The sequence below is a fragment of the Diceros bicornis genome, chromosome 10, assembly GCF_020826845.1.
Source record: "Diceros bicornis minor isolate mBicDic1 chromosome 10, mDicBic1.mat.cur, whole genome shotgun sequence".
Classification (NCBI taxonomy): domain Eukaryota; kingdom Metazoa; phylum Chordata; class Mammalia; order Perissodactyla; family Rhinocerotidae; genus Diceros; species Diceros bicornis.
Genome location: NC_080749.1, coordinates 67,188,706 through 67,260,794, shown reverse-complemented (window position 1 = coordinate 67,260,794; position 72,089 = coordinate 67,188,706). Strand labels below are relative to the sequence as shown.

Sequence of the window (72,089 nt, the reverse complement as noted above, 5' to 3'; positions counted from 1 at the left end):
AGAGTGGTGGGTCAAAAAAAAATTAAAAATATTTCAAGTATTAAAATTGACTTTTCTTCTGAGGTAGCAGTAGTTTGATTTATAGCAACAATTTCATGACTATTTTATTTTAGTCGTGTTTGAAGATAAAGTATTTTTGAGTGGGAAAGAGAAAATGATCAGACTAGAAAATGACTAGATGTAGTTGGGAAAGAATAGCTGAAAAGGCTGAGATAAACCAGAAAAATCATTGTGCTCCAAGGATTAAAGAATACTCAAAGGATGTAAGACATAATAAATATAATACTGACCATAACTCTTAACTGATCAGTGTGACAGTTGATCAGTACAGTTTCCATAAAATATAAAAAGTGGTATTAAAATTAAAAAAATCTGAAAGCCAAGGGACAGCATGTGTTCAATGAAAGTGACATCGCAATAGCCACATGTGGAAACATCCGGATTTTCTTCATAAATTAAAACCCAAGACTTCGTAGACTGACACTCAAAGCAGAATCCTCTGGTGCAGAGATGGATGAAGGCTACAACTGTGTTCTTGAGTTTCCTTTCTCCTTGGGGTTTCTTTTTATTAATGTCAGTGTCAAGCTTTTCTCAGTGCAGTTGTCCCCTTAAGCAATTAGGCTTTTCCTTTTTCACGTTTACCCAAGTAGAGCTAAAACCTTGCCTAGAAAGTAAAATAAGATTTTAAAAAAGTAAAACTAAGATGAAATTGAGTAAAATGGTTAAATAAACCCAGAGAGTAATACTTACTTAGATTAGAAGTTGAAAACTGGTGACATACGGTCTCTAGTTGTGTTTTATTTAGACTATAGGGTCTTTTGAGACATTTCACTGGTTGTCAACAATTAAAATTTTATGAAAAGTATATCTGACTTCTCTTGAGAAAGTCAGAAGCACTGTCAACACTCGATCAGTGTTCCTACACACCACCAATTGGCTGGAGACAGGAGCTTCTACTTCTTTATATAACCTATACTCTCTTCAATTTTTCACTCTTACAATAAAGCCCGTTTCATGTAGTTAAATTAATGGAACGGAGTAGGTTTTATTAGCTGAATCAGAAACTCTCAGAAGAATGCAGTCAAGGGGTCTATTTGGACTGCAGTCATCTATTCCTTTCTGAGTTTACTCACATGGTTATTAGTAGACTTCAGGTCCTCCCGGCTATTGGTTGATCACAATCGTTCTTTGCCACTTGGACCGCTTCATAAGATTGTTCACAATGTGGCTGCTTGTTTCTCCCAGAGTGAGGGATCTGGAGAGCAAGAGAGTGTGAGAAAGGGCATCCAAGATAGATGTCACAGTCATTTTACAACCTAATGTCAAAAATGACATCCCAATTTTTTGCCAAATTCTGTCATAGAAGTGAGTCACTAAATCCAGCCCTCACTCAATGGGAGGGGATTACACAAGGTCACGAATACAAGGAGGCAGCAAATCACTGGGGTATTATCTTAAGCGTTGCCTACCACAAACAGTTTCCTCATACAATTGGAAGCCCTGAAAACTGTCTTTGGAGGCAGGAAGTCCCTTAAGAAGTATACGCAGATAGCAGGGAAAGAAGGGAGAATAGATGAGCATTGCCTTAGGGGGAAATGAAATCTAGTGCAAATTTATACAGTGCTCTAAGATCCAAGCAAAGGGTAAAAAGAAGAACCATGGTTTATTGTTTAAACCTAGAAGTTTCTCCTTCAGTCTTGCAGCAAAGCATGATTAGATATAGATACAAGCAAAACAAAATGAAACTTACCAGAAACAGAAACTTATCAAGTGCAGAGGTTCAAGTAGAAAATCTTATACCTTTCAATCAAAAGTGAATTCAGAGGATGTCTGAGTGCCCCCTGCAGCCATACCTTTAGGGAAATAGCTACAAACAAATAAAGATAATTATCATGTGAAAGCAAAGACAGAGCCAACAGAGAGGATGACTTAACAAGAACAAGCTCAGAAGTATCAAAAATTGGGAGTTAAGTGAGGATGAAGTAGGCTTTATATAAAAGTGTTATATATGTGCTAAAGTTAATTCTTTAGTAAATCTATATAATATTACCATTTTGTTTTGTTCTCAAATAATTAACATTGTTGAGCCATTGTTATAAGCAATGCTTTCTCAACTTTACAGCAATTCACTCAGTCATCACAAGTTCCCAACTGTGTAGGCACCACTATTATTCTCCTTCTATAGGCAAGAATATAAAGCATAGAGGGACTAATTTGCTTCCTCACATAGCCTGAGAGCAGCAGAGCCTGATTTGAACCAAGCAGTGTGTCTCCAGGGGCTGTGCGCTCTTAATCACCGCTGCCCCGTGAAGGCTCCAGTGAAAGAATCCCTCCAGGTGTGATGACCCAGATGTAATTGCACTCAACCAACCATCTATCAAAACTTGGTCCTTAGCCAGGAGTTCCTTTGTTTAAGTGCTCTCATCATCAGTTGCAGAGTCACCTGTTACACAATTCAGGACTGAAAAAGGGATGTTCTTAGTGTAGATCTTACTAGTGTTTGAGCTATCTGTGATTATGGGACAGGGGAAGGGTTAGGATTCATCTCAGTATAAGCTATAAAATGAAAGCATCAGTGAGAGCTGAAACATTTTCATTCACACAAATTCAGCCACAGGAATTAAGATAATATGACCACACTGGTCTCTTAAATTCACCTCGAATGACCATATTATTGGAAGCAGACCTATGGAGAGCATGAGGTGTTCTTTTAAAAATACAATATACATAAATGTATAGGCAATAATTTTTAAATTTCAAAGACGAGAATTTTTGACTAGATATATGGGTAGGTTCTTAATTTACTAGAGTGCAAACTGTATTCTCTGTTATTTCAATTGTATAAAATTCTTAGACCCTCCCATTCTCCACTATTTGGTACCCTACCTCTCTCATCTTGAATATTTCCCAGTGTCGCAGGTGGTAAAGCTCTGAGAAGGCAGGCCAGTGCCTAGCCCGTGTTAGGTAACCAAGATTTCTTATAAAGACACATGGACGTGTGTAATAGACTGTAGTAGAAGAGTGGGAAGCTCTTGCACATTTCCCAGACTTCCTGGTTTGGGTTAGAGAAAAAGAGTGTTGTCAGGAGCTGCTGAGGATGTCCCCTTCACCTTTTGCCTGAACTCTTAGTTTCTGGTTGGGAAATATAAATAAGTAGAAGTAGTTGTGCAAATTCTCTGTAGATCAAAGGAAGTGAATGGGGACAACGAGATGTTTTCTGAATTGCTCCTTTATTCTCCTGTAAATGGACACTAAAAACAGAGATGTATACTGAGCACTTATTTCGGGCACCAGCGATTATCTCCTTGACTTGTCTAGGAAGCTACAATTGATCTATTTCAATAAGGGAAACAAACGTTTCCTTTATGTAAATGCTTTCATCTTCCTAGTCACTTAATCTTTGACTTGGAACACATACTATATACTTTCTACCTTACTTTTGTTTTTTCACTATGGGTCCAACTCTGTGTGTTGACTTCTAAGAAAATTGTTTGAGTTTTATTACTTGTTCTGATTAAGTCTGGACTTTGAACTCTTCCTCCGAGGGTGCAAGTAAGTTGATGAATGTTTGCAATGTTTGGTTAAATAAAATGAGAGTCTCTAAGATTTTTGGATTTGATTTGGTTTTAAAAGTGTTTTTACAGAAATTATCGCTCCTGTTACTTTATCCGTCTGTTTGTATGAGAACGCAATACTGCCCAGCAGTACAGGTTTTCATATATTTTTTCTTTCATAAAATTACTTTGGTCGTTCTTCAATTTGAGTTTTGTGAAAGTATCAGTCTCTATCAGAATTTATCAAATTGCTCTCTGGGATGGTAAGCAAAGGTAAAAAGTGAAGTCACTTTAAACAAAATATCTATTTTAATTTTGGTGACATTCATTAAAACTAGTCCCTCATGATGCGATTTTCTTATTTATTTTATTGTTTTACCTTTGTGTCTCATACTAAAAAATTCTGCACTCATCACTGGTCGCCACTTCTCTGTCTCATTTTCTGTATCCTTCTCCTCTTTTTTATCTCTACGCATCAGAATGTCTCTGAGCTTAGACTTAGATCTCTTTTTTTTCTCCTTCTACTTTCATGCCCTACGTGAAACTTTTAGTTCTATGGCTTCTAATTGCAGCTCTGTGCTGATAATCACCAATTTTTATTGCTGGCCCTAAATTTTCTCCTCAACTCTAGACGTATATCCATATGACTATGCAACCTCTCCACTGGATGTCTAGCAGATATCTCAAATTTAGCACATTCAAAACTGGATTATTGATTCCTACCCACACCTCACTTACTAAACTCGTTCCCACCACAATGTTTTCATATTTCAGCGAATAACACTACTATCTGCCTGTGTGCTGAAGTCAAAATCTTTGAAAAGAACCCTTGCATCATCTTTCTCTCTTCATCCATATTCTACACAACAACAAGTTTTGTGGGCTTCATCTTCAAAATATATCCTGGAGCCAATCACTTCTCACTATTCCCACTGCTCCCACCATCTCTGCATGGACTACTGTGGTAGCCTTCTCCCTGGTCTCCCTGCTTCCAGTCTTGTTGATCTCTAACACCCTATAATCTGTGCTTGCACAATAGTCAGAGATCCTTTTAATATATCAGTCATATCAAGTCATTCTTGACTTCTTCTGCCCTAAACCTTCAAGTGGTTTTCCCTCACACTTCACCCGATGGCGTACATGATCAAGTTTCTGCCTGTCTCTCTGAGTTCATGTTCAACGCCTCGGCTTTGTTCCCTCTGCCTCACCCACTCTGGACTCATTGCTGTTCTTTGAGTGCACCAAGCCTGTTCCTGCCTCTTTGCTTACACTTCTTTATGCCTGAAAATCTCTGAAGCCAATATCTGGATAGCTCACTGCCTCACTCTATTTGGCTCTCTGCTCAAATATATCTTCTTAGAGAGCTGTCCCTCTTTGTTCAACCTAAAATAGCATTCCTCCTCTCTCTTTATCCTCTGACTCTGCCTTGTTTCTTCTTTGTAGTAGTTATTACAAGCTAATATCATTTTATATTTATTCATTTTTTTCTTATTTTTTTCTCCATTGTATTTCTTTATTTTTGGATGATCTGGTTCTAACCTGTGTTTCTAGCCTAATTATTTGCAACTTTGCATCACATGAACTTTTACCAGAGTAGACTGTTGCATGATCACAGAACATAATATAAGCTTTCCTACTCCATAAATTTTCTCTTCCCTTCCTCTTTGACTTTGTTCGTGTTTATAGTCATGTGCTATCACCAATTATTCAATTTTATGTTTAAAAGATAATTATTTGATAAAAGCCTATCCTAACACAACATTCCTCAACCCCTCAAATTCATCCAGACTCACAGGTACTTCCTTTATGCCACTTGCTGTATTGTTATTATCTTAGAGTATGTCAACGTGTCTTTTCTTTCTTGCTGAAGTAGAGGACTCGACACTGTTCATCTTTTTCTGCTCCTTCAAATATCACAATCATTATATGTTTGTTGAATAAAATCCTGCTTCCTTGTCACATGAACATGGTCTTCAAAAATATTTTTTTGCTGCAAATCCTAGTGATTTTACTTAACATTTGTATTTTGCATACTTTCACTGCTTTTCACATAGTTAAGCACATCTTCATTATCAAATGGTAAATCTAAAATGCTGCATGTAGGATATTTTTACTTTAGTTGTTAATATATTAGAGACCAAACTACTTCAAAGCAATATAGTGTAGTGTAATTGATTTTTTTGAATAAAAATCATTTCTTGAATAACATTAACTTTTTACCCCTTTGGTGATTGCTCTGAAGATAATTTTGAGATTTTTTTTTCTCCCTTACTTCATTTTTTTCACAGATGCTTCAACTCTGTCTTAGAGAAAATGAGATGTTTACTTTCATAGTAGTTTATGAGTCTATAATATCTGAGCAGCCTCACTCATTTCCTTGACTTCTTATAGGAAACCATCCATCAATATCTCTTGGTATTATTTGAGGTTCAACAAGCACATTTCTGGTTTCACAGCACTAATATGAAATATAAACGTTTTGCTTATGTTATCGTGTGGCATTCTACATTTAAAATATTCTGAAGACACTTTAAACATGTAATGCAACAATTGTTAATCCTTCATTTTGATACTCTTTTCAACCTACTAGCTGTGGAGGTAACTCAGCTGCTGAAATTTCCCAATGAATGTTTAATTTCTATATTTGAGTTCAATGGTCTCAGATGGATTTTGAAAAAAGAGCTTAATGTCCTTTTCCAGCGAAACTCTGAACCTTGTTTAAATAATCAATCAAACAAACAAAAAGCAAAAATATAGAATTCTGCTCCCTGAAACGGGTTATCTGGGAGGTACTGAAGAATTTGGAGGACCCCTAATTCCTAAAGTCCTTCTTAACATTTCCAAATCCACTTCCTACCATTCTCAGCAGGACACCTGTGGTGTTTCATCCCATTGTGAGCCTAGTCTTAAATGCAGAGTTGGAATGCCTTACATAAAACTGAAAAGAGAAGCCAATGCACTCTAAAGTTCCAAGTATTGCCTACGAAATCTCCCAAGGTCTTTCCCAAGGGCCACCGCCATAGCTTATTTAGCTACTTATCAGCCAATAATCATGGTTATCCCAAGATGGACACTGCCATCTTTCTGAAATATACTCTTTAGAATTAACCTTAGCATTCTTGTTGGTAGTAAGTAAATTCTTCCAATTTTTGTTTATTTAGAAATGAAAATGTGTTTATTTTACTCATGATCTTGAAAGATATTTTTGCTTCATATTCAGTTTTAGGTTGTCAAGTATTTCTTCTCAGTACTTCAAAAATACCACTTTCTTCTGGCTCTCATTTTTGCTATTCAGAATTCTGCGCGTTGGTATGCTTTTGTAGGTAATCAGACTTTTTCCTCTGCCTTTTTTTTATGACTCCTCATTTTCTTTTATGTTCTACAATTTCACTACAATGTGTCTATGTGTGAATTTCTTTTTACCCATCTTATTTTGTTCACATAATGCCTCCTGCATAAGTGGATTTATGTCCCTTATCGTGTTTGAATAATTCTCAGCCATTATTTCTTCAAAGATTGCATCTATTTTATTTGCTCTAGTTTTTACTTCTGAGACTTCAGGTATGCATGTGTTGGACAATCTCGTTCTTTCTTCCTTATTTTTTGAATTCTCTTTTATATTTTTATAAATCTTTGCCTTGCTGTGCTGCCCCTTGGGTGATGTTTTAGGTGTAGCTTCTAGTTGATGATTTTAGATATATATTCCAGTTCACTTTAGATCAGTCTAATTAGTTTGTCGTCCTTGAATTTTTTATTTCAACAATTATGTATAAATTTATTTTTATTTCTGAAAGTTCTATCTGGTCTGTTTTCAAACTTACCTGGGCATTCTGGATTATCTTTTTTTTTTTCGTTTTTGTCATTGCATTTCTTTTTTCTTTAAATATTTCACATATATATGATTGTATCTTATATTTCTTTAAATATTTCATACATATAAAAATAATGGCAATATTTCTTCTTTTTGCTCGTATTTGGTTGACTTTAACATGTATAAAAACTAGGGCCTAGGGCCAGCCCAATGGCATAGTGGTTAAGTTTGCACAGTCTGCTTCAGCGGCCAGGGGTTGATGGGTTCAGATGCTGGATGAGGACTTACATACCATTCATCAAGCCCTACTGTGTGGCATCCCATATACAAAATAGAGGAAGACTGGCACAGATGTTAGCTCAGGGCAGATCTTCCTCAAGCAAAAATAGGAGGATTAGCAACAGAAGTTTAGCTCAGCGTCAATCTTCCTCACCAAAAAAAAAAAGGACAAAAGAAAACTAGGGCCTAAATTGAAGACTCTTTAATCCAGAGAAGATTTGCTTTTGCTTTTATTTATTTATTTTTTTTGGTGAGGAAGATTATCCCTGAGCTAACATCCATGCCAATCTTCCTCCATTTTGTATGTGGGATGCCGCCACAGCATGGCTTGATGAACAGTGCATAGGTCCGCACCCAGGATCCAAACCCGTGCACCCAGGCCACCAAAGCAAAGTGCTCGAACTTACCCACTATGCCACTGGGCCAGCCCCACTTTTGCTTTTTTTGAACCAGGGAGTATTACCAATTTGAGATATCAATCGTATGGCCCCTTTCAGTTTCCCTGGCTCAATAGCAGACTTCGGTTCACCTCCCTGCTCTTCCCTTAGGTAACTATGATATTGGAATATTCCTTAGGGAAAATCTACCTTTCTCCTACGCCTATTAACTCAATCTCAGATTTCAGAGTTTTGTTTTGTTTTGTTTTGTTTTCTCTTGCCGCTTGGAAGTTTCCTTCTGTTTCATATCCCGAACTAGGTATTACAACAAAATTCCTATTTTATCCAAAGTCTATCCACTTTCCACATGGATAAAGCCCTAGTTATACATGCTACACTGGAAGCAAAAATCAATTTTCTTTAATTATCTGAGTAATTCTTTTATTTATAACATTTTGTATTGATTAGTATTACATTTTACAGAATCCCAATGTAAAGCTAATTAAATTTTTAAGAAAGAAAAAGAATTGAATGTTTCCAAACTTTCTAAACCACTCAGGAATGGTTAAGAATGGCTCCCAGAAATGGTTGTAAAATCTTTCTGACCACTGTTGCTGGTTTTGCTCTACAATTTATTGCCTTTCTGAATTGCTAATTTTTTTCTGAAATGCCAATCTTGTCTCTCAGGCTGCCAAAGAATGTGTCTCACTCAGCCAATATTTACAACTATTTCATTTTGCTCTGAAAAGGAGAACTTATCCTTTTAGATTTTCTATAACCCTCTTTTATCCACTTAATAATGTGGAACAATTTCCTCTGGGCTGAGTCACAGCACTTTTGACTGATCGTTCAGACACTTTCTTCAGTCTTAGTGCCCCTACATGAAGCACTTGTCTTTTGACAACCTCTTATGAATTCAATGTCTTAATCTTAGTATCTTGGTACTCAAGTTGTCTTCACTATTTAACATTAAATTCTAAAAAAAATGTCATGGGGCCAGCCTAGTGGCATAATGGTTAAGTTTGCATGCTCTACTTGGTGGCCTGGGGTTTGCAGGTTTGGATCCCAGGAGTGGACCCACGCACCACTTATCAAGTCACGCTGTGGCAGGCATCCCACACATAAAGTAGAGGATGATGGGTGCGGATGTTAGCCCAGGGCCACTCTTCCTCAGCAATAAGAGGAGGATTGGCAACAGATGTTAGCTCAGGGCTAATCTTCCTCACATAAAAAATTTAGAAAAATGTCATGCAAACAAGATTTCTGCCTGTTTGCTTTGATATCATGCTTTAACAAAAATATAGTTATTTATTTATAATTTGATGAGTGCCAGGATGTAAAGACTGCTATGTGAGTTTAAACTGAATCCGATTTTTGAGATGTGGAATGGCCAAGGCAAGCTTCTATGAAGAAGTGAAGCTAAAAGTGAGGACTGAGGGTAAATAAGAATAAGCCAGAGTGGGGAAAAAAAAAGGAAATGGAAAAAGAAACATTCTAGGCAAAGGGAAAATATGTGTAAATCCCTTGAGGAGGAAGAGCGAAAGGGCAGTTATAGAAACAAAACCACTGAGTGACTAATTTGTATTCAGCAATGGAAGTGGTTAGAAATGACCTTGGGAGAAGTGGGAAGAATTTTAACATCAGAAAGAACACGTTAATAAAGTTAGACTTTAAATCTAAGAACAATATGAGACCTTCAAGACATTTAGTATGTAAAAAAAAAAAAATTACATTTGAAATTAAAAAAAAAATTATTCTAGCCATAATGGGAAAAAAGAGTTTTGGTTGAGAATAGGGGGCAAGAGTGGATCTGAGGAGACCAATTTGGAGCTGTGGCAGTGGTTTAAGTGAGAAATAATGGTGAGTTGGACTAGGAGAGTTACAATGGAAATGTAGAGGAAGGTAGATTTGAAAGACATTGAGGCCTGGAACCTACAGGATTTGGCCACTGATAGAGTGAGGAAGAGGAAGAGTCTGCAAAATTAACATCAATTTTTGATGAAAAATGATCTTTTCATCCTTGATGAATAGATGATGGAAAGTCACTGCATTCAATGAGCACTTCCTTTTTCCCATTCTCAATACTCCCTTTTATATGCCCACTCTTTCCACCAAATATCCTTTGCACTTGTACATTTTCTTCTCAAAAATGAATGAGATTTTTTCTCATTTTTGTATTAGCACAACACAGTACTTGGGTTTTTTCAGCAATCTCCAATGCCCACTCACTCCATTTATTTGTTTTTCTCTTTGGAAAAATCAAACAAGAGATTTCAGTGTCAGAATCTTTCATATCTTCACTGCATGTAGAAGAGGGAAACTAAAAGAGTTTCCTTCTCTTTTGCCAATTCTGTTTTCTTGATATGATGGACATAGTTTAACCCCCAATTTACTAGGAATAATTATTATAGAATTACAAATTCAATATAGGGAAGCTATCTCTTATTTGTTAACAGTGTCATATGCTTAAATTGGCAGGAAACTACTTCCTGTTTGCCTGACCTATGACCCTATTCTCTGATACATATTCTGATTACCTAAGAATGGCTTCTTAAGATCTATACTGGTTTCTAGCTGATTTCATTATTGCTTTCAACGTGGCATGTCATCTTATACAGCTTAGGTTCCATCTTGCAATCTTTCTAAACTACATTAATAAGAAACTGTGCTACTACTTCAAAATTTCATTGGAATTTAAATCTCACATTGGAATTGTATTAAGGTTTTCCAGAGAAATGAAACTAATAGGAAATATATATGTGATATATATATTTATTATGAGGAATTGGCTCACATGATTACGGAGGCTGAGAAGTTCCATGATCTGCTGTCTGCAAGCTGGAGACCTAGGAAAGCCAGTGGTGTAATTCCAGTTTGAGTCCGAAGGCCTGAGAACCAGGGGAGCTGATAGAGTAAATCCCAGCCGAAGGGCAGAAGAAGACTGATATCCCAGCTCAAGCGGGCCAGCAATAAGGGAACGAATACACCCTGCCTCTGTTTTTGGTTTTATTCAGGCCCTCAAATGAATTGTATATTGCCCATCACATTGGGGAGAGTAATCTAGTTTTTCTGAGTCCACTGATTCAAATGCTAATCTCAACTGGACACACTCAGAAATAACATTTAATTTGGGCATGCTGTGGCCCAGCCAAGTTGACACATTAAAATTTACCATCACAGAATCATTTGCTATGCAAAAGAGTCTATTGTTAAACAAAAATCAAAACATCTTTATTACATTTTATGTTGTCAAAGACAAAGTACACCAATTAAGCAGAGGTTTCATTCACTATTGCAATAGGGAGAGCATCTCAGATCTGAAGATTAGAGTGCTGTGGAAGGGTGATTTTGGGCTTTTTTAGGGAGGAGTAGGCAATTTACAGGTGGGGTGATTTAGAGTTGTGATTGTTCTAGTCAGGGGAGTGCCTGTCAGTTAGCTGATGTGAAATGTCTATCTCTGTGTCTAGCTCTTTTCAGAGGGACAAACAGTTCTAATCTCAGCTAATCATTCTTGAGACGAAGAATAAGAATTCAGAGGGTCTGTCTTTGGTCTTGTCACAGATATTCCAGGGAGTCGTCTGCAAGTTTTATGGGAGTCAGTAAAAGGGTAGACAGCGAGTCTTCTCTGAATCTTATGGGGAAATGTGGTTCTTTACTGTCAACTGTTTCTTGGATCACAAAACGCTGGGAAGATTTCAAAACACAAATGTGTAGAAGGATTTCTTAACAACCAATGTTTTCTGGGAAAATAGGGCTCAGGTAAAGTTTGACATTGTCAGGTTTTTTTTTTTTTGTGAGGAAGATCAGCCCTGTGCTAACATCTACTAATCCTCCTCTTTTTTTGCTGAGGAAAGCTGGCCCTGGGCTAACATCCGTGCCCATCTTCCTCCACTTTATATGATCGCCGCCACAGCATGGCTTGCCAAGCTGTGCATCGGTGCGTGCCCGGGATCCGAACTGGGGAACCCAGGGCTGCGCGCACCCAACCGCTCACGCCACCGGGCCGGCCCTGACATTGTCAGTTTTTTACATATGAGTTCTAAATTGTTGGCATAAATAAATTTATTTTAATCGCTTCTTCCCAGGTACTGCCTATTTTATAAAACTGAGTCATAACTTGAATTTTGGAAATTTTTTAATATAAGGAGGAGTTAATAAAGAAGTTAATTTGATGGGAACATATCTAGTTTCATCTGGAATTTGCAGGAATATGAAGCCATCTGCTTTATCTTTATGGTAGAAGGAAACACTATAGTAAATTTGACATTTTACATCTTTCATTTGTTTTATTTATATAACTAAAATTCAGTGTTTTACTAATGATGATTAGAACATACTCCCACCAAACATAATTAGGCCCCTGATTGAAATAGAAGAGTAACTTGCTTAGGAAATGATTTCATAGTGCGTGTTGAAATTTGACCTGTTTATGTGATGTTGGTTAAATATGAATAAAATCCTTCAGAGTATTATTGTTTTAATACTTTTCTTAGAAGCTTGACAAGAAATCCCCCATATCAGTTCAGCAAAATTACATACATGCTTAAAATCTGCCAAGCTATGTATGCTCCCATCCTGCACTGATGAACATCCTTCCGTTTCAGGGGAAATTTCAAATAAAAACTCCACTTGAGTTTTTTTCTCAGTAAATGCTTGTCCATCACCCTGGGCTGGTTGCCAAACAATAATGTGATTGCTTTACAGTCAGTGGGAAGTAATTCAGTGGCACTTTTCCATTTGTAATGCTTCTCAATGAGCAATGAGGTTGTTAGGCGACAGATGACATAGGGTAGGAGCAGGGAAAAGACTTCGGAGTTAGGAATTCACATCAAAAACCACTCTATTTTTTATACTGAGTCAATGTTTTAGACTTTAATTTTGACATAATTTTAGATTCAAACAAAAGTTGCAAGAATAGTAGAGAGTTCCTGTGTACCCATCAGCCAGGTTCCCTTAATGATAACATCTTACGAAGCCATAGTGTAATTATCAAAATCTAGAAATTGACATTGGTACACAATTATTAACTAAAATACAGAGTTTATTCAGATTTCATCAGTTTCTGCATGCATTTATTTTTCATTTTTTATTCATGTTTTGTGCTATTTTGCACAATTCTATGATATTTTATCATATATGTAGATTTGTATAACCCCCACTAAAATCAGGATAGAAAACTGTTCTGGCACTCCAAAGAAACTCCTTCATGGTACTCATGTATAGTCACTTCCTCTTCCCAACTCTAACCCCTGGCAACTACTTATCTGTTCATCACTAATTTTTTTTTTTTTATTTTGATAGGTTATAGAAATGAAATCATGTATTATGTAACCTTTGGAGATTGTCTTATACTGTATGGAGTCATACAGTATGCACTCATTTTTTGTCTGGCGTCTCTCACTTATCATAATGCCCTTGAGATTCATTCAAACAGTTTCCTGAATCAGTAGTTCATTCTTTCTGATTCCTGGATTTACCTGGATACCTGGAAATACATGGATTTACCACGTTTTGCACATTTGTTTCTTGAAGGACATTTAAATTACTTCTAGTTTTTCACTACTACAAATAAAGTTGCTATGGACATTCAGGTACAAGTTTTTATGTGAGCATAAGTTTTTATTTCTCAAGAATACATACCCAGAATCATATGGAAAGTACATATTTAAATGTATAGAAAACTTGCAAACTGTTTTTCAGAGTGGCTGTACCATTTTCCATTCCCACCAGGAGTGTGTGAAGGATCCAGCTGGTCTGTATCCTCGTCAATCTATGGTATTGTCAGGATTTATTAATTTAGCCATTCTAATACATTTATAGTGGTATCTCATCATAGCTTTAATTTGCATTTCCTTAGTGGCTAATATTTTTCTTTTTGTGTGATTTCTTTGTCAGTCATATTTCCTCTTTGACGAAGTGTCTGCTCAGGATTTTTGCCTGTTCTCTAATTGAATTCTTTGTTTTTAGGGTTGAGTTTAGAGAGTTCTTTACATATTCCAGACACAGGCCCTTTGCAGCATAAGTGTTTTGCACACATTTTCTTCTGGTCTGTGGCATGTCTTTTCAACCCCTTAACAAAGTCTTTTGCAGAGCAAGAGTGTTTTAATTTTTTTGTGTGTGTGTGAGGAAGATCAGCCCTGAGCTAACATCCGTGCTAATCCTCCTCTTTTTGCTGAGGAAGACCAGCTCTGAGCTAACATCTCTATTGCCAATCCTCTTCCGTTTTTCCCCCCCGAAGCCCCAGTAGATATTTGTATGTCATAGTTGCACATCCTTCTAGTTACGTCCGTGGCCTCAGCATGGCCGGAGAAGCGGTGCGGTGGGTGCCCGGATCCAAACACAGCCGCCAGTAGCGGAGGGTGTGCACTTAACCACTAAGCCATGGGGCCGGCCCAAGAGTGTTTTAATTTTAATGAAGACTAATTAATTGACATTTTCTTTTGTGAATTGTATATTTGTTGTCATGCCTAAGAACTCATTGCCTAACCAAAGGTAATAAAGATTTTCTCCATGTTTTCTTCTAAAAATTTTATAGATTTAGATTTTGTATTTATATCTATAATCCATTTTGAGTTAATTTTTGCAAAAGCTGTGAAGTTTGGATTGAGGTTGATATTCTGTCTAGGGATGTCCAATTTTTCCATTTGTTGAAAAAACTATCCTTTTTCCATTGAATTGCCTGTGAATCTTTGTCAAAAATCAGTTGCCAGTACTTGTGTGGGTCTATTACTCGACTGTCTATTATGCTCCACTGATATTTGTGTCAATCCCTCTACCTATAGCTCTGTTGTACTCCATGTATAGTATATAGAAAGTCTTAAAATCTGGTAATGTGATTTTTCCAATGTTATTCTTCATTTTCAACATAGTTTTAGCTAGATTTAGTAGCTTATACTTAAGTGTTTCGTTTTGGGGAGGTATTATAGTAATTTTTAAATTTTAAATTCTAGTTGTTCATTACTGCTATATAGAAATATATTTGATTTTGTGTCATGTTCTTATATCCTATGAACTTGCTAAGCTCACTTATTAGTTCTAGAAATTTTTTTTTAATAGAGTTCTTGAGATTTTCTATGTAGATAGTCATACCATCTGAGAATAGGGGCAGTTACATTTCTTCTTTTTTCAATCCGTATGCATTTAATTCCCTTTTCCTGCCTTATTGCACTGGGTAAAACTTCCTAAACTATTTTGAAAAGGAGTGGTAATAGTCAACATCTTTGCTTTGTTTGCAACTTTAGGGAAAAAGCATTTAGTGTCTCACCAGTAAGTGTGATGTTAACTGTGTATTTTTGATAGATGTTTTTATATTAGATTGAGGAAATTCTATCTAAGTTTGCTGAGAATTTTTATATAAATGGATATTGCATTTTGGCAAATACCTTTTCTGCATCAATTGATATAATCATATGTCTTTTTTTCTTTATACTGTTAGTGTGGTGAATTACAATGTTTGATTTTCAAATGCTGAATCTACTTTCCATTCCTGGAATAAACCCACTTGATCATGGTGTATAATTCTTTTTGTATATTTCTAAATTCTATTTACTAACATTTTATTGAGAATTTTTGTATGTATGTTCACGAGAGAGATTGGTATGTAATTTTCTTTTTCTGTATTGACATTACCTGACTATAGTAATACTGGCCTCATAAAATGAGTTAACAAGCGTTCTCTCATCTTCTATTTTATGGGCGAGATTTTGTAAACTGGTGTCATTTCTTCTTTTTTTCTTTTAACAAAGCAACCACAGAAATGAATTTATTCTTCCTTTGAAGTCATCTAAGACTTTGTTCGTGATTTATTGTTGCAGTAACCGCCATCAAAATGTACAAATGAGCACTTTTTTTTAATTTTTATTTTTTACCGTGGCAACATTGGTTTATAACATTATATACATTTCAGGTGTACATCATTATATTTTGATTTCTGTATAGATTACATCATGTTCACCACCCAAAGACTAATTACAATCCATCACCACACACATGTGCCTAATCATCCCTTTCACTCTCCTCCCTCCCTCCTTCCCCTCTGGTAACCACCAATCCAATTTCTGTCTCTATGCAATTGTTTGTTGTTGTTTTTATCTTCTACTTATGAGTGAGGTCATGCTGTATTTGACTTTCTCCCTCTGACTTATTTCGCTTAGCATGATATGCTCAAAGTCAATCCATGTTGTCACAAATGGCTGGATTTCATCATTTCTTATGGCTGAGTAGGATTCCAGCGTGTATATATACCACATCTTCTTTATCCATTCATCCCTTGATGGGCACCTAGGTTGCTTCCAAGTCTTGGCTTTTGTGAATAAAGCTGCAATGAATATAGGGGTGCATATATGTTTACGCATTTGTGTTTTCATGTTCTTTGGATAAATACCCAGCAGTGGAATAGCTGGATGGTAGTTCTACTCTTAATTTTTTGAGGCATCTCCATACTGTTTTCCATAGTGGCTGTACCAGTTTGCACTCCCACCATCAGTGTGTGAGAGTTCCCTTCTCTCCACATCCTCTCCAACACTTATTGTTTCCTGTCTTGTTAATTATAGCCATTCTGACGGGCGTAAGGTGATATCTCATTGTAGTTTTGATTTGCATTTCCATGATAGTTAATGATGTTGAACATCTTTTCATGTGCCTGTTGGCCATCTGTATATCTTCTTTGGAGAAATGTCTGTTCAGGTCTTTTGCCCATTTTTTAACTAGGTTGTTAGTTTTTTTGTTGTTGAGATGTATGAGTTCTTTATATATTTTGGAGATTAATCCCTTATCAGATATATGGCTTGCAAATATCTTCTCCCAATTGTTAGGTTCTCTTTCCTTTTTGTTAATGGTTTCTTTTGCTGTGCAAAAGCTTTTTAGTTTGATGTAGTCCCATTTGTTTATTTTTTTCTATTGCTTTCCTTTCCCAGTAGACATGGTGCTTGAAAATATGCTGCTAAGACCGATGTCTAACAGTGTACTGCCTATATTTTCTTCTAGAAGTTTCCCGGTTTCAGGTCTTACATTCAAGTTCTTAATCTATTTTGAGTTAATTTTTGTGTATGGTGTAAGATAATGGTCTACTTTCATTCTTTTGCATGTGGCTGTCCAGTTTTCCCAACACCATGTATTAAAGAGACTTTCCTTTCTCCATTATATGTTCTTGGCTCCCTTGTTGCAAATTAGCTGTCCATAGATGTGTGGGTTTATTTCTGGTCTCTCGATTCTCTTCCACTGATCTGTGTGTCTGTTTTTGTGCCAGTACCATGCTGTTTTGATTACTATAGCTCGGCAACATGTTTTGAAATCAGGAAGTGTGATACCTCTAGCTTTGTTCTTTTTTCTCAGGAGTCCTTTGGCTATTCAGGGCTTTTTGTTATTCTGTACAAATTTTAGAATTCTTTGTTCCCTTTCTGTGAAAAATGTTATTGGAACTTTGATAGGGATTGCATTGAATCTATAGATTGCTTTAGGAAGTATGGACATCTTAACTATGTTAATTCTTCCAATCCAAGAGCACGAAATATTTTTCCATTTCTTTGTGTCTTCAATTTCTTTCAGCAATGTTTTACAGTTTTCAGTGTACAGATCTTTCACTTCTTTGGTTAAGTTTATTCTTAGGTGTTTTATTCCTTTTGTTGCAATTGTAACTGGGATTGTATTCTTAATTTCTCTTTCTGCTACTTCATTGTTAGTGCATAGAAACACAACTTATTTTTGTATGTTGATTTTGTATCCTGCAAGTTTGCCATATTCATTTATCATTTCTAAAAGTTTTTTGGTGGATTCTTCTGGTTTTCTCATGTCATCTGCAAATAGTGAGAGTTTCACTTCTTCTTTTCCAATTTGGATCATTTTATTTCTTTTTCTTGCCTGATTGCTCTGGCTAGGACTTCCAATACTGTGTTAAAAAGGAGTGGTAAAAGTGGGCATACTTGTCTGGTTCCTGTTCTTAGAGGGATAGCTTTCAGTTTTTCACCATTGAGAATGATATTAGCTGTGGGTTTGTCATATACAGTCTTTATTATGTGGAGGTACTTTCCTTCTATACCCATTTTATTCAGAGTTTTTATCATAAAAGATGCTGTATCTTGTCAAATGTTTTCTCTGTATCTATCTATCTGTCTAATCATATGATTTTTATTCTTCATTTTGTTAATGTGGTGTATCACATTGATTGATTTCCTGATGTTCAACGATCCCTGCATCCCTGGAATAAATCCCACTTGATCATGGTATATGATCTTTTTAATGTATTGTTGTATGCGATTTGCTAGTATTTTGTTGAGGATTTTTGCATTGATGTTCATCAGTGATATTGGCCTGTAATTTTCTTTTTTTGTGTTGTCCTTGTCTGGTTTTGGTATCAGGGTAATGTTGGCTTCGTAGAATGAGTTAGGAAGCTTCCTCTCCTCTTCAATTTTTCAGAGGAGTTTGAGAAGGATAGGTATTAAGTCTTTGAATGTTTGGTAGAATTCACCAGGGAAGCCATCTGGTCCTGGACTTTTATTTTTTGGGAGATTTTTGATTACTGTTTTGATCTTCTTACTGGTGATTTGTCTATTGAAATTCTCTGTTTCTTCTTGATTCAGTTTTGTAAGGTTGTATGATTCTAAGAATTTATCCATTTCTTCTAGATTATCCAATTTGTTGGCATATAGCTTTTCATAGTATTCTCTTATAATCTTTTGTATTTCTGAGGTATCCATTTTAATTTCCCCTCTTTCATTTCTTATTTTATTTGAGCCTTCTCTCTTTTTCTCTTGGTGAGTCTCACTAAAGGTTTGTCAATTTTGTTTATCTTTTCAAAGAACCAGCTCTTGGTTTCATCAATTTTTTTTCTATTGCTTTTTAGTCTCTGTTTCATTTATTTCTGCTCTGATTTTTCTTATTTCTTTCCTACCGATTTTGGGCTTTGTTTGTTCTTTGTTGTCCAGTTCTTTTAGGTGCACCATTAGATTGTTTATTTGAGATTTTTCTTGTTTGTTGAGGTAGGCCTGTATTGCTATAAACTTCCCTCTTAGAACTGCTTTAGCTGTAACCCATAGATTCTAGCATGTCCTATTTTCATTTTCATTTGTCTCCAGGTATTTTTTTTTTATTTCTCCTTTGATTTCTTCATTGACCTAATCGTTGTTCAGTAGCATTTTGTTTAATCTCCACATATTTGTGGCTTTTCTGATTTTCTTCCTATAATCGATTTCTAGTTTCATACCGTTGTGGTCAGAAAAGATGCTTGGTATTATTTCAATCTCTTTAAATTTATGGAGATTTGTTTCGTGGCCTAGTATGTGATCAATCCTGGAGAATGTTCTATGTGCATTTGAAAAGAATGTGTATTCTTTGGTTTTTGGATGGAATGTTCTGTATACATCTACTAGGTCCATCTGTTCTAGTATGTCATTTAAGGCCCAAGTTTCCTTACTGATCTTCTGTTTGGATGATCTATTCACTGGTGCTGGTGTAAGTGGAGTGTTCAAGTCCCCTACTATTATTGTGTTACTGTTTATTTCTCCTTTTATGTCTGTTAATAATTGTTTTATATATTTATGTGCTCCTATGTTGGGTGCATAGATAAGTGTTATATACTCTTGTTGGATTGTTCCCTTGATCATTATGTAGTCTCCTTCTTTGTCTCTTGTTACAGCTTTTGTTTTAAAGTCTATTTTTTCTGATATAAGTATTGCGATCCCAGCTTTCTTTTCAGTGCTATTTGCATAGAGTATCTTTTTCTATCCCTTCACTTTCAGTTTGTGAGAGTCTTTAGGTCTCTAGTGTGTGTCTTCTATGCAGCATATACATGGGTCTTGTTTTTTTGTCCAATCAGCCACGCTATGCCTTTTATTTGGAGTATTTAGTCCATTGATGTTTAAAGTAGCTATTGATAAGTATGTACTTATTACCATTTCTTAACTTTTTTCTGGGTATTTTAGTAGTTCTTTGTTTCTTTCTTCTTTTCTTGCTGTCTTCTGTTATGTTTGATGGTTTTCTTTAGTATTGTGTTTGGCTTCCTTTCTCTTAGTTTTTTGTGTATTTATTATAGGTTTCTGGTTTTGATTACCATGAGGTTCATATATAATAACCTACATATATATCAATCTAAATTAAGTTGATGGTCTCTTTAGTTTGATCTCTTTCTAAAAGCTCTACTCTTTTAGTTCCTCTCCTCCCACATTTTATGTTTTTGCTATCATATCTAACCTCTTTTTTTGTGTGTGTATCTGTTACCCTTTTATCATGGAAATAGATAATTTTTTCCTCTTTGTAGTCTTCTCTTTCCCCCTTAAACAAATCTCTTTAGCATTTCTTATAGGCCTGGTTTCTTTTTGATAAACTCTTTTAATTTTTTCTTGTCCAGGAAACTCTTTATCTCTCCTTCCATTTTGAATGAAAACCTTGCTGGGTAAAGCATTCTTGGCTGTAGGTTTTTTTCCTTTTAGAACTTTAAATATATCATGCTACTCCCTTCTAGCTTGTAAGGTTTCTGCTGAGAAGTCAGCTCATAGCCTTATTGGGTTTCCTTTGTATGTAACTTGTTGCCTGCCTTTTGTGGCTTTTAGGATTCTCTCTTTATCTTTAATTCTGGACATTTTAATTATGATATGTCTTGGTGTGGGCCTCTTTGGGTTTATATTTTTTGGTGCTCTTTGTGCTTCCTGTGCCTGGATGCCTGTTTCCTTCCTTAGGTTAGGAAAGTTTTCAGCTATCATTTCTTCAAATAGATTCTCTACCCCTTTGTCTGGCTCTTCTCCTTCTGGGACACCTATGACATGGATGTTAGTGCACTTGATGTTGCCCCAGAGGTCCCTTAGACTGTCATCATCCTTTTTAATTATTTTTTCTTTTGTCTATTCAGCTTGGCTGATTTCCTCTAGTCTTTTGTCCAGCTCACTGATCCATTCTTCTGTATCATTTACTCTGCTTTTGAGTCCCTCTAGTGAATTTTTCATTTCCAGTACTGTATTCTTCATTTCTGATTGGTTCTTTTTTATATTTTCCCATTTTTTGTTGATGTTCTCACTGAGTTCATCCATTCTTCTCCCAAGATCAGTGAGCATCCTTATGACTTTTTGTTTGAACTCTTTGTCAGGTAGATTGCTCATTTCTGTTTCATTTAGTTCATTTTCTGGGGTTTTGTCCTGTTGCCTTACTTGGAACATATTCCTTTGCCTCCTCATTTTGCCTCTTTCCCTGTGCTTTCATCTATGTATTAGGTAGGTCAGCTATGTCTCTTGATCTTGGTGACGTGGCTTCATGTAACAGATGCTTTTTTTTTTTTTTTGGGTGGGGGGAAAGATCAGCCCTGAGCTAACATCAATGCTAATCTTCCTCTTTTTGCTGAGGAAGAGCGGCTCTGAGCTAACATCTATTGCCAATCCTCCTCCTTTTTTTGTTTTTCCCCAAAGCCCCAGTAGATAGTTGTATGTCATAGTTGCACATCCTTCTAGTTGCTGTATGTGGGACGCAGCCTCAGCATGGCTGGAGAAGCGATGTGTCGGTGCGCGCCCGGGATGCGAACCCAGGCTGCCAGTAGGAGAGCACACGCATTTAACCACTAAGCCACGGGGCCGGCCCAGTAACAGATGCTTTTTGAGGTCCAGAGATGTGCTTCCCTCTCATCACCAGTTTCAAATGTTCCAGGAGTGACCCCTGTGTGGGCTACATGTGTCCTTCTGTTGTGGCAGGGTTGCTCTTGCTGCAGGTGCCCAGGGAGGCTGGGCTGTCCACCTGGCTGGCTGGTTGCATTGCTCAGCTCTATATGGCTGCTATGGACCTTTTAGCCACTTTATCAGGTGTGGGGCCCCAGCACAGTTGGCCGCAAGGTCTAATAGTACATTCTTATTGCAGTTTTTCTGTTAAGTGAGTAGGCCCCCAGCATGGCTGGTTGTTAGGATCAGGGACTTACCATTGCTACAGGCCTCTGGCCTACAAGGCTCTTGTCAGCTCTCTGAGGATCACAGCTTAGTGGGTCTGGCCCCAGGCACAGGAGCACCCAATTGTTTTGGGCTTTGGAAGGTGGGGCTGATCCCCTATGTGGCTGTTTTAGAAGCACATGTCTTCTTCAGTTGACAAGCCCCACTGCCCACAGGGCCACGTAACCCCTGTCAACGCAGTCCTGCCCCATGCATGCACCCTGACCCCCTGATGTGGACCCAATTGTCCCGCTGCAGAGGTGCCACACACCCTACACCCTCCTCGTGTATGCCCTACCCCACAGAGGTGGACACTCTGGGTGCAGGCACCCAGCCTATGCAGGCCCACCAGTTGCCCAAAGGCTTGCTGTTGGGTGGGGCCAGTCCCTAGGTGGGCTGCCTGCCCTGGCTGAGCTGGATTAAATCAATGTTCTAGTGGGTGGGGCAGACCCCTGTGCTAACAGGCCAGGGGAAGAACTCCGATGTCTGCCAGTGTCTGTGTCAGCACGCCTGTACTAGGTCATGATAGTGGCTGCTGCCAATATCTCAGTCCCTGGAGAGGTCTCACCTCTCACCGAGATGTACCCAGATCCTATCAGGTGAGTCTCTCTTCACCAAAGGACTGTGAATCTTTCTTTCTGGTGATTTTATGTTGCTTTCTGAAATGGGTGAATTTGTGCATGGGCCCTTTAAGAGCTGGCTTTTCTTTCCTTAAGTCTGATAGCTTTTCTGGGGATATTCCCTGCCGCTGTTAGTAGCCAGAAAAACCAGACACAATGACACTTGTCTCAGTTGTGCTGAGATCAAAAGATGTTTAGAGCAGTAATGTTCCCTGGCTTAGGTCCCCCACTCCTCCAGGGAAGGCTGCGTAACTTTGGATTGCTCCCCGGCAGCTGTGAAGCACTGTGGCTTGTGAAGGTGGCTTTTTTTTCTCTCTGGAGAGGAATATCTGCCTCTTCTACTTCAGTCAGGACTCTCATTACGGGGGTTCTTTTTGTCCAGTTTTCAGTTCTCTCTCAGGGCTAATTGTTCCAAGAGTAGCTGTAAATTTGTTGTGTCCATGGGAGGAGTTGAGTTCAGAGTCTGTCTACACTGCCATCATTACACCAACTCTCCTAATTGAGATTTCAAAACCTTTTCAGTGCTATTCTGGTCTTCTCTGTTTATGTGCTTTTCAATGAATGACCAATCTGAAACCTTGGCAATATTCTGTACAATACTTTTGTTGTCAAATATTTTGCTGTGTGATTCTCGTCGGTTAAATGCATAGGCCATTCTGGAGTCTGCCTAGAATTTCATATACAGAATCCCTTTCTGCAGCTCCCTTCTCTCCCTATCTATACCTTTGACTTTCTCATTGGGTGGATGTTGGGTCCTTCACATTTGCTGTCATTCAGTTAGAGCAAGCTTAGAATAGTCAACAGGACTCCATTTCACAGTCTCCACAGCACATGGTAGAGAGGTGAAAGGGTGCTGCTTCTTTGCTGATGTTCACTTAGTTTAGGATTGAGATTATACACATAGCTTAACTCTACAGTTTCCGTGGCCACAATGCCAAGTGTGGAGGGGAGGGGATGTACCTCTGCTTGTGTTAGTGAGTATGGGGTAGTTAACAGGGCTCTGATACACAATATCCACAGTGCATGGTGGAGAGAGGTAGGGACGCTGCCCCCTTAGTGTAGAACAGGGACGGAAGTCAGAGTTTTGTCCGGTGTCTAGGGCACACTGTGGGGAAGCAATGAGGTGCAGCTTTTATCCGTTATTCCAGACTCGGAGGAAGCTCAAAAAAGTTATGTCTTATAGGGCCACCCTTTTCTCAGTCTTTATGTAGAAAGTTGATGCTTTCTTGGGGCTTTTTTTTCATCTGTTGCCATTGGCATTTCTGGTTTATGGGCTTCTGTATTACCCTAGGGTTTATGGGCTAGGATAACTAAGAGGCAAAACAAACAAATAAAACCCAGAGAATTCACTTTTAGGTAATTCTTCAAGTCATAAAATCCCTAGCTAGTTTGCCTTCTTTTCTCTGCTTTCAGATTCCTCTGATAGTTTTTTATGTGCTTTGTTCAGGATTTTTAGTTGTAATTAGTAGGAAGAATAAGGGAGAATGTACTAACTCCTTTTCCGGACAAAGACCAATGCTTAGTCGATTTTAAGGCCAGATATTCAGTCCTAGCCTCATTTTCTGTTTTTTAGCATTTGATAAATATGTTCTAAGTGCTATTAGCTCTCCTAGAGAGTTATAAAGAAAGTAGAAGACTTTGTCCCAGCCCTCAAGTCTATTATGATCAAATTCAGTCAAAATACATTTATTGAAAACCTTCTGTTTTCCCAACACATTTCTGAGCTGGGAATAAATGTTATAGTCTAGTTGGGGAACATACATTCAAACATATAATCCCATTACAATGGACAAAAAATATATTATGAAATATTTTAAAAGATTACTGAAGGAATGAGTATTTCTTTTTTTATATATGCACATTAATGCAACCTTGTGACAACTGAGCTTGTTTTGGGGAACTAAGCAGGAATTTGTTAGACTATTTGGGAAATGAGACAGAGTAAAAATACACATTTTCACACAAGAAATCTACAAATTCACATAGCCAGTAAAGCCTATACAGAGATATAATTGTTAGATGTGGGAAGAGGAAAAGGATAAGGAATAGGAGAAATGAAGTAAAATGTATTTTGATTTGGTTTTGTGGAACAGTATTTTAGGTGTCAAGATCAGTCATAGAGAAAGGTGAACTATACGAATTCAAGCCATGACATATATGTGGGGAAAAGCCATATGATTTTCTTACTATGGAGATGGTCGTATGTTCCTATTTTGAGAATGGTGAGAATGGTAAAGAGCTCATTATCAGTCATTTTAATTTTATAGGTGTCTTAGTTTAAGCTACTATAAAAAAGTACTATAGACTGGGTGGCTTATAAACAACAGAAATTTATTTGTACAGTTCTGGAGGCTGGAAGTTGAGATCAGGGTGCCAGCATGGTTTGCTCTGGTGAGCTCCCTCTTCTGGGTTACAGACTGTGGGCTTCTCATTGTATCCTCACATGTTTGGAAAAAGGGCTAGAATGCTCCCTGGGGTCTCTTTTATAAGGACATTAATCCCATCCATGAGGGCTCTACTCTCATGACCTAATTACTTTCCAAAGGCTTTACCTCTTAATGACACCACATTGGGGGTTAGGATTTCAACATATGAATTTTGGGGGAATACACTGTTTAGTCCCTTGCATTATGAAAGGGAAATACCAAGCTACAAAAACTAAATATCAGTACAATACCTATATAATGCCATGCTCACTAGAGTATACGAAAAGGAAAGAGAAATGAAAGTTAAAGAAAGCCATGGCAGTAACTCAAAGACAAGTTAATTAATGTCAGAATCACTCTGACAGAATGACCCTGAAGTGACATGGTCATTTTTTAAAAGTCCTGAGAGAGGAAAAATGATTACAATAATTCTTTATGGAATATAGTTTTTTAAAATTAAAAACAAATAAAAACAATTTTTATTTAATTCCTAAGTGACTTAGAAACTATTTTCCTCTAAAAAGAAATTATAATTTATTTCTGAAAATGCAATACCATTTTTAGACTCTAATCATATTTGATATACATCAATTATAATAGAAAGAAGGCCAAAATCAAGTCTTAAGAATTATTTTCATAGTACATTGACTTATGTAATAAAATTAATTTTGAAATAGTTGAGTTATCTGGTTTTAAATAAATCAAGGTATTAAGATTAAAGATGTGGAAAATTAAATTTCTCCATAGTGTGATGAAATGGCTTGCAATCTCTTCATTATATAATAGCAATCAAATAAGTCCATTGAAATCATATATTTCTCTTAATATTTCATTAACTGATGACATATCATGAACATTCAAAATATTTAGAAAGTCCAAATCTGCCACTCCAAAGGAGAGAAAACTGACTGCAGTCAGACACAATTGTCTTACCTCCACCTGCCAACTAACAATGTTAAGAGAAAGACAATGGGTCCTGGAGGAGAGAGAGCTTCTCTTGGAGTTTTGTGGGAACATCTTCTAATGCTGAAGCTGCTATGGGTGAAAAAAAGGAGAAAGACTTATACGGCTCAATGAATCAGGCAGAGAAATAAACCCTTGCTATATTGGGAGTGCATTTGGCTGTAAGCAATAACCAACCAGACTCTTAGAGGCTTAAATACCTAGGAGGTTATTCATTTTACACTACAAAATGTCCAAAGGTAGGTTGTCTAGGGATGACATGGCTGCACAAGGATAGCCAGAAGGGCTCAATCTTCTATATTCCTGCTCCACCATGTTTAGCACGTTACTACCATTCTCAAAGTCTGAAAATGGCTACTGTGTCTTTAATCATTGTACCTGTTGTCCAGGCAGAAAAAAAGGGAGAGATGAAAGGAAGAAGGGCAAGCAACTGAAGAGGCATGCAAACCAAGGCTGTCCCTGCTAAAAGCTTCTCAAGAACACCCTTACTCCACCCCGAGGGGATCCACATATCTTATCGGTCATAATTGGGATACTTGGCCACGCCTGGCTGTAATGAAGTCAGGGATCCTGAGAGCCAGCATTCACACCACTTTGGGAGAGAAAAGAAAGAGAGAAGAGACTGTGAATTGCTTGCTTTTGAATAGGACCGAAGCACAGACTGCGCCACTGGGGATGGAGACGATATTGTCACGTGTGGATTGAGTGAATTGATTTTAAGAACAGCCAAGTTGACCTTAATGTCCTTAAATATTCAATGTAGTTTGCATCATAAAAATATACAAAATCTCCACATCTTCTGGAATATGCTTTATCTCCCTAGGCCTCTGGTCCAATAACTATTCAATTGAATCTCTTTACCCTTAGTCTCTTAATTCTGTTGATTTATTGCTCAGATTTATCTCCTCTTGTTGTTTTAGAATTTGACTACGACTCATTCTAAAATTTGCTTTCTGTCTAGCTAGGAGAGTTTGATTTCTAGTATCTCCCAGCTTTTGCAGTATTTTTGTCTCTGCTTCTCTCTGTGTGTCTTTCTTGATTAAGCTCAAGTTATGGCCAGTAGTGGCTCCAAGGCTCACATCTTTTCAGCTTCACCACAGGAGAGGAAGGGACTCTATCTTTTTAATTTCCTATTTGAAATATTCTAGAGAAAGACTTTGCTGACATCGTCTGCATCACATGCCCACCTCAGAAAACACGAGTAGTGAGATTAATTCCACTGTGAAATGTGCGTGAGTGCGTGTTCAATCATTTCGCTAAAAAAAGAGCAGGAGATTTCTCAGCAGAATTGGGAGAAAGTACGGATAGGATTAAAAAAAAAATGGTAAACATTATTCTACCAAATAAGGTTCTATTTTTTTTTCTATGCTTAAAAAATACTACACAATAATTTTTTGTGGTTGGCAGGGAGAATGGCTATAAATTCTTTTCTAAAATCTTAGATTAGCTCTCAACAGCAAGTCAATTAAGCATTTCATAAATTATTCCAAATTTCAAGGAAAATCATCTTCTCTATTAAGCCATATTCCAGGTTGTTAATTACAAAGAGTAGACCTGCAAGTAAAGATGATAATGGGAACACATCTAATCTTACCTAGGATGAATAGAAGTATCAAACAGTGTAAATATGCATTTTCTTAGGTCCTGAGTCTTCTTCTAAAGTGTATCCTGACAGTTCTAAAGAGAAAATGAGAAAAAATATTAAACGTATTTTACACTTACTAAAATTGTGGGTAAAATACTGCCATTTAGCTGATAAATACTGAACTTGACTGTATCTGTTGGAATATTCTGCCTTTGTTACTACACTCTACCCAGAGTTATAGTTCCATTTTGGCATTCACTTTTAGGCCTATGACTACGATTTAGCAAACCATATTCCCATTTAGATTCGGTTCAATCTCATTATCTCTGAGAACTGAGTGCTATGGCAGTTTGATGGAGCAAGTGATAGTTGGTGGTTTTCATTCTAGGTGGGCAGTAAATAATAAATACAGTGATTTACTGTTGAAAGTGTAAATGAAAGATGTCAGCAGATGCAAAAGAGCATTAACAGCTTTCATCCGAAAGCAATAGCACCTTAACATTGTGTAAAACAATTGTTAATGAAGCACTTTCACCTATATTATATTGTTTAGTTCCTAGAGTATGTCAGTGAGGTATGAAATGTTTTCTTCATTTTTTAGAGAAGAAGATTGTTACCAGAAATACGACTTGCTCAAGATCCTCAGCTGTTAAATGTAGCCCAGAAACTCAAACCCAGGTCTTTTGATCCTAGTCCTATTTCAGGTCTATTTTTATACCACAGCTGCTCCTTTGATTATAAGATGAAATATTCTCTGTCAGCTCTATGACAATGACATGAAGGAACTTGAAGTAAAGGTCTTCTTTATGACAAAATCGGAGGTAATTTAGTCATTCATTCCAACAATATTTATCGTGAGTCAAGTACAAGTTTTATCCCTAGTACCCAGAATATCTGCCACTTATAAAAAGTAAGATAAATGGATATGTATGATTAATGAGTGGATGAATGAATGAATGACTGCTAAGTCAAGTAAGCATCATGCTCCACTCATGATACAGTGATAAGTTAAAGACCCTGCTTTCAAAAACTTCCCAGTTAGTAGGAGATATATACATATCAATAAGAAAATACTATATGAAGTGACAAGTGCTGAAGTAAAAACTATACAAGATGTTTTGAGAGCATATAAGTGGTGGATAAGTTGAGCAAATCTTCACGGAGCTGATGATATGTGAGGTCCACCTTGAAGGACTAAGCAGATCTCACAGAGAGAAGGAGAATCACGCGCCAAAGTGAAGGCAAGAGAAGGCAAGTAGTTCCACGTGAGGCTCTAGTTCAAGCAGCACGGGTCAGGGAGCAGGTGGGGATGGTGGAATGTTACTGGCACCTTGTGAAGGATGTGGTTTTGTATTCCATGGTAATAAATGAATTTGTATTTTAGAACGTTAACCTTGGTGGTAGCAGGGAGGATTAATTGGAGCAAGGATTGCTGCTAACTAGACATTTTCCTTGGTGTCTGGCTTGAACAGGGGAGAATGAACTCCTGAACCACAGCACAGAGGGTGAAGGTGAGGAGACAGATTCTAGAGATGCTTAGACCCAGTTTTGTGAGGCTTGATGCTTTAACAAATTTGAGGGCTTTCTCTAAAAAAAGTGTTCTAAATTATAAATACAAAATTAGGTATGAAAGCAAACATTTATTTATAATGAGGAAAAGAACTGCAAAACATCACTAAATTTATAAGGCTGACAAATGCTACAAATTTCATAAAATCTAGAAAAATGACATAATATTTCTATGAATTACCCTCCTGACACAGATCTATATATTATAGATATATAAACTTTTTGGATGCATACTCTTTAATGTCTTCATATGGCAATGATTTTATAATAGTATTTTCTATGGAGCGATTAGGAAAAAATTAAGACTTTTTCTAATATAGTTAATCAATTTTTTAAATTGATAGTTTGGATGCAAAAATGTGTGATTTTACTCACAGTTGTATCTGCTGCTTATAGTACTGCTGCAGGTTTGCCTACAAACATAGGAATTCTGATAAATTTCATTTCAAGCATTTTTCATCAAAAAAAAAGAAGCAAATGAGTATGGTGGGCTTATAATTGGGCAGGCTGCTTTATAAATCATATTTCTAACCAGAAATAACTTTCGTTTTGCTTAGGCATTTGTGGAAACCAAATATTCTTTTAAAATTATGTATGTTTGAAAACTGGAAGTATTTTCCATATATTGGTTTCTGGTTCTGTACATGTTCAACCTTATTTCTCCTCCATTCTCATAGTTCTAGTGCCAGATGCCAGAGGACACCTTCATATAGAGATAAATTTATGGCCTTTCACCCTCCTGCGGTGATGCTGGGTGGGTCAACACAGTGGGTGGCAGGAGTACTTCTGGAAGCCATTCCTACAGCAGGAATGCTAGCAATTATGTAACCATGCATAGAAGTGACTGTGAACCACATTGATGTATTCCAGTAAACCTAAACAAGTATTTCCAACTCAATTGCCCCTTAGCTGGATTCCAAACATGTTTTGTGGTCACCCTAACACTACTCAACAGGAAGGGAAGTGTGATGAGGGATGATCACTGTGAAGACAGCCATCTTAACTGATGGTGATGCTTACTTTTGAAAATTTTAGAAAAACATATGAATATATGGACACATTGGTAGAGCCCCTCAGAGTGTTAGAAGAGGTCTGTGCATGCAAGAGGCCCCAAAGTTTACACTATGTTAGTTTATGGTGAACCTGCCTCTGGAGGATGGAACCTGTCTCTGGAAACTGTTTGGATATGAAGGATGAGAGAAACAGGACTCGTGGAAGGCTGATGGATTTTTCTACCTTGCATTACCTGTTGGATGATAATATGATAAACGAAAATTAGGGTAACCGATTTTCTAGGTTTCATTGTCCTTTTTTTAGCACTAAAAGACCCTTACCCTGGAAACATGCCCCCAGGCTGCAAAAATCTGTTTTCAGGTGAGGGAGCTTGGGGAGGAGAAAGTACCAAACTGAAAAGTCAGCCCCAAAAAGAGGGACTGAAAGAAAACCTGTTTTTAGTGTCAAATGGAGACAGTACAGATTATCTGCCTTTCAGAGTTGCTGCTGTTTTCACCTTTGACCACTGATGCTGGTAACCATGATTTGCATTTCATGATAATGTATCATCCTCTGTTGGATCACTCCAAGTGATGCAATTTCAGGGTGACACTTGAGCGCATTGTAATCGTGAGCATTAATAATCTGTCTTTGACTTTGCCCATGGATTCATTGTTGTGCTTTGTGTTGAGATACTGCTTGTGGAAATAAACAAAGATCACCCGAATGAGAGCAAACAGGGACCATTTATTCAGAACTTGTTATAGTAAAAGGGTCAGCCACCATCACTTGCATTTGGCAGAGACTCAAAGTATGCAGGGGAACTGGAAATCTTTCTAGTGGAGAAAAGGAAGGCTTCAGGTATGCCTGATTAGAGGTTACTGGCACAGGAAGCTGGAAGCGGGCTAAGTAGCAGCAGGGCATCCTAGGTAATTGGTTTGGGAGTATGTTTGACTTTCTCTGGTTGGTTCTGAGGTGGAAGCAAGAGCAGAATTTAGGAGAGCTGGCAGTTATTGACCAGATCCTGATCCTTCTGGGCTGATTGCTGCAGAAGTTGTGGGTCATAGTTCTATTGTCATATATGGCTGGGTCCTTGTCTATTTGTATATTCAGTCTCTCATGCTAGTTTGATTTTAACATTGTGAATATTATGACTGTTTTCTAAGAATTCAGATAATAAAAGTAAGAACAACTACAATACCAAGAGGAGCATTACCTAGACATTACCAAAAAAGAAGGATCAACAACTTTGTTATTTTAATGGTAGGACACATACAACTGCATTAGGAAGATAAATAACCAAAACAAATTATTTTGCACGATGTGCTGAAAAGAATTGGGGAGTGGGCATGGTGGAGAAGGGGGTGGGAAAACATACATAGAGATTGAATCTCATACGACTGGCATGACACAGGTGAGTACTTATAGATCAGTTAAAAGTTTTTCTGTCTCCCCCAAAATATCAACAATCAGTTGAAAATAGCGGCCACTGAATTAACTTGGGCATACCACAGCAATGAACCTGCATTATTGTATTGTTCTCTTGATGGCTCTATCAAACTCTGTAAAGTGCCATTAACTGTTTCAGAAATTGCAACTAAAATAACCCGTGGGAAAACAAAAGAGGGGGTTTGACAACAGAAACATTGGCCTTTTACAGTGTAGATCTGATTCTGCCAGATCTCAGAAAGGATCATGCTTTCTACAGTGGGTCAAGTGATCTGTGGTATCTCAGTAACCACAAAATGTTCCTCTCAGCTCTTAAGTACTTTGATTTGAAAAAAGCAATGGGGTTCAAATGGTGTTCTTAATTTCTATGAGATTTCAATGAAATTTCAGAGAACATAAAACAAAAGACTGATGACATCTTGTCCAAATACAAACTAGACTTTACTCCTACATCTACATATTCAACAGAAAACTTACATATAAATTTTGGCGAATTCCATTCAGCCTGTCAACTACTTAGGAAAGAAAATGGAAAGATCTTACCAGCTAAATGGCCAGCACACCTACAGCATGCGGCTAAAGAAGGAGCGTGATTTACTTACCTGCCATACTGAGGCTTCCATAATGAAGGTTTTGTGTCACTTTGTAGTTTCCTCCAAACATCACATAAAACAAAAGAAGCATGTAATCAGATTTTTAACTTTATAGATATGGAAGGAAATAGATTCCTTGGTCGTGTGCCTAGAAGATGGCTATCACTGTTGCTGGGAATAGAAAAGATCTTAAAATATTGGCCTGCCACAAAATCACGATTTCAAAGTGTAGAACAAGAAAAAATTCCTCCTCTAATTTGGAAACATATAGGATAAAAATGGATAAAAAGGTTACAGTAAAACAAAAATTTATGTGCTGTTTCCTTAAAATGTTTGATAATCTTTGAAGAGTCCCTAAAGTGCCTAGAAAAGGAAGAACTGACTACAGTTGAGTTTTTCAAGCTTAAATGTAAATTGCAACAAAAACTCAGAGAGAGAAAATGGCTCATTGTCAGAAATAAGACTGCTTCAGGACGCAAAGAGATGTTACCAGAAAAAGGCAGTGAAGTTAAACATGATTTTTCCAATTTCTTTACTAAAACTGCAATTTCTTTGGAATTCAACTTTGATTTAACAAATTCAAATTACCTCTGTGCTTTAAAACAATTTTCTCTGAGAAGGAAGTACCTTATGATAACCTCCAATGTGCTTTGGAATGTTGACTATGATGATATTTTAGACATGAAGAGCCTATATGATGAATTTATGTATGCAGAGGACCTGATTGACATATAGCTGGCCTACCAAAACAAGCCTGCAGATACAAAAGAGAAGAACATGTTAGGAGAGCTGGAAATGAATTGCTACAAGTCCAAAAACCTGCTGTTGCCAGTAAGTAAAATCCTGAATAATCCATGTTCAAGCACTTTCATTGAGAGGATATTTACATTAAGGTCATCACGTTTGACTGACACCAGGAATCAGCGTAATGTGGGCTTGATAGGAGCAGAGCTGCCCATCAAAGAGAATTTCACATTTGGCTGTATTTAGTTTTATTGCTACGTAAAAGAAAAGGGGTATGTCCTAAATCCCAAAGGCAGTTCAGAGAAGTAGCATTCGAAAAGGAAATAGAAAAATATTCTACTTTCTCATAGGTCAGAAAGAAACATACCAATGTTATTTTTTATTAAATATAGGTAATACCTGTTTAATTAGTCTGTATTTATTTTCTTCTTTTAAAATATCTTACATTTCAGTCTTTTAAGAACACTTAAAAACATAGCCTACAAAATTTAACTACCCAATAAAAGTTTCAAAAAGGAGTTAAAATAAATTGTTGTATAAGAAGATAGGGAGCAAATTATAAACTATAAACTTGTTATATTTTCTTTACTCATGTACCTGTTTAATTAGTCTTAACTGTCTCATTAATTTATTTACTTCTAATTGCCATTGTTAACTAGTTCTATTGCTGTTTTGTTTAAATTATAGCATTTATATAACAGAAAAGTAAATAATAAGTAAAAACCTATTGGTTTGTTTTGATTAATAAGTAAATAATTTTTCTATAACTTTAAAATTCATGGAAGTCTATGTGAAAATTTTTGCTAATACCACTTGTAAAACTGAGCTATTTTTAAAGAACCCCAAATTTCTATGCTTTTGAATACATGCTTTTGATTAATCTATTTATAAATACAAAGATCAGAGTAAATATAGCCTCATTAAAGTGATATACATAAACCACTATAGTATATATATAAATAAATATTTGTTTTTCCTTAGAACATATTTTAAATGTTATTTTGTCTTTCTATTATGTTGTAACTTTTGAACTCTGTTTTTAATTTCATATCCTTTCATACAATAGATATTGATTATTTCTTTCCCTTCAGAGAGTGTTTTATTATCTCAATGTTTTGGCTTAAGATACTAAAGATTTTTCTTTGCAGGCAGTGTTCTGAGGCTAATATTTAACATTCTATGTGTGATTCTGGATTAAATAATTTAAGTCATCTATTTAATCAGTGAGTATCTCTGATATACCTGCTTCTAGGTCTATTTCTAAGTACTAAAGGAAAACAAACAGCTATAAAAGAGCAATGCTGACTGTCGCCTCACATGCACAGTGATTATATTTCCATAGTGTATCTGTTTCAGAGCCTCCAAATTAACAGATTATAAATAAAAGTTATATTTCAACGTTATAGAATTTATCTCTCTTAAGCATGCGTATTGAGTTTCTTGAGGAGCTGAATTCTTAACAATTAATTGAAAGGAAACTCTAAATTAAATGCTTCATTGAATGTTAACAATTTCATACTTTGACAATTGAATGTTAATGGTTTCAAATGACAAACAATCCCCCAAATTTATTCTAAAAAATACAGAAGCCAAATAATCCCAAGAAGAGTTCTGATGAAATTTTTTATTGGGATTTTGCTCCTGGCTAAATTGAAATGCAGGTGAAATTATTCTTTGTTGCTATTCTCTCGGCCATCTCAGAGATCTCAAGTCCCCCTAGGACCCATATGCCTTTCAGTAGAGCACATAAAACAACAGAGGCAGAAAGGAGTGGAGGAAACACAATGCCAGTTGCAACCAGAAGAGCTAGCTTTCAGACACAGGTGGGTCCCTTTCTAACTAATGATCTTAGCTGAGTCATTCTTTGAGCATCAATGATCTTGTTTACAAAATGGAGATAATAATTCTTAATCCATATAATTTTTGAGAAGAGTAACTGAGATTATACTTGAAAAGATGCCTAATGTGAAGGCTGGCAACTGAATGACATTTAATGCATGTTCATTTTTCATTCTTTAATTTGTTCACTCATTATTCATGATTCACTTCTGTTTTTTTAGTCCCTAAAACCAAGTCTCAGTCCCAGATTGGCTTTTTATTCATTCCTTCTTTTCTCCAGCATCACTTAAGTATTTGGCTTACATGTATTTATTTCACTCCTTCTGGCTTTTCTATAGAAAGGGGAGCACTTTCTAAAATACCCTAATTTTTTCTTTCTCTGAAACAAACATAAAAAAAGAAACCCATATATTAGAAAGTAATGATAACAGTTGATATTCCTGGACTTTTTTCAACAGTGAATTGGCCTAGGATTCTCTGTATACTCCCTTCTTAAATGTTATTTGAGAATGCTCTTGTTCTTTTTCTGTTATGAATCAGTTCAGCACAATCTTATGTCTCTAACTGATTTTACTGATGAGTGAAATATCAATCTTCAGTCCAAAACAGATTCTTCATGAAAGTTATGCCAAGACTGATGAGATCTCTCATCTTCTCCAGAATGTGTTTCTTAAATTTCTGTCATGACTCTATGTTTTTTCCCTTCCCAACTCTTTCTACCACCATTCACTTTTTTTTTTTAGCTCTGGACTCAATGAATTTCTACCTTGTAGATTCCTCAGAACTCTTGGATCCTGCCTTTGTTGGTCTCTGGATGAAGAACGAAGTCTCCGTCTTAGCTCTTCAAATTTCCCCAGACCTAAATGTCATCTATTTTGCCCCTCCTGAAAACCTTCATGGCTCTAGTTCCTGGAAACTCTACCCTCTCTTCTGATCTGTTTTACTTTTCTGTGCAGTTTTCCCATTTCTAATCAATGTTAAAGTCAAAGTTAGGGCTGTGCTGAAGGCATGAAGCTATATGCCTTTATATATTAGTATAAACTAGTCTTACTAGTTGTCACCCTGCTCTGATGGCAGACCTATTTGTCTATGCTATTAAAATTTATTTTTCCCCTGAAATAGCAGATATCCCCATCTTCTTGTTTTAGAGCTCATGCCCTCTCAGGGCATTTATTCTTTCTTCAACAAACATTTTTGAGCTGCTTCTTTATTCACATCCTGGGCTAAGTGGTCAGAAGAAAACAAAACAAAATATAATATATTTCCTAATCACAAGGGGTTCTCAATCCAATAGGTAGTTTACTGATAGTTAATTTGTATTCTACTTGATAAATAATGTACTAGAAGCAATCACAGGATGCTGTGTATAGAAGGGGAAATTAACCCAGAAAGCTTCAGGAGATACTTGAATAGAGTAGGTTTAGTTTGATGAAGAAATGGGGAAAGGTCACTTCAGAACATCATGTGCAAATACATGGCAATGTGAAACCATGCTTCTTTAAAGAATTTGCAAAGCATTAAGCGAGCTGAGGGAAAAGTACATTTGAGAAGTGTTAGAAAATATTGAATGGGATGTTTACAGGGCCAAATATAGAGAATTAAAGGCAATAATGTCCTTTGAGGGAATTTAACTTTAAGAATTACTATACATATTTTTGCTTTTGTATTTATCCTACTTAATTCGTCTTTGCCAAAAATTGTCTTCTCTTTGTCTCATTCCTCTTTCACTATCAGATAATCTAATCTACACTGTAGCGTTACTGACGTGAAACGGCTAACGTGTTATCTCTCTAAGTACCAATTACTGAATAGTTGTATCTCCTGGAAATGTCAATGTTTTAACACACTCACAGAATATATATCTAAGGGTGAAATTTTAGCCACTTAGGTAGGTCTGTATGAGGAATTGTTTTAGGCATTAAGTCTTTCCCAACGCTGGAAATAAATTCTGCTTCCTATTTTTATCTATTTCGTGCCTGTAAACATAGCATATACTTGAAGGTTGGATCTAATTTGTAACAAGATTTATTCATCCCTCACGTGTAGACTCTGCCTTTAACGATCAGTTGTGAAACTTGGAAGTTCCATATTACATATGAATTTAAGAAAATGTTACAATTTTTAGTTGAATTTATGTATATTTGGTAGTTTGCGTCTTACAAAGATTTGGTCCCTTTCATCTAAGTTATCAACTTTGTGGTCATAGAGTTATTTGTAGTGTTTATTATGTTTTTCAATGTCCAAGAATTCAGTAGTTATGACCTCTGTTTCTTATCTGATATTGTAATTTGTGTCTTCTTTTTTTTTAATTAGGCTGGCTAAAGATTTGTCAATTTTATTTATCTTCTCAAAGAAACAGTTCTTAGATTCATTGATTTTCTCTATTGTTTTTCCCTTTATATAGTAGTATATAATGGTTCTTTGACTCTAGAAAGATTAATATACAAGAATTTGAGGGAGTAAGTCAAATTTTTTATGCTCTGAATTGAAGTATGCAACAAGGATCATGTAGGCGCACACAAACACACGAGGATGGATGAGAGTAGAGTTGCTAATGCACACACTTACTATAGACTACATCACTCTGTCTTGTTTAATCCACATTCAATTTTTAATTTGTTCATGCTAGGGGAGGGCTCTTATACATTGGGTGGTGTTGGGAGGTCTTTCTGGTGATAATATTTGAGGTGAAGAAGAAAAACTGAGCCACGTAGATTAATGGGTAAGAATATTTCAGGAGGAGGAAGAAACAGCAAGTTCATGAGGTGGAGAAAGCCTGGCTTGTTCAAGGAATATCAAAGAGTGGGTGGCTACAAAAAATGTACTCATATTCACTAAGATGAAAGAGGAGTAATTATTATAATAATAATAGAGTAAATTATTTGAGGAAGCCCAAACTTTTAGAAATCAGCACCCATTCCCCACTTACTCTAGAAATGTAATAGTTTTTTAAGATCTGGCATCTGCAAGATTTAGAGGTTGGTTGTTAAAGTCAGGCCAGTAGGAAGTCTATGTAATCATCTACATAGTCCCCTTCCATTGTCCACTATGGATTAAATAGTTATCTTAAAGGTGGACAGTTTGAAATCTGTGGTACCTGAACAGAGACTTTCACTTTGTTTTTCCCTTTACTCTAGTAGTTCAGTGGTTCTCAAGTTTTCATGCACATAAAAATTACTATATACAATTGTGCATACAAAATGAAGTTAGACGTTACATGAGGATAGCCAAAAAAAAATTTTTACAATACACAATTATTAGAATATATTCTATCTTTGGAATTTTCCGCCTAATTAAGTTGCAACCCCACTGTAGTTAACTGAAAAGGAATCCACTGTCTTTGAAGATACTGCAGAAATTTGTTGCTTATGAAAACTTTAAAATGCATATCCAAATTAAGTAACCAACGTGTATCCTCATAAGAATTTTCATGTCAATAATATGAAGATATTTTTAATTTCACATGTTTTAATACATTAAGAAATAGTTAAATATTAATAAAAAGGAAAGACAATAAGTAATAATCAGTCAGTGGGCTTTAATATAGTTTATAACGATTGTAAATTTGATAATCAAACATGAATTTTCCCTCTTGTTGAATGTTTTTTAAACCAAAAATATAATAACTTGATGGTACTATTTAATGAAATTATGCAATGCTCTACTTTTTCTCTATAGACAACAAGAAAATTTAAGTTTTACTGCAAGAAACAATTTTTATTGTTCAGCAAGCACAGATATTGACATTGATATTTGTTAGAATGGGTCACTCTGCAGTGTGAAATGTAGTCAAGAAGTCTGCCCACCTCAGTGAGCACTCTAAGTCTCAGTCTTCAGTGGTGAAACATGTTTTTTTCCAATGGATATTTCCTCTAGTGGATATTACTGAGAACTTACCATGTGCACATGGACCACGGCGTGGTTACTAAGAACATCTCTAACTTCCAGGGTCTTATGGTCTAATGCATGATAACAGGAAAGAGTTGGTCACAAGGTCATATGTGTACAGATGAATGTAGTGATTTAGACCAAAGAAATAATTCTGTTTTTTTAAAATTTTAAATAACTAGTGGAGGTATTGATGTCATGCATCTTAATCTATTGAACCACAGAAATGATTATGAGTGAAAGAAGGGGAAAAGCGAAATGTATAATATCTTAAATTTTTGGCCATTGTTTGGTTTGCTTTAACCTAAACATTGACTTTTGACAGGAAGACATTTTGCCTAGTCTGTGAAGTCTTTGGTGGCACGCTCTTAAGGGAGAGTTGCAGTGGCGTTGTGAATCCTTACAATGTCTGCACATTTAATAAACTGCAGTAGGTGCTGAGTGATTGGGGATTGTCAATAAACCTTTCACAGTTCTCCAGAGACCTGCCATCGCTGCTAGACAGTGTGAGTTTGGAGATCCATTTCATATATTTTACATCTAGCACTTTTGGGACATTGTACACATGTAAGTAGACACTCAGAAATGATTGACAAATTGAGTTAATTATCATCTTCTCACTCTTGGTTGTATGTCTATGCTTGATAATTTTTGTGTTCAGATAGGAATCATATAATTGATAACCATTTCTATCTTAAAAATGAAAGTCCTAGTTACACAATTCTGCTCAAGTTTTATGACTTTTCTTTTTCCCACTAACTTATTGTTCAGAGATAAATTTTGTTAGAACTTACCCCACTTATATAAGGAATTTACACTATCTTTAATATCCATGCCGCTCTTGTGACAATGATAATGCTAACTCTTACTAAAAATTATGAAAATATTATTTCAAATCCATTTATATTGGTCAGAATACATATTGAAATTAATTCCAAAACCAATCTAAAGGCATAGCCTAGAAGTGAAAAATTAGCTGTCTTCAGTTGAAGCATTTAATAAAAGGAAACCTCTATAAATATGGATGCAGTACAGCTATATTTTCTAATGATTTACATCAGATATTATGCATTATATGCCTAATAACTGCTTTTTCTTTTCATAAATAAAACCTTCACTTTTGTATTAATGCTTATAAAACGAACTCAAGTTTTGACCAAATTCTTGTTAACCTCCAGATAATTTTTTCAGTACTAGTTTATCAGTGTTTGGTTATACTACAGGATTTTAAAAGGCATATATTTGAGAATTTTTAATTAATAAAGGAAAAAATAATCCTGAACTTTAGTTATTTAATAATATAGAAAGAAGGTATACGCATATATACATGCATGAAAATATATATAATATTGATCATGTATGGTACATCTATGCATACACTTGTATTTTTTACATATTGTCATTTCTGTCACATTCTCAGTCATGAGTCATGAGCTGAAAGCTGTTCAGCATTCATCTGGAGATTTAATTCAAAGTTCAATTCTAAGAAGCAAGAGTGAATTTTGTCTCAAATTTTTGTCTCAATGTTCATTTGTTATTTTGTTTCTTTTGATAAATGGAATAAATCAATTTTTTCCCAAAAGAAATTATATCAAAATAAATAGCATGGCACAACTTCTCATTTACTTATTTTTTTCTTCCTGAGTTTGTAATATAGAATACTATTAGAATTATCACATAGAGAAGGAATATTAATTCTGAAAAACTTTCAAATTTAGCACACAGAGACAAACTTGCCTAAATTGTTTTATTAAATTGCAAAATTCTTTGAATATTTAACTGGCTTTGACATTCTGTTCATGAGGATTAGAAACAGGATATATATTGATGTCTAAATGTTTCTCTTGCCAATGACTAAATCTGTAAAATAGATAACATTTATTTTCCTATACCCAACTCCAAGTTTTACATTATTGTGTGTGTTTGCCTTTGTAGTTCAGAGACTTCAGAATGCCACATTGACCTCACTCAGTCGAGGAGGATCTCTCACAGGTGGATCTGGAAAGTCTTGGCCTCACCTTCACAATGGCCTCAAACTTAGACTATTGACTATCTTTTCAAGTGATTGTTTGCATAAGATCATTTTATTTGTGGGTATATATGTGCTAAACGGGTTAGTTTCTTATTTATAAACATTTAAAATACATAATAAGTTTAATGATATTTTCTACATCTGCATGTTTTTTAGCATGCTGGGAATCCTTAAAAAGCAGAAATGGCCTAGTTGTATATTAGCTGAATTTCATAGGGTAATGCAAATGAGATATGCAGTTTAAACTTTTATACCTCTCAGGAATTTTTACGTTTTAACAATGTCAGAAATCAAAGAAATAAGAAATAAATTTTTACAGATTATTAATTCAGGAAGACTATTTAAGAGATGAAGTTTCTCAGAAATTCACCAGATGAAAACCAGAAAGTTATTTCTAAGATAGTTGAAATGTTTTACCTCCATTACTCTCAAACTAGTCTAGGTTGGTCTTGGAATTGCTAATATTATATACAATTAGAATGCTTTAGGTTTTATGCTTCTTCTGAAAACCCAAATACTTTAATAAAAAAGTATTTTCATCTTGCATCATACCTTTCACAATAAATATGTAGAGATTTGGAAGACACAACTATTCCTTCATGTGAACCACCAAAACATAAAAATGCCCAAATTTTGTACATTGAGTCTTGTATTAAACAAATAAATACCTTCTAATTATTCTAATTTAGTTTTTTAAGTAATGAATCATTTTACTGGAGGAAGAAACAAAATTTTTATAGATTAGAATAACATAGACTTTCTCTGCATATATGCAGTAATATTTTCTAAATGCACCTGGCCTTGGAAGGAGTTCAGTTTTCTTTCATAGTGTCTTGCATTTCTCCATGTAAATAAATAATGATCAGACTGTTGTGACACTCTTCAAATTCAAAATGATTTTCAGCTATTAATAAATCTTAACAGCTATATGATGTAATTAAATATTAAGAAGTATGATTAAGAAGACTCACAAACCACTTAGTTGCTGGAAATCTATAAGAATTTACTATTACATAAAGATGAAGTTGTATAGCAATGAAAAAGAGACATTGCACAATATAATTTCTTTGAATACGTATTACCGAAAATGTAAAGATTCATTAGGAGTTTGTTTTCTTATCATTGACATTAGTAAAAGTGAAGAGAATGTGTCTAAAATTTTTGTAATATATATTTTATGCTTGTAACTTTTCAAAATCTGAATTGGTTTGAGAGCAGAGTTCTAAGATTTGAGAAACTAGATAAATGAATAGTTAGCATATCTCTTAGCATAGTTCTCCAGAATATCAATCATTTCTATAGTGCTCTGTGCAGGACTTGGAATAAGACAATAAAATATTAACATTCTTAAAAGTACCTAAAGTACAAGAATTCTAGGTGGTTGATTGAAAAGATATATGCATTATTTAGATAAAATCAAGCAAATGGCAATGTAGATTTTTTATCTTTTTGGTTGGAGTTCTAAAAATTTTAAAGCGTGGCATATTTTAGCCTTGATAAATATTATTCAAATTCTATGCTTACAAACTCTATAAAAAAGCAGAGTTAAGGTTATTTTCTTTCTGAAAAAGGCAGTTTTGAATATGAGGGTCTTTGCTTGGAAGATTGTGAGAGCAAGAAGATCACACTGTTCAAATACACCATTGGGAATAAAAAGGAAAACCTTGATAAGGCTGCTGAAGATTACTTCATTTTAAGCAAATTGCATTTTTATGTTCTTGCCACATGAGTTTGTAAAAGAGAATTACATATTTTCAACTAAACAGTATGGCATTTAGTTTTTTCAACAATATGTGAGTAAATAAGACTGTATACTGACAAAACATATGATTGTTTTAACCGAACTTCTCTATTTCACTTACTTGTGTTGTTTTAGTCTGAGGCAGGCGGGAATAAACACCAAGCTTGGGACATCCCCTTCTGGAATGCGGGTGTGAGGACCTCTGTGGACCAGCTCCTCAACAAAACAAACATAGCTGGTGAAAATTATGAAAAAAACCCTCAAAACCCAATGATTTAAACTATCTGGAAATTGTCCTAAGAGCAGATAGCAAATAAAGAAACATTTATTCAAGAGACTCTGCAAAAAGTCAGGAAGAACAATAAAAGTATGTGGCTCTTGTGTCTGCTACAGACACACGTATGATCTGCTCACCCCTCTCTCATGCCTTGCATTCAGCATGATAGAAGCTCTACTATAGGAGCGTATGGACAAGAAAACTAGGCTTCCTCTCCTCTAGCTTCCAAAGACTACAGTACTGTGTTAGTTTCCCAGGGCTGCTGTAATAAATTACCACAAACTTGGTGGCTTAAAACAGAAATTTATTCTCTCATTCTGGATGCCAGAGTCCAAAATCAAGATGTCAACAGAGCTGCACTAACGCTGAATGCTCTAGAAGGGAATCCATTTCTTGTTTCTTACAACTTGTGGCGGCTCCAGGTTCTCCTTGACTTGTGGCCGCATCTCTCCAATCTCCACGGTCACATGGTTTCCTCCTCTGTGCATCGCTTATATGGACACTTGTCAGTGGATTTAAGGCTCAGTAGGATAATCCAGATGATCTCTTTATCTCAAGATTCTTAATTTAATTACATCTGCAAAAACTCTTTTTCCAAATAAGTTAACATTCACAGCTTCTGGCAATAGGATGTGGATATATCTTTTTGGGGCCATCATTCAGTCCACCCTCTAGTCCTCCTAAATTTACATCTGCCCCATGCACAAAATACCTTCATCTCATTACAACAATCCCCAAAGTTTTAACCTATTACAGTGTTAAATCTAAGTTTAAAATCTATTTTAATATCATCAGCTCAAAAGTCCCAAATGTCATCATTTAAATCTAGATATGGGTGAGATACGGGGTATAATTCATCCTGGAGCAAAAAAAAAATTCCTCCCCATCTGTGGACCTGTGAAACTAGGAAACAATTTATCTACTTCCAACACACAATGATGGAACAAGGATATGATAACCGTTGTAAACACTCCTATTCCAAAAGGGAGAAAATAGAAGGAATAAAGGAGTCACTAGTCCCAAGCAAGTTCAAAACAAGCAGCCAAATTCTATTAGATTTCAAGGCCTAGGGATAATCCCTTGTGGTTCAGATGTCTGCCCTCTGGACCCATGTCTCCACTGTCTAGTTCTACTGCAGCTCTATAGGCCTTTGCACTCAAGACAGCTCCATAGGCTCTGTCCCCAGAAGCAGTTCCATAAGCCTTTGGTTCTGTGCCTGTGGTGGCTCAGTACATCTTTACATCTGTGTGTCTGTGTCTCCAACTTCTCCCACTATGCACATGCCTCTGGCCTCTGCCTTCGTGTCACAGCTCTATAAGCCTTTGTGCCCATGCCTCTGTAGGCCTCTATGTCTGTGGCTCATTCTTCTGTGTCATTCTTCCTCTTTCTTGAAACATAGTACACATTTGTACCTGAGTAGCAATATCAGTCTGTTTCCTGCTGTAGAATTCTGGAAGTCTGACAATCTTCTCCCTTTTCATTTTGTCCTCTCTCTGTGCCATTTAGTCCAAGTTGGCGGTATTTCTACTGGTACAACATGCGCTAAAACTTTGCGGGTCTCCTGTGTATGTCATGGGGATTCACACCGTTAGACAAAAGGGTCCTCCACAGATCTTTCTTAAATTATCCCATCTCTATTCTCCACAGACCTTTTGTAGATTATTCCATTTCTTTATTCCTGGTTTCTGTTGAGATGGTCAAGTGGGTCTATGAGTCACACATGTAATTTCTTTAATAAATGTTGCTCAGCCACACACTTGGCCTTTTCTCCAGAGCACACTTTCCTAATAGTGAATTCAATTTTAGTGTCTCCTGTAATTTGGATAGGCTGAGAACTTTTCAGATTATCAAATGTTGGCTCCTTTTTCTTAACATTTCATTTTTCAATTTATCTTTTTCTTCTTATATTTTGCCATTAGCAACAATAAGAATCCAGGTCACACCTTCAACATTTTCCTTGAAATTCTCCTGAGCTAAAGATCCAAGGTCATCACTCACAAGTTCTGCTTACTGCACAACTATAAGATAAAATTCAGCCACGTTTTCTGTGATGTATAATAAGGATTACCTTTCTTCCAGTTTCCAATGACATTCTTTCTCATTTCATTCTGAGCCCTTACCAGAAGCACCTTTAATGTTCATATTTCCACCAAGATTCTGTTCATGACTGTATATTAAAAGTATTGATGGAGAAAGAATATTCCTTTCTTACCCTGTTCTTGCTTTCATTTACTCATTGGGTAGCTGAGGCCAGAAACAGAAGTGAGCAACCCTCAAGTCTGTATTCGCAGACATTGTGAGAATCTTGTTAGCAGTCATTTCTGGGGAGGCCATTTCTTGTTCTTTTTGAGGGTTGGCGATGATTGTACCTAATCCCTAATAAAGAATTATTGGCAGTAGAGTTCTGTTCAAGGAGGTGCTGATGTTTACCTAGGGTGCTGAATTAGAACAAATCAATTCTGGCAATTTGAGGACAGTAAAATGTACTTGATTGGTCACTACGTAATTCCCTAGGATCTAATTCAGAATAAGTGCTACTTACTGGCTGATTACATGGAATTTCCCATGAGTTACCTTGCTCCTCTGAGCCATGAAACAATACTAGTTGTTTCACTTTGAGGGAAATCAATGAACCAAGAATGAGTTTACTTATTTCTACATAAGACCAGCATGAGTGTTTGAAATTATAAACAAGGACATAATCTAATTTAATTTCTGACCTACAGTATTATTTTTATAAGCAGAAGTAAATGTCACTAGTAGTTGAAATTTTTGGTATATATATACACACACAAATATGTGTATACATACATATATAGCATATATAAATAATATACAACGATATGATTTGTAGTATATATTTATTATATACCATATGCAATTTTAATTATACTATGTTACATATAATGTATTATATATAATCATTTCTCAATTATCCATGCTTTGAAATGGATAATCTAATGCCTGGGTTGAATTAAGCTTGATTATTGGAAAAGTGTTTTTAATTACTTGGGCTAGGGAATATCAGACGTTAATTGTTTGAAGTAGGATTTTTTAGGAGTTTTTTCTGAGATTAATCTGCAAACTCTAAAAAATCTTCTCAGTCTTACTTCTGGCTCTATGGACATAATTTTGTTTTAGAAAAACATTTAAGGACAATGATTTTGTCTCATTTATTTCTCTTATAAAATAAGTAAGTACATTAATAATACTAAAAATAGGAACCAAAAAAATGATCTTTTTAAAAGAAAAATGAGCCCATAATCCTACTGCTTAGAGAAAATCAATTGAAAGCATTGTATAATTTCCTAACTCTTCACATGTACACTGATTTGGCACTTTTTTCATAGGAGTGAAATCATATTTTTAACTGGGTTTTTTCAAATTAGTTTTTAAAATCATCTTTCCATTTGAATTTGTATTAAGCTGCTACCTAACTCTAATGAAAGCAGAGTAAGCCATTTTTTATGAACACAGCATAATTTTTTGCCATTTGACCAAGACGCTTGTTATTGTTCCTTTTCATGTTTGCTGACACCAGTTTTCACTTCTATTGGCTAAAGAGTGGCTGCACACGGGCGTTAGAAATAAGTAGGCTGAAGAGAAAGTTAGGACAGGGTCTCTGAGTCTGGCCAGCCAAAGGATCACGAGTAGGGTTAGGGAGCAAGATCAGAACAGGGGTGAAACTTGATTTCACTTTGCAGACTGGTGGAAGATGGAACATTGAGGTGAGGGAACATTGAGGAAGCGTTCCCTCAATGTTCCCATTGAGAGCAGGAAAGCTCAAGGCCCTGTAACCATTTCTGATTCTTGCCCCACTGAGGTTGGGCAGTTGGGTTACATGAGTGAGGTGAGGTGGTGAGATATGTGGAATAGTCTACTCAATGTGAAACGAATGAAATCCAACAGTAAGAATCTTACACTGAAGAAGGTGGAAACATGCCTAACTTTCCTTTCTTGCTCATCAAATTACATATTGTAGTCCACCCTGGAAAAGTATGACAAAGCATAAGCTCACAGTACAAACTTAGTCTTTCCTTGAATTTATTCATTGGCATATTTTCAGAGATAAGGAAATAATTGAAAGTTTAGAGCTTTGTCTGTGTCTCCTGCTGGGTTAGAGTGTGCAAACAGAGAGCTTGAATAAGTTACATTTAGAGTAACTTATTCAATAGAGAAGATGACTGTGCTGTCAGAATGTGGTATAGACATTGATACTTGAGTTAAATAAATCCAACTTGAGTTAATAGAGGCCTAGCTATGTATAGAAAGATGACTTGTAATATATAGATAAAAGCCAGAACTCGTGTTACAGCACAATCTGAAGCTCTGTCTTTTATACTACTATTACGTATTAGATATGATAGGTGATGGGGTAAGTACTTAAGGAGTCATATTTGTTCCCTAAATATAATCTATTCACCTGACAGATATGTAAGAGTATCTACTTATGCATATGATGGTGAGACACTGTGATGTGAGACACTGTGTCATTGATACTTTTTTGTTGTATGGTGCTTTACAGTTCTCAAAGTCCTTTTGTAATTGTTAGTATTTACAAATTGAAACAATCCATTTTCTTAGGTTCTTAAACAAATTATGTCTAAAATGCCATTGAGAATTTGTTGTCTTTATGATACATCTCAGAAAAACGAACATAGGCACAGACAGAAACATTTCTGTGAACAATGTTAAAGGGTCCATGGGCCCCCTTTAGCTATGTTTGGGACTTCCAGATAAGATATCCGTTTCAAAAGGTTTTGGTTTTCTTCTCTACCAATCCAGGTACTAGGATTTGTGTACAGATATTTTTGCATCCAACCATTCATATTCTATTTCATGAAGAAAATCTAAAGAACAGGTGACTGAAGTACGATCTAAAATGAACCATATCCATACCATATACAGACTATTACAATGTAAACACTTACATTAAGCAAAATATATATGTGTGTGTGTGCACACAAAGTTGATAATACAAGCATACTTAAAAAAGATCACCAAGGTTTTGCTCTTTTACCTTGTACATGTAGTTACACATTATCTATCTGATATTCAGAAAGCTCCTGTGAGGTAGACAGTACATTATGCCTATTTCTTGAATGAGAAAATCTAATGTTCAAAAGTTTGTGAGGCTTCTTCACGTAATTGGTATCAGTTGAGGAAAGAAAGAAGTTTTCTGAATCTCTGAACAGTAGTGTTTAATCAACTAGTCAGTTTTTTATGTTTCTGCTGGTCTGTAACATTATAAGGTGGAATTTATATATCTCGATCTATAAGTACAAATTTATTTATTTTCTAAAAATATTACAACTAGAAAAACAAGTACATTTAAACCAAATAGTAGAGGAAAAACTGAAGAGATTTTAATAGTCATTAGGATTTACAAGTTTGGCTTCATTATTTAAAAAAAAAAAACGAATTGCCTAGTCAGTTTAGGGGAATTATGTCTAATTGGTAAAATATATAATGGTATCTAGTGACTTTGAAAAGATTTCTATTTATTTTATATTTCTGCTTATAGAAGATCTCAAGTTGCTGTATTTGACAGATTGTAATACAACAATATTTGTTTATGTTTGGGTTGATTTTTGTGTTGTTTAAGCATTTAAGGTATGGGATTGTATACTCTTTTTTGTTTGTTAGTTTTACAAAGTAATAATTGGCCAATACACAAGAAATAAAGCAAAATATAGTTCCACAATGAATTTTTTTAATGTCATCTAGTTACATTTGAACTTAAACAAGGAGTTCAGCTACAACCTCCTGAATATTTTCTCATGTATCTTAAAGATTTTTCTAAATGTGGGCTTCTTAAAGTTCATTATGACTTTTTAAAGGATTGGTGGGGATGGAGAAGTGAGAAAAATGTAAGGGCCAAGAAGCAAATATTAATCAACACAAGGTAATATATACATGAAGACAAAGGATTTTCTGATGAATTTGATCAAGTAGAGAATAAATTAGAACCATTCAAGTGCCCCAAAATCTCTTGAATGTTTTTTTAGTTTTTATTTTTTGTTTTTTAAATTACACTATAGCCAACAATACCCACATATTAGGCATTTCTGGTGATTTTGTATCTTCCTGACAAAATTATTTGCTATAATTTTCCTTCAGCCTGAATATCTTCCCTTAACATTATTTGTATTGCGTATCTGCTGGTGAGCAATTTTCTTAGTTTTTGATTGTCTGAAGATGTCTTTGCTTTTGTCAAAGATATTTTTCCTGCATGTAAGATTCTAGTTTGAGTTGTTTCTCCTTCCCTTTTCAAGGATAAATTCTCAGAGTACAGAATTCCAGGTTGGTGTTTTTTTCTCTCATCAATTTAAATATTTCACTCCATTCTCTTCTTGTTGGCATGGCTTCTGAGGGGAAGACAGATGTAATTCTTTTCTTTGTTCCTTAATAAGTAAGATTTCTTTTTCCTTTGGATTTTTTCAGGGTTTTTTTAATCTTTGATTTTCTGTAGTTTGAAAAAGGTATACCTAGGTATAGTATTTTTGGCCTTAATCCTGTTTGGTTTTTTCTGAGCTTCCTGGATCTGTAGTTTGGTGTCTGACATTATTTTTGGGAAATTCTCAGTCATTATTGTTTCAAATATTTCTTCTGTTTCTTTCTCTTTTTTTCTCCTTTTGATATTCACATTATGTGTCTATTACACCTTCTGTAGTTATTCCACAATCCAAGGATATTCTTTTCTGTTTTTTTTTCAGTCTTGGTTCTCTTTGCTTTTTAGTTTTTGAGGATTCTATTTATATATCCTCTAACTCAGAAATTCTTTCCTCAGATGTGACATTCTACTAATAATGCTCACCAAAGGCATTTTCTATTTCTGTTATAGTATTTTTGATCTCCAGCGTTTCTTTTTGGTCCTTTTCTAGGATTGTCATCTCTGCTCACATTGCCCATCTGTTCTTACATGCTGTCTACTTTATCCGTTAGAGCCTTTAGCATATTAATCATGGTTGTTTTAAATTGCCATCCTGATAATTTCAAAATCCCTCCCACGTCTGGTTCTGATGTTTGCTCTGTCTCTTCAGATTGTATTTTTTGCCCTTCGGTATGCCATGTAATTTTTTCTTGATAGCAGCACATTATGTACTACATAAAAGTAATAGCTGTAAATGGGCATTTAATAATGTGGTGGTGGGTTTGTGGGGGAGAGGAAGCATTCTAAGATTATAGTCCTAAGATTTAGGTCTCAGTCTTTTAGAGAGCCTATGCCTCTAGACTAAGAACTTTTCAGAGCTTTTCAGTTTTTTTCTTCCTTCTTAGGTGGGACTGGATAGCTAGAATGGGCTGAAGTTGGATATTTCCCTTCTCCCACCTGGTAGACTAGAGCTGACTGCAGTTGGGCATTTCCCTTTCCCGGGTCAGTTACGCTCTGATAATACACTAGGAAGTTAGGCTCTAGTTAACTAGTTTCCCCTGAGGGCAGGCCTTGTTAGGAAGAACAGAGTGTCCGATGCATTTCAAAATGGTTCCTCTTCCTTCCTCCAGCTGGAAGCAGGAGGGCATTATTCTCTAATATTTACCGTGGGAACCTGGTTGAGCTTCTGGGGTAAATCTCACAATATTGTGGGGCCCCCCTTATGACCGGGTGCCCCTGGAGTTTTTAACTCTCACAGTTGCGAACACTGTGCCTCCAGCAATTCATCTGAGTTCAGGCTTTCCTACCCTGGCACAGCTTCCTGGGAGGTTTCAGGTCATGAGTCTCTGCTTTATAAGCCATGACACCCTGTATTTGCCTGTCTTTCGCTCTAATGTTGGTGGAGTGGTTGGCCCTGTGTCCTCCTTTCTCTTAAGTATCCAAGAAGAATTGTTGATTTCCAGTGTTTTTAGCTTTTTAGTTATTGTTAGGGCAGAGTGGTGACTTCCAAGATCTTCACATGTGGATCCAGAAACCCTCTCAGATAGATCTTTCTTTGGTTTGCTAAGCTTCTTCAATTTGTAATTTTTTTCAACAATTTGGGGATATTTTGGCCATCACTGCTTCAAATAATTTTTCTTCTCCAATCTCTTTCTTTTCTCCTCTGGGACTCCAATTACATGTGGGATAGACTTTTTGATATTGTTCCACGTGTCCCTGAGACTTTCTTAATCATTCTCTAATTTTTTCTCCCTGTTCTTTATTTTATTTTTTAAATGTTTATTTATTTATTTGTTTATTTATTTATTTATTTTTTGTGAGGAAGATCAGCCCTGAGCTAACATCCATGCCAATCCTCCTCTTTTTGCTGAGGGAGACTGGCCCTGGGCTAACATCTGTGCCCATCTTCTTCCACTTTATATGGGATGCCGCCACAGCATGGCCTGACAAGCGGTGCGTCAGTGCACGCCCAGGATCCGAACACAGGCCGCCAGCAGTGGAGCACGCATGCTTAATTGCTATGCCACAGGGCCTACCCAATCTCCCTCTTCTTTAGATTGGATCATTACTATTGCTCTATTGTCAGACTCATTGACCCTCACTTTTGTCATCTCCAATCTGCTCATAAGCCTTCCAATTAATTTTCATATTTTGGTAATTGTGATTTTTAATTCTAGAATTTCCATTTTGTTCTTTTCTATTTCTCTGCTAAGACTTCCTAGTCATTCATTCATGGCAAGTGCATTTCCTTTTATTTCTTGAGCATAGTTATAATAACTGCTTTAAATTTTTTGCCTGCTATTACATCTGAAACATTTAAGAATTGGTATCTTTTTATTGCCTTTTCTGTTAAATATTGGCAACATTTTCCTGGTTTCTTTGCATGTCCAGTGATTTTCAATTGTATCCCAAACACTTGGACATTGGATGTTAGAGAGACAATATATTCTATTATATTTTTGGGGAGATTGATTTTTTATTTGCTGGTTTTTGTTTTTAACAGGCAGTTAACTTGGCTGAACCTAGTTTCCAGCCCTGCTTCCTTTTGATGGAGAACACTGAGACCTCTGTTCAGCTCTTTCGGCTTGGCTAGGCTCCTTGTAGACTGGCCCCCACATACATAGGTTAGGGGGTCAGCTAGAGATATGGGCAGAATTTATCTCCAGAACGTGGACTTTCCCTCTCTATTTCTCTCCTTTTCTTTACTTGTTCCTTTTCTTTCCAATTGTGGTCATCCTAAAAACTGTGTCCTCTGTTTTTTACTGCTAGCAACACTGCAGATTCCCTGTCTGAGTGTCAGCCCCCTCAGGTGGCACTGACTCACGCTTGTCTGCAGGTGAAGAGTTATACCAAAGGGGACCTCAGGCAATGCTGCTCCCTTTTTCCAAATGTCAACCCCACTCTAGTTTCTGTCTGATTTGGTAACTCTCCAGCACCTTCAGGTAGTTTTCGTGAATATTTTTTCCAGAGTTGATGGTTGCCATCTCTGGGAGGTTTGGTTCAATAGGAGCCACTCCATAATTACTGAAAGTAGAGCCTCAATTCAAATAATTTTTAGCACTCTATTTCAGTTTGAATGCAGTCAACCAGTCTAATGTTCTCTGCTCTGTTTGCCAAACATTTATAAGAACGTATCTTTACTCACAGTGATTCACAAAATTTTAATAAAATTTCCTTATTGGTTGTTTATTATTAACTGATAAACAAAGAAGATTGCAGAGGAGAATAGAAAGAAATTAATTATTTTGCACGAACTTCAAGAGAAAATGATATGAGATGTGAATATTGGTCAAGATGAAATAGTTTTTGTAGTAGATTAGCAAACTTTAGACAAAGATAAAACACATATAAATTAGTTATTTAGAAGGAAATGGATATGATGTGTGTACAATGCCATGGTTATAAAGTTGTCTCAACTTACAGAATAAATAAGCACTTAAATTTTATGAGAATTTAATTCTTCTTAATTAAATATAATTTTAATCTATCAAGAATATCATTTTTAGAGCACAAAATAAATATCTGCTGTTTTCCTCAAAGCATAGTTTCCCAGAAGTTATATATATTAACATTTTATTCCGTTTGATTGTATATTTTTAATAAATCAAAAATATTTTGCATGTATACACCCTAATAAAAAATAATTTGCCACTACTTTTTACCTTTATCAGCAATAACTATCAATCTCAGGTATCATGTTTATTGAAGGTCAACTTCATGCAGTTGGATGAGAAAGTGGCTATTTCTTGTTTTTGCCTGAGGGAAATTTCATAAAGCTGAACTAATGTGACTTTAACTGTGTGAGGATAGAGATCATTTACTAGGAGGGGCCCATTTGTTATAAATCTAAGGAAATAAATTTTGTTCTATCCTTTATTCAGTGTACTTGAAAATAACATCAAATGTTTTCCATTTTATATACTGTTACCATCTGTAATTGAAGACAGATACAGTGTGGAGATTACTAATCAGACTGTGATTCAGTGCAAATTTATGTGAAGCCAATGGATGTGCTAACCGGAAAAATGCTACGAGGAAGTGAAATTATTGCCACTGTCTGTTCCTAAGGAAAGGTAGCCTACCCAATTTCTCTGCCAAAAGCGGGAAATGCTGCCTACTATACATTACCCCTCATGAAGATTTATAATTTGTACTAGCATATTATCACAGTAAAGTTTCTGAGATTTCTGTGGTAAAGGAACATACTTAACTGCGTTTAATCTGGTGTTTCCTAAACGTATTTGACTACAAATCTCTTTTGCATACATGAAGGGTTAATACAGTTAGTGATCTCTAGGTACAGACTAATGACACATAGAGGCGAAACTGGTTAGTCAATGAGTTAATGAGACCTGACACCTTGGGTGATTAGGCATAGAAAATGAGAAGGAGCCTAACTCCATTAGGTTGATAGTGTCAGCTTTGAGGAAAAGGGCTCTTTTAATTTGAATGTATCTGAGTGCTTGACCTATGAAAACCCTATTTAGGTGTTCCAGGGAGAAGGAAGATTTCATGCTAAACCATCTTAGATCTGATGACACTAATGAAGAAAGTAGTGTTCTAAATACGAGTCTCTTTTTTTCTCATTCTGTGTGTTTGGGTGTATGTGTGTAATTATGTGTTTGGCAAACGAAAGAGAAACTGTTTGTCACGGGCAAACTGAGAGTTAACTTGCTACAAACTAGCACTAGGGATCCGTGATGGATATGGATGTCTGATGTCAGCTGAGTGCATAGGTTTCTCAGAAGGATTGTTTGAGGCCTTATCATGGGCCATCCGCTTATTTTAGGAGATCTCACCCAGAGAGTATCCTTTTCATCCCTGTTACTATAAACCTGATTAACCCACTTAAGCACTCCTGCTCTTGCTGATAAAAACATGGCTCTTAATATCAGAGAGGACAAGGAAGTCAGACTCAGTGGATTATGTGACTAATTCTAGAAACAAGCTTTTCTAATACTTCTCTTAATGATGTTTCCCCTCTCTTCATGATGTTGTTACAAACGCCGTGGCCACTGCCCATAATTCTCTTTCCTCCCTGTTTATCCTGGAAATGTCCTAAAGGACTCAGCTCTGTACCACCTCTTCTGTGAAACATTCATCGACACCCACACTGACAGAGCTAATGGATCGTGCCTTTGTGCTTCCTTAGCACATTCTCTATATGTTCATATTGTATTGGAGCTGTTTGTTCCTTTACTGTGATATTCTTGTGGGTTGAGTTTTGATCTTGCTTTATGTTTATATCTACATCATGTCCAATATGTAATAGTACTCAATGTGCTCAGTAAATGTTGGTGGACTGAATGCAAAAATAAACAGGAGAGTTTTTTGTTTTGTTATTGTTCTCTCACTCTTGTCCTGGCCCAGATTGTAAGAATTTCAGCTCCCTCTTTCAAGATACACGTCTACAATTATGTCCCAAAAGACCTCCTCTTTAAAAAAAAGGAGTACATGCAAAGAAGCCATAAAATGAGTAGGTATCATTTTTGGATGCTTCCTATTTATTAGACATTACTTGTTTAATTTTTATTTAATACAGATTATTAAGATAAAAGAATGACTATTTGTGATTAATAGTCTTTTTAGTGCATCAAAAAGTACCACATTATTTCTTCCTCAAGTTTTTTTTGTGATCCTTTAGGCACAATATTTTCAGCTTGATAAATATTTCTGATAGTTCCTGTTGGTTTTAAAATTTTATCTAGAGCAGAATGTCACATTTTCTCAAGAAGATAAATTCATTGGGTATCCTGGAAGTCCCAACCACTTCCAGGAAAACTGCTGACTGGCACAGAGCAGTTAGGAGCAGCCAGCTGTCACTTCGCAAGCGTTCCTGGGTACCCACCAACCTCTCCACCTGTGGAAATTGGCAGAACAATTTAGATGGCAGAACAATTAAAATGAATAATAAATGTCAATACTCATCGCTTACATGCTAAAAGGTGATCTTTCTCTCTCTCTCTCACTTAGTTATTTGTAGAAATCTCACGTACATTCTCTGTATTGTTGTAATTTTTCCACGATTTGAGGCAGCCATGGGTTTTAGTGTGCTGATGTTACTATAGCTACCTAAGGAGTGAAAGGGTTTTCCCATGTAGATTCTTGACTCTTTATGGTAAGTTGATCTGTAATATGTTCAGAAACGCTTTTAAGGAGTAAGGATAGGTATCACTGAAATGTTTAAATGCAATAAAAATGATCAAAATTTATAAAGTGGTTGGGAACTTAGTAGTAAGCAACAAATGCTAATATCACAATCCCTCTTGTAAATGAAATACAATGTTTGGATCTTTGGGGAGTGTAAAAACAAACAAAAAACTTCAAGTGGTTAGCATTTAATCAGTTTTTTTTTTAATTGATGTTTTAATGGTTTTTAACATTGTGAAATTTTGGGTTGTACATTTTTGTTTGTCCATCACCATATATATGACTCCCTTCACCCCTTGTGCCCACCCCCCACCCCCTACCCCCACTGACCCTAGTAACCACAGTACAGTTTTCTCTGTCCATGTGTTGGTTTATATTCCACATATGAGTGAGATCATACAGTGTTTGTCTTTCTCTTTCTGGCTTATTTCACTTAACATAATACACTCCAGGCCCATCCATGTTGTTGCAAATGGGACGATTTTGTCTTTTTTTATGGCTGAGTAGTATTCCATTGTATATATATATACCACATTTTCTTAATCCAATCGTCAGTTGAGGGACACTTAGGTTGCTTCCACTTCTTGGCTATGGTGAATAATGCTGCAATGAACATAGGGGTGCATAAGCCTCTTTGGATTGTTGATTTCAGGTTCGTTGGATAGATTCCCAGTAGTGGGATGGCTGGATCATAGGACATCTCTATTTTTAATTCTTTGAGGAATCTCCATACTGTTTTCCATAGAGGCTGCACCAGTTTGCATTCACACCAGCTGTGTATGAGGGTTCCTGTTTCTCCACATCCTCTCCAACATTTGTTGTTTTTGTCTTGGTGATTATAGCCATTCTAACAGGCGTGAGGTGATATCTTAGTGTTGTTTTGATTTGCATTTCCCTGATGATTAGTGATGTTGAACATCTTTTCATGTGTCTATTGGCCATCTGTATATCTTCTTTGGAGAAGTGTCTGTTCATTTCCTCTGCCCATTTTTTGATCGGGTTGTTTGTTTTTTTGTTGTTCAGTTGTGTGAGTTCTTTATATATTATAGAGATCAACCCCTTGTCAGATGTATGTTTTGCAAATATTCTCACCCAGCTGTAATCAGTTTTTTTAAAGTAAGCATTCTCATAGACAAAGCAAGAACTGATACACAATCCTTTCAGTGCCTAGTGAACTATAGGGAATTGAACAAATGTCATTGTTAGGTGTACAATCTCAAACCTTTTATGAACTACCCTTATTTTAGCACATACCTAGGTTGATATGTGTGAATGTATTTGAAAGTCCTATCTTGCAATCACTAATACATGAAAAACAAACTCTATTGATATTGACTTAGATAAGAGTTTTAGCATCTGGGTATGAAATTAATATTTTAAAGAAGTTCTGAAATTTGATGAATCCATATCATCTCTGATTCTGGGTGTACCCTATGTTTTGAAGGTTTGTGTTAATTTAATTCTTTATGATTTAATTAGGGGTTAAGTAATGAGATTTTGACCTTTAGCAATATGGGACTTGATATCCAAAAAAATTCATGAATTAAATCAGCCAGGGAATAACCATTTTTTCAAAACATTTAAAGCTCAATGTTATTGACGTTGTCTCACAGTGCTCTATCTATATCTAAAATTTTGAGAGGACACTGAGCTGTAAGGCGTATTAGATTTAGAATAAAAAGATCTGGGTTCTAGGCTCAGTTTTTCAGTGACAAACTTCTCAGTTTTCTCTTATTTAAAATGGGTGTGATAAGGAGTATTCTATCTAATCACCTCATAGAGCTGTTAAGAGGATGCTACATGGAAGTCAGGGAAATTTTAAAAGTATGTGCAAAATAATACAACTTTCTATTAAGAGGGTAATAAAAGGACACAGGTATTTGGAACTCTGAAAGCATTTTTTTTTTATAAATCTTGTTACATTATCCTAAGATGAGCTTTCGTTTTCACTTTCTAAAACCTATCTTTACCTGCTTTTCAGAAAGTTATTGCACTTTGTTGTTCTGAAATAAATACTGACAATGTCCTCAATGAATCTTTTTTTTGAATAATGCTTACCTGTACTTTAGTTTTCTTACCTTCTATGATTCTCATGTAATTATGAAGAAAAGATTTGGGTAAGTATTTTGCTACAAGTTGTTGTTTGTTCCCCTCCTGTTGTCATTTTAAATAATACTTCTAACTACAGAATTTTTCTTACATTTTAAACTATAGTCTAAGTTTTCCCAACAGAAGATGCATTTTCCATGTCAAAAAAGTACATTAGCATAATGAATGCAATGAAGAACAATTGCTAGCTCTTAGTATACGTCTGCACTAAATAACTGTTGCTGAATCAGTTACGGAGTTGGCATTGACACAGGCCTTGAAGTTTTCATGTCTTTTAGAACCTGGGGTGATGTAATAAATCAACTGCATGTTAGACGATATAAGGTATGGGGAAATGAAGTTTCAAAAACTCTTAATGGATTATTTATGGTGCCTGCTAGGTACAGAGGATAGTTTAATTCATTTAACCGTGAGGCTATTTTTTTGACTAGAAAATTTATTTTTAATACCTTTAAAAACGGTGAAAATAGGTTTCCAGATACTAATACCAAAATCACAATAGCCCACAGCAAGGGATATAAAGGTTTCTTCCTAAAGGTTATTGCCGATAACAAAATATTAAAGTTAACCAAACTTAAATTCTTTAAATTTATAGAAATACAGGGAATAAATAACATAGTGATTCATGGGAAAAAAAGAAAACAATGTATGGTATTTTTTATAGTTAAAAAGTTTTTCAAATGAAACATTTTTGTTGGATTTGGGAGCTTCCAAAAGATATCCCCAACTTCCATTTCTCTGACCAATCTTATAACATTGGTTTCTGTGTTTGGCATCTAATTCTATTCCACAATTTGGAAGGCATTGTGGCGTATAATGTAAGCATGGTATGGTAGGGAAATAAATCTCTGCAAGTATGTGGTCGTGGAGCTATATATGAAAATTTCAATGTGTTCCTCAGCTTTTTTCCAGTTAGCACATCCATTGGCTTTACAAAAATTAGCACCAAATCCAAGTCTGATTAATAATCTTCGACTGTATCTATTTGTCTTCAATTATGGATGGTAACAGTATATAAAATGGAAAACAGTTGACAAGTTATTTTCAAGTACATTGAATAATAAAAATACTCTCATATTTGTAGTGAATGATTAGTGATACCAAAAGAAACAAACACATATCCATCATTTAACCAAGAGTTTCAAAGAATAATTTACTTGTTTGGTGGTAGTTTAATTTTTTCACAACTTTTACCAAAGATGCTATGTTATATAGTGTGAGCTATTGGTTTTCAATATTGAAAAAATATTACAATTAGCTTCTATATTTGCTATAGTAAGAAGTGTAAGGAGTCGATTGCAATCTTCCCCAACTAACACATTTGAGTCAATTAAATTGTCTTCAATACCAGTCTTTTATAAAAGAAAAGAGGACTATTTATTTAGATAAGTGAGGAAAAAATGTGGCAAAAATAAAACAAGAAGGGAAGAAAGACTTTCTGCCTATTTTCTCACTCTTTTTCTTATCAGGATATCTTAATGGCACTTTTCCTACAATTCTGTTGGTCTATTATGTTGATCTACCCAGAACATTTCTCTCTCCTTACAGGCTGGGTATATGACGTAGGTGGAATCAAATCATAGTACTTATCAATCTGGCCAAATATTAGTATAGGAATAGTTATATGATTCAAGTTAGGGCAAGTAGTCTTTCTGTGGGATTTTTCTAAATGGAACTAGCAGGAAGAATTCTCTCTTCTCTCCTGGGCATCAAATACTAAATGTATTTCCAAGAACTTCCAGGGACCAAGACTTTTGCCACATGAGAAAACCCAAGAAGCTTATGCAAAGATGAATGAGTCTTAGGGGATCAAGTGTCCTCAGTTCCAGTCTACAAGGCCTCTGAGATGCCTGTTCCTGTGTCTCTTCATTTAATTCTCAGAGATAATCCTATATTCTTCCAATCCATCCCGTGTTTAGCTTTAACTATGTTGAACTGGGTTTCCTTTACTTGGAACTGAAAATCTCTGCCTTGAGTTGCATGTTCATAGGGGAATGTCAAAGGATACTGTAGCATGCTTACCTTATAAACTTCTTTCCCCTGCTCCTCAGTGATTCATTTCTACCAAATCTTACATTGAAGTTGGGGATCTCCATTGCATGAGCTTATTTATGCCTATAATGTAGGTGTTATTGGGATTCCTCATTTGCCTTCTCTAACACAGCCTCTGCTACTCAATGATGCAATCTATGCGTTTGCTCTATTTTACCGGAAAGGCTGGGTTTTCTCATGGGATCTAGGAGGGTTCATTTTCCCTGTGCTCCTCTAGAGCTACGGAGCTTTTCCACGTAACTTCTCTTGTTCAATTTTCACATTCATCTGATAATCAGCTATTCTTTTCTTGTTGATCTTCTAAGTTTTTTTTTTTTTTTTTCTAAATTATTTTTTCATGTATTTTAACCACGGTCTTCTTTTTAAAAAGTTACTTTAACCCATGGAGAACATCTTTGTTAATTATATTTATCTTACATCTATATCTTTCGAATATCTGTCTAAACACTATCCTATCTAGCACCATCTGAAATTTATAATTTATTCATAAAGCGTTTTTTGTGATTTATGTGGTTTTCCCTATGTTTATGTTTTCTCCATATTTTTGTCCACTTTATTCTAAAAGCAAAAAAAAAAAATTCTTACTTAGTCTAAAGCTAATGCATAATTAGATTGAAAATTAAAGCAATACAAAAGTTAATAAGAAAGTAAAATTTTCCCCAAACCTACACATGCAGTTATAAATACTAAATATTCAGGTGAACATCTTATTTTTTAAAACTAAAGTTTTATTTTTAGACAACTGTAGATTTATATGCAGTTCTATATGCAGTAGGGGGAGATCCTCTGTTCTATTTACCTAGTTTCCCCCAATAGTGGCATCTTGCAAAACTATATTACAATGTAATAACTAGGATAGATATTGACATTGACACCATAAACATACAGAACATTTCCATCATCACATGTATCCCTCATGTTACCTTTTTATAGTCACACTCAGTTTCCTCTCATTCCCATTCCCTCCTTAACACCTGATAAACCACTAATCTGTTCTCCAATTCTATACTTTTTCCTTTTCTGAATATTATATAAATGGAATCATACAATATGTAATCTTTTGGGACTGGCTTTTTTCACTGATCGTACTTTACTAGAGATTCAGTCAGGTAGTTGCACGTATCGATAGTTTGTTCCTTTTTTCTTGCTGAGTAGTATTTCATGGTATGGATGTACCACAGTTTGTTTAAACATTCGCCTGTTGAAGGACACCTGTCTTATTTGCATTTTGGGGGTCTATTATGAATAGATATTTTATAAATATTTGTATATAGGTTTTTGTGTGCACAGGTTTTCATTTCTCTGGGATAAATGCCCAGGGATGCAATCACTGGGTTGTATGTTAGTTTCTGGTTTAGTTTTTTTAGTAACTTTCAAACTGTTTTCTGGAATGGCTGTACCAATCACCATTCCCATTGGCAATATATGAGTGAACCAGTTTCTCTATATGCTCTCCTGCATTTGATGTTGTCACTATTTTTTTTAATCCATTCTGATAAATGTGTAGTGATATCTTATTGCGGTTGTAATTTCCATTTCCCTAATAACTAGTAATGTTGAACTTGTTTTCAGATGCTTATTGTATACCCTTTTTGGTAAAATATCTCTTTTTGTCTTTTATTCCTTTTCTAACTGATTTGAGGTTTTTTTTCTATAGAGTTTTGAGAATTCTTTATGCATTCTTTATATATTCTAGAAACTAACCTTTTTTGTCAGATACATAGTTTGCACATGTTCACATATTTTCTCCCAGTCTGTAGTTTGTTTTTTCATCTTCTTAACAAGGCTTTCACTGAGCAAAAATTTTTCATTTTTATGCAGTCCAATTTACCGTTTTTTCCTTTTATGGATCTTGTCTTTGGTCTAAGAAGTCTTTACTTAATCCTAGATTTTGAAGATTTTTTCCTATTTTTCTAAAAGTTTGATAATTTTACCTTTTACATATAAGTATATGATCCATTTTGATTTGATTTTTATATAAGGTGACAGACTTAATTCGAGGTTAATTTGCTATCCTATCGATGTCCAATTGCTCCAGCACCATTAGTTAAAAAGTTAATCTTTTCTCCATCAAATTGCTTTGCATCTTTGCCAAAAATAGCTGTGCATATTTCTACAGATCTATTTCTAGGTTTTCTATTCTATTTGAATGATCTATGTGTCTATCCCTTAACCAATAATGTAGTCTTAATTACTATTGCTATATAAGTCTTGAAATTAGTTAGATTAATTCCTCCTACTTTATTATTCTTTTTGAAAATTGCTTTAGCTACTGTACTTCCTTTGCTTTTCTACATAAACTTAAAATAATCTTGTCTAGTCACAAAAGTCTTGCTGGAATTTTGATAGAATCTGTATTAAACATTCATATGAATTTGGACGGAATGATATTTTTACTATGCTGGGTTTTCCAATCTATGAACACATTATATCTCTCTATTTATTTGATTTTCTTTGATTTATTTACAATATTTTGTTGTTTTTAACATATAAGTCCCATATGTATTTTTTTTTTTAATTTACACATAAGTATTTCCTTATTTTGGAGCAGTTGTAAACATTGAATTTTTAATTTAGGTGCATACGTTCATTGCTAGTATGTGGAAAAGCAATTGATTTTTTTCAATATTTATTTTGTGTTCTGTGAACTTAAACTTTTGGTTCTAGGAGCTGTCCTTGGTATTTTCTAAGTGGACAATTATGTCACCTGCAAATCAGTGCAGTTTTATTTTTTCTTTTTGATTTATTCATCATGAAGTGCAATATAAACTATAGTTTTTTTCTATAAATATCTTTATCAAGTTGAGAAAGTTCCCCTCTATTTCTATTTTTCTGAAAGTTTTTCTCAGGAATGAGTGTGGACATTTTCAATTGCTTTCTCTGCATCCATTGACATAATTACATGATTTTCCCTCTTTAGTTTGTTAATATGATAGGTGATATTGATTGCTTTCTTTGGAATATTGAACCAGTCTTGCTCTTATCCCCAAAATAAACCTTACTTGATCATGGTGTATAATTCTTTTAGTATATTGCTGAATTGTATATTTTGAAAGCAATTTTTGTGTCTATATTTATGGTAAATATTGTTCCATAGTCCTTCCACCCTTTTTGTGTACTCTCTTTATCTAGTTTTGATATCAGAGTAATACTTGACTTGTTTTATAATATGAATTGGCAAATGTTCCCTCCTCTTCAATTTTCTGAACGAGATTTTCCTCTTTTCTAGTGTATGCATTCAGTGCTATAAATTTCCCTCTCAACACTGCTTAACTGTTTCCCACATAATTAGTGATGTCTTATTTTAATTTTCATTTCATTCAGTTCAAGGTGTTTTTGATTTCCCTTTAGAATTCCTTTTTGATTCATGGATTGTTTGCAAGTATATTTTTTAGTTTCCAAATGTTTGGCAATTTTCCTGTTATCTTTCTGTTATTGATTTCTAGTTTAATTCCATTGTGGTCAAAGAATAAGCCCTGTGATGACTTCAATTCTTTAAATGTTTTGAGGTTTGTTTTGTGGCTCAAGATAGATGTGGTCTATCTTGGTATATGTTTCACGGGCTCTGGAAAAAAATGCGTATTCTGCTGTTGTTGGGTGGAGCATTCTATAAATGTTGATTGGATCCTGTTGGTTGATGGTTGATGGTGTTATTGAGTTATTCCATATCCTTGTTGATTTTCTGTCTAGTTGCTCTATCAATTGTTGAGAGAGCCATGTTGAAGTCTTCAAAGATGATTGTGGATTTGTCTACTTCTCCTTTCAGTTCTATCAGTTTTGTTTCACATATTTTGCAGCTCTGATGTTTAGTGAATTCATGTTTATGATTGCCATGTCTTTTTGGTGAATTGACCTTTTTATCAGTACATCATATATCTCTTTGTCTCTTGCAATTTTCTTTTATCTGAAGTCTACTGTATTTGATATTAATATACTCACTCCTGCTTTCTTTATTAGTGTTTGCATAACAGCCCTTTTCTAATTTTTACTTTCAACTGCTTATATTGTTATATTTGAAAGGAGTTTTCTATAGACAGTATACAATGGGGTCAAGTTTTTTTTTTTAACCATTTACCAATCTCTGTCTTTCAATTAAAGTATTTAAATCATTTTTATTTAACAAAATTATCAATTTGTTAAGATTTAAATCTGCCATTTTATTTTGTTTTCTATTTTTCTCTGTTTTTCATTGCTATATTTTCTTTTTCCTGACTTCCTGTGGATTATTCGAACATTTTTTTAAAATTCTACTTGGACTTATGAAAAGTCTTTGGAACATGTTTTTAAGAATTTCTATATATACAATGTACATATGGTCATGTACTTACATATACATACTTTTATATGAACAGCATTCAGCTTTGGATGTTGTTCTGTAACTTGTTTCCTCATATAGTTAAATCTCATAAAGAGTGTTTTTTATAAGTCAGTGTTAACATACATTTTATATTTTCTAGCTTTTAATATTCATTGTTTGACTATAGTTTAATTTATTCACATGATCTCCCAGTGATTAATATTTAGAGAGTTCCAAATATTTGCTATTATAAACAATGCTGCAAAGAATATTCTTGTGCTAGTTTCTTTGACATTTTGAATCTTGTTACTTTTGGCCAGTGGTTTGGCAAAATTTTGAAATAAAAATTTGTAATTTACTTTAATTCACTATTATTATGGTTGATTTTTATTTTATTTTTATTTTTTGTGAGGAAGATCAGCCCTGAGCTAACATCCATGTCAATCCTCTTCTTTTTGCTGAGGAAGACCGGCCCTGAGCTGACATCTATTGCCAATCCTCCTCCTTTTTTTTTTTTTTTCCCTTTTTCTCTCCAAAGCCCCAATAGATGGTTGTATGTCATAGTTGCACATCCTTCTAGTTGCTGTATGTGGGACGTGGCCTCAGCATGGCCGGAGAAGCAGTGCATCGGTGTGCACCTGGGATCCAAACCCGGGCTGCTAGTAGTGGAGAGCACGCACTTAACTGCCAAGTATGGTTGATTATTTTTATCTGACAATTGGCCATTTGTATTTCTTCATTTTTAAATTACGTTTTGTCACTTCGTTTATGTTGCTTACCATTTTCCCATTTGTGTCTTTTTTTTAAAGCTTCTGTTGTATTAAAGTTATGAACCATTTTTATTATTTTCTTCTGTTTGTCTTCTTTTAAAGTTTACAAAAGTGACACACAGTTATTGTAAAACTTCAAAGAATATGAAGCATTCAGAATAAAATTTAAAGTTCCCATTCAACTCCATTCACTCCTTCCAAAATACTCTTCTCAAATTGATCCTCAATTAATCTACCATTAATTTGGTGTATATCTTCAGATAATTTTCTATGTCTAGAGTCATAAATATGGGAGAATGCCGAATATAATTCAAATGCTAAAGATGAGTTCATTTACTAAAATAATTTTAAAGTTAGAGTAACTTAAAAGATCAAGCACTTGTACAATAAACAGAAATAGACAAAGAGAAAAGAATAAATTCTAAAAGCAGATCTAAAAGATATGAGAAGTTAGCCTATGATGAAAGTCGCGTTTCAAATTAGTGAGGAAAATGATCTACTTAATATATGGTGCTAAAATAACTGGCTAATCACTTGGAAAAAAATATATAGCTATGCCTTATTCATTACTCCAAAATAAAATGCACATAGAGCATATGTGGGAATGTAAAACTATATATCTAAAAGAACAAGAAGAATTATTGAGGAAGGAAATGCCTGTCAAGAAGTGGAATAAACACCTAAAATTAATAGATATGACTAAAGAATTTTACTACATGAAAAACATAAACATCTTTAGCAGATCCTGTGTAAGTCCAGATCCCCACAATGAACAAGGAGAGGAAAAAGAAAAAGGAAAATTGGTTCCACACTGAAGTGAAATAAATTAAATGCTCCATTTCCAGAGTAAAAAGTAACACATTTTTGGCAGCTGCCTTCTTCCTTTCTATGTGATCTAGAGGAAAGTGTGCTGACCAAAGAGCGTGCCTCATCACATCCACAGAGCCAGTAGAGCAAAGCCATGCATGAGCAAAGTCGATTGGGTAAGTAGATATACGCAACTGCAGAGGACTCCATACACCTGCTAATCAACCCGATCCATCGTTTATAAATATGAACAGATATAGATGAGTCCTACCAAATCAGGGAAATACAAAGTGTGAATGATAAAAATAAGATGGAAAACGAAACAGCTAACCCAGAAGTAAACAGTTTTTATTCTAATATCACTTTGAAATCATTTAATCAATATTCTCAGAGATATATGATTGAGAAAATACTGCACTGAGAAATAATAATAGGTTGTTATGAGCAATATTAGGAACAACAATATTGCAATAATAATATCGCAATAAAGAAGCAATCTAAGAACATAAATTGAGTACCTGGAAATAAAAGCATTGCTAGGATAAAAACAAATTCATAGAAAACTGAGAGAATTTAGATATATAAGTAACACCTAGAATTACAATCTTTGAGAATGTCAGAGACCAAGGCCTCTCTGTCGTCTCTGTCTTATCAGCCACTATACAGAATGCACCCAAACTATCTCAAAAGTAAAAATAAAATGAAGGCTATGTTCCAAAAGAGAAAAAATACAAAAAGGAAACGTATGACTAACTGTTCATCTGAGAGGATAGATCCAGTAGCTCTAAAATTTGTTTAATAGGAATATCAGGAGAGGATAAAGAGATCAAAACACTCAAAAACGTAATTAAAAATAATTTTCCCCAAATTAAAAAATAGCCCTGAGTGCCAAGAGAAAATAACAAAGCAGACTTTACATACATTCAGATAAAAATGAAACAGACTACACATTCTCATAACAAAAATTTTAATAAATCAAAAGTTTTTAAAAATCCTAAATTTCTCCAATGACTAAAAACAGCTCCTGAAAAAAAGGCAAAAATTCTTAATATTGGGCTTCTCAGTGATGAGAGGACAATGGAGTGATGTGGTAAGAAATCAAAGCAGCAATAATCCTAAATTTGTTGGTGGACATGATTTTGAACCTAGATTCCTATAGGAGTCTTATTGTTATTCTTAATAGAATTATATTCTTATTATGGCAAAATAATGAAAGTTTTAATATGCCAAGACTCAGAGTCAGAGAATTTACTACCCACATAACCCCGGAAAAAAATCACTTAAGGGTGTACTTCAGAGAAAACAAATGCATTCAAGGCAAATTATTATTATCTATTCTCTTGAGGTTAGTTATGCCTACTTTATTTATCTGTTGGAAACACTATATAGTGGTGTGCTGCTGTGCACCTCTTCCTAACTCTGTGCTCAGAGATGCCATTTGGGTAGCTTGAAATCAACTAAAGCTACAAATCAGGACTTGAATCAATATTTTGTTGTTTGCCTAGACTTGAGAAAGTAATGGAGAAAATGTTAACAGTGCAGATTAAAGTGTGCTGTGTCTAGTGCTGAAGCTGGAAGATGTTTTATTCTAGTGAATATCATTTGTATAAGGTAAGAAATAGTCTAACAGCAGATCACAAATAAGACTTAAAGACAATACATTTATTGGGAAAAGGACTAAATGATTAAGCTATAACTCCATTTGTTGAATTATGGTTGGATTAGAACCATAGGTTTTCTAGAGATAAAAGAGTTTGGTAAAAATCCATGAAAGCACTCTGCCAAAATTGATAGGTTAGAAAGAATTTACAATAAGGGTATTGTGTATTTTATTATGATTTGTAGATCATTAAAATTTATAAAAATTTATATAAGTATATCAGCACATACATTTGTTTTTCCCCAAAGAGCCAGTTGTTAAATATTTACCAATGCACTACTGGTTATGAGTGATTTTAATTTCCCTTTTTTATAGCTTTCTATGCATCTGAATTAAATATGTCTTTTCCTTTTACAATCAAGAAAAAGCATATTCTATTGAAACAACAACAGACTGGCATACCACAAAGCTTTAGCTCGGTGCTTTGTATTTTTCCATTTGTAATAGTAACAACACCAGAGTGCCGTGGTGCTAAAGTGCCTGTTGCATGAGCTCTCAAGCTCAGAAAGAGAAGTAAACTTACATGAGCCATATGTAAAATGCATGAGGCCAGCCTTGTTTTGTATATAATCCCATTTAATACCCATTACAAACCAACAGAGTAGGCATTTTTGAAATTTTAAAGAAAAGTGAACAGTGAGTTCAGATGTGAATAGCAAAAATTCAGATTTCAGGAGGCTGAGTGAAATGATATTTACTTGATTCTTTACCTGACCTCAACTAGGCAGGTCCAGAAATTCTATTTTGTTGTATACTGAAATTGAATGACTCAGGAAGATTCAACCATAAGATAGTGAACTATAAAAATCAAGATGCCAGTGTATTAAATTAAAATGAGCAATGTGACCGTCAGCAGGCTCAGCGTTCGTGAAGGCCTGACCAGCCTGACCTAAGGAAGCCACCTAACTTATAACCTAGGAGTTATGTGTTGATTTATTATTTCTCTCTCAAAGAGCAAACTGGATACAGTTATTTCAAAGTCCTTTATGTGAGAGGTATGCTGTTTCCTCCTACAAGCTAAGGATGTAAATTCTTCCATTTACCCGCGTTCTCCTCAGAGGTTCCAAGAATATAAGCAGGAAGAGTGGGCATAGATGTTGTATGTATACTTGTGTGTGTCCGTGTTAGTGGTGACTTTGTTGGGAACCAGGAGTTGAGGGATATAGAGAGAATGGGCAGGAGCTTAGCATACAGGCTGTTTGTAAATTAAGTGTTGGAGTCTTGGGCACCGCTTCTACGATTCTTGTATACTTTATTCGCCTTTGCTCAGAATTTAGATTTCTTTCCTTCTCTTAGCCTATTCTTTTTTTTTTTTTTCCATGAGGAAGATCAGCCCTGAGCTAACATCTGATGTCAACCCTCCTCCTTTTTGCTGAGGAAGATTGGCCCTGGACTAACATCTGTGCCCATCTTCCTCTGCTTTACATGGGACACTGCCACAGCATGGCTTGACAAGCGGTGCGTCTGTGCACTCCCAGGATCTGAACCTGTGGACCCCCAGCCGCAGAAGCGGAGCTCGTGCACTTAACCACTGCGCCACAGGGCCAGCCCCCACTCTTAGCCTATTCTTGATGAATGAAGTAAATTAATGACTTGGATCATTTTACTACGTTCTTAGAGTATTCTCTGGGGATTGAATTAACTTTTAGCTACCCAAGCCAAAGTTAATGTGCTGGTCTTGGAAATTTCAGAAAAGGTACCAATTCACTTGATGACAGTGAATGTGGAAACTGTTAGGTCCAGAGAAGGCCTAATGAATGCCTTCATGGATTTTCACCCAATTTTAAACTACTTATATGGCCTCTAATATCTATTGCATTATATATATATATATATAAAATATATATATGCCTACATACACACACATACTCACAGATAAGAATGGCAATTTAAAAAATAATGCAAGAATGTTTTTCTAGAGATTAATCTCCTAGGAAAGAATGAGAGGCTAACACGGTATTTATGGATATAAATATAAGTATCTGTAAATGAATTATATATAGCCTATATATAACATTCTCTAGGCCAATCAACTCATAATAGGCTTTTCAACTGCTGATGTGAAGAAAATACAACTTTAGATTGTTAGAACAGTGGTTATCAATAATGACCTCCCCAGAATTCATATAGAGCCTCCCCTCCCACCTTACAGTCCTCCAAACACACAAATCATTATGTCTCATTACCATCACATAAGGATAGTTATTCTTAGTGTACAAGACTGAGGAATTAGTAAGAATGGTTGGCTCTATAAGCTCACCCAGAAACCTCACCCAGTCAGGAGTTAGGCTTCAAGGTTACCGGAATGGGACGAACAAGGATCCATGGCAAGAACATCCAAAAGGACCTCTGTCAAGATGAGGGTAGAATGGCAGATAAACTTAGAATTGCCAAACCTGTTTGATACTGAAGACTATTTAGTAGTCTCCTGAATTATTCTGATCAACTTGAAGCCAAAGTGGTGTTGGAGGATGCCGCTGAGAGATTTAATGCTTAGGCAAAGAGGTAAGTCACAGATGGCACATGCACATTTTCTTTCAATAAGACCTGCTTTGAAAGGTGCAAACTTCCAGTTATAACATAATTAAGTCATGGGGATGTAATGTACAGCATGGTGACTATATTTAATAATATTGTATTGCATATTTGAAAGTTGCTAAGAGAGTAGATCTTAAAAGTTCTTATCACAAGGAAAAAAATTGCAACTATGTATTGCGACAGATGTTAACTAGATTTATAGTGGTGATCATTTTGCAATATATACAAATATTGAATCATTATGTTGTGCACCTGAAACTAACATAATGTTATATGTCTATTATACATCAATTAAAAAAAAAAAGACCTCCTTTATTACACTCCAGACAGCATGTTGATAATGAGGACCATCCAGTGAAACAAGTATCATAGATTTCCGGTAGAGATCTGAACCAATGAAATAATGACATACTTAAAAGATTTAAAAGACAATTTGAGAAAACTGAGTGAAGGACTTATCATACGTATGCATTGTTATAGTTTTTTTTTTAACCTCTAGAAAGTGCACCACCTCCCGCCCCAAGCATTTGAGATATGCTCTAATACTAATAATATGCCTTTTCCTTGGTATGGAAATCAATGACAAATCTCTAACTGTCTGAACACTGCCACTATCACCTCCTTCTTAGCATCTTTCAGTGCTGTCTTACAAAGGAGGGTCGGGGTGGAATATGAAATAAAAACAAGGCCAAATATTGATGCTTATTCCCACCTGATTTTCTACCCTTTTTTTAGATTGAGATATCTTTCTCAAACCTGCATCCAGTTCTTTGCAGATGCTTTCAGCTAGTAGAATGAGCATCCCATTTATTTCTGATCAAAATATAAAACCTTAATATAAAATATTAAGATATAACATATTATATGACATTGAGAAAATATTTAAATAGAATATATTTTAATAAATATTCTCAACTCTCTAACCTCTAAGACATCCTAGAATAGTATATATATACACTATATATATATATAGTAGAATATATATATAAATATATATTTAAATTTTATGCCATTCATTTACTTCTTAGAGTTGAATACTGTCATTGCTAAGAGGACTCAGAAGAAATTTGACCTGTGTTTTCTCTGAGGTCTTCTTGTAGTTCTGCCTATCAGTGATCAGATTGCAGATCACTCTGTGATAGACAACTTCATCCATAACTCCTGCCTGCTTAGCCTGCCAGAATTGCTCATAGGTTTAAATATAGAAAGTAACTATTTTTCAGGCTGGTTATGTCACTTTCATTTCACCATTATTTAGTATACAAATTTTTTAAACATTTTATGGTCCTCACATTTACTTTGACCTACTGTTACTGTTGCTCATATATATTTTTTATAACTGCACTCTAATGTTGTTAAATGTCTTCATGTTTTTTAAGTATCAGTTTTTCAAAACTTCAAATAAATTTAAAACTGGCAAGGCAGACAAAATGAACTGAGACGTTTTTACTAGGTTATATCCCTCAATTTGCTTTTAAGGCAAAAGGAAAAAACCCAAGACACAAGATTGAAAGAGATACACCTCTATATGCTAAATCCTACTTTCAAATAAATATTGTTTTCCACATCTTAGCTCTTAGCTAGTGTACTACTAAAATAAAATCTGTTTTTTATATATATTTTCTTCCCTGTGTCTTCAATGATTTTAGCCCAAGATATGGCAACCTAATCAAATAGAATGAATATTATATTAACATCTTGTAGACCAAGATTCATCCTCCACAAGTAGCCTTTAAGTATTTATTATCTCCCAAGAAAGTGGTGTTATAGAAACATTAGTAAACAAATCATGATTTCTGTCATACAGAAATACGTAGCCAAATGGTGGAGTGGGTGGAGATCAGACAAGTAAACAGGCTCTAACGATCCAGAGCAGTAGGCACCATGATAGATGGAGGTGCAACAGGGGAGGGAGCACGTGGAGAGGAACTAACCCAATGTAATTATCAAAGTTTTCCTTGAAGTTATTGGTAGGTTTATATCAAAGCACAACGGTATTAAATTAGTTACATGTCAAGTTGGTTATATATTTTCCTATTCAGGAGACTATCATGTTCAAAAGCCAGGAGGCAAGAGAAAGAATTAAAACCTGAAGAATAGTTGATAAAAAGGAGTAGACGTAGGTAAGATTTTAAGGAGCTGGAAGAAATAAGACATGGTGACTGGTTGTAGGTGAGGGGTGAAGGGCAGGAAGGAGTTAAGAATCGTATCAGGATTTCTAGCTTGGGCAAACTAAGAGATGGGCCATTCACTGAGATTAATTTCAACAGAGAAGGATTTTCGAGACAAAGGAGATGAAAAGAGGATGGTTTGAGGGTGAAAGTTACTGGATTTGAGGAGTCTTGGGATACCCAAGTGGAAATGTCCAGTGGTGAGTTGGATATGTGGGTTTGGAACTCAGTGAGAGAGTTGAGATAGAGCTGGAGAGCAGAATTCTAAGCACAAGTATAATTATTTCATCCAAAGTCATGGGAGTGAAGGGAATTGTCCCAGGAGAATATGAGGAAAAGAAAGACAAGCTTAATCTAAAGATTAAGGGAATCACCTGATAAAAGAAATCTGCGAGGCACGTTATGAAAGATGGCCAGAAGAATAGGAAAAAAAATTAGGCTGTGCTTCTAACAAGCTCTGTAACCTGAGCTATTCATTTGTCTCTTTAAAATAACAGAGTTGTCCCATGTTAAATTTTATTAAT

The 72,089-nt window shown here is 35.4% G+C and overlaps 1 long non-coding RNA gene across 1 annotated transcript; it reads left to right on the top strand.

Moving 5' to 3' along the window:
• Positions 1 to 22,449: 22,449 nt before the first annotated feature.
• Positions 22,450 to 40,082, top strand: LOC131410893 (uncharacterized). The gene is made up of 4 exons (XR_009221431.1): positions 22,450 to 22,518; positions 28,115 to 28,334; positions 38,914 to 39,094; positions 40,009 to 40,082. It is a non-coding gene; the product is annotated as an uncharacterized LOC131410893 (long non-coding RNA).
• The last annotated feature ends 32,007 nt before the right edge of the window (positions 40,083 to 72,089 follow it).